Genomic DNA, 72,089 nt, shown 5'->3' with positions numbered 1-72,089 from the left:
AACTTGTTTTTTTAGTTTTTTAGTATCATGATGATCAAACAACAATTAATGGTTACAAGTATTTGGTACTTATTGTTTTTTGAATTTTTTTAGAGACTATACTGTTGCAATATTTGGAGTGATTTTGCTGTTAGAATTTTTTTTTATAAATTTTTTAATTACGACTTCATTAGTTGGAATTATTCTTTGAACTATTTTAATTTTGTTTTTGGATTATCCTTTGAACTTGTTTTTTTCTCGGGAATATCCTTAGTATCATGAGTCATGACGATCAAATGATAGGTCACAATTAAAGAAAGTATTTGATTAAGAATTAAATACATTTTGCTTCAATTGAATTGACATTATTATGATCACTAAATTGTTTGTATAAAGCTTTTTATGTTGGATTTAATTTAAGAGTTAAATGTCTTTCACCTCCTGAATAGTAGTGAAATTTGATTTACCTCCTTTTAAAAAAAAAATTGGATTACCCCTTCCCCTATAATATTAAAATTGTAAGTCTTTTGTCCCCTAAGAGGAAAAATTACCCCTGTAAAATATATTTTTTTGATTTACCCCTGGTTTTTACACGTTTAGGGGGTGCCCAAATATTAAGGGGGTAATCCATTTTTTTTAAAAGGGGTAAATCAAATCTCGCTACTATTGCAGGGGGTAAAAGCCATTTAACCCTTAATTTAATATATAGCTTGAAGTCTTGAATTCTATTTATTATTTTTGTGGTATATTTTATTAGTTGATATTTACTATTTTTTAAATTATTTTTGGGAGATTGTACGATTGAAATATTTCACTTGCACAATTGTTTCAAATTACTTGTTTTGCCTTACATGAATGCTCTTATTGACTTACTGTTTTTTCTTTATTATGTCAACATTAGCTAGTGTTTTTTTTACTAGTTCAATATCTTCAAATGTTTTAAACATCCAAGGACTCTCAAATATTCTTGTTGCTCTAAACTTTTAGATTCAATTGAAATGGCATTTCCATATGCAAAAAGACAACACAATTTCATGACCATCTAACTCTACCTCCACAGCTTCCTTCTTGATTTTGAAATCTTTCTTAATCAAGTCAATAACATCTTAGCAGAAAAATTTACAAAGGCATTGGATAGAGTTGCACTCAATCAGAAGAGAAAGCTGTCTACCCAATGCATTGCATGTCTGACTGAATTTTCGACACCAACAAACTTTGTTGTTAAACAAATGACATTAGTTGGAGATGAGGGCCAACCAAGTAACTTTGATCCAGGTATTTTAAGGTCCTTAGTTAAGTATTATTTGAACTATAAGAAAAGTGGGTTGCCAAAATGTTTGATGTTCTATAAAAACAGTGAGTGGTCAGATTATCCTGAGAATGATGTTGTTGACTTGGTTAAGAAAGATTTCAAAATCAAGAAGGCCATTGTGGTGGTAAATTTAGATGGATAGGAAGTTGTGTTGGACTTTTTGCATATGTATAATGTCAATTTGAAAACGGGTTCGTAATAACCCATTGCTTGGATTGATGCGGCCGAGAGCTATTTTTTCCCTGAAATTTCTGTTGATTTTGATGAACAACCTAATAACTATGGAGAACATGTGGGTGGTGAAAGCCATGTTACAAAAGAAGCACACGAGCTTAAATTACACTTATTAATTCTCATAGGAATAGTTACTTTTAGTGTTAATAACGATGACAACCTCGATATTTACCGCAACACGTGCATCTCAATGCCATCGTAGATGGAGTTATTTCAGAAGCAATCTGATATCACAAAAGGAATTTACGAGGATGCTAATGTTCAATACAATTGGAATGCATGTTCTAAAAAGGAGTTATCTATGATGATGGAGTATGGGCTTGGTCACAATGCATTTTCATCGTCTACGTGCATATACAACTTTGGTATTCATCTTGCTACTATTACCCACCCTTATGCCTTGTAAGTTTTTATATGATAAATATAATGCGTGTCTTTAGTTTTCTCTTATTTAATTTTATGTTACAAATAAATCTTGCTATCATTCTTTTATTTACTCCATACTACACACTCTGCATATTTCATGTTATACACTTCTCTTTGTTTGAAGTCTACATGACTTGCAAAAGTTCTTATATTTTTAAATTTTTATTAAAAAAATTAAGGGTTAAATATATTTTTGGTCCCTATAAATATCTTAAATTAAATTTTTAGTTCCTATAAAAAAAATCATATTTGGTCCTTACAAAAGTTTTATGCATGCAGTTGCTATCTTGGTTGAATGTCAACCATCAACCACAACCTTGGCATGGAGAGCTCCACTGGGTTCTGCAGTATGTATCGAGGAAGGGTTGGAGAGCTTGCCTAATGAAGATTGCTTTAGCTGAAGTCATCTATGGTGTTTGGCAAAGAAGGAACAAAGTTGTATTTGAGCATACTACTCCGAAGGATACTGTACAAAATATTATAGAAAATATAGTTTATAGGGGCTGGCTCTATAAGAGAACTAGAAGCTATATTGCTTAATTGGTGTTATAGGTTTTTTTGTTACTCTTGAGGGTTGGATCTCTTGGATCACAATTTTAACAAGTTTGCCACCAAAGAAATTATCGGGTCGAGTCGCAGATCGGTACGCATTCTTTAAGACGTTTCGCGGTACTGCCAAAATTATACAAAGCAGCTCTTAATAACCACGACGCCTCTAGGATAAAACAGCCTAGTTCTATACTATACGATTACTACTTGCACGGTAGATAATCGGTCTAGAAATACACCCTCAGATGGTACTTAGACCGTTCAAATATGGTATACATACCATCTTAGTATTTGGTATAATGACCAGTCGTAGTAATTTCTCAAACCAAGAGAAATTTCAATAATTCTCTAAAGAGAATCCAAGAAAAAATTATACTTGATAATTTCTCAACTCAAACGAGGAGAAATTAACATTACTCTCTAAGGAGAATTAAAGAAAGTACTCGGAAAATTCAACGAGTAGAAAGAAAATGGGAGAAGTTGGCGCTTCGACAATTCGAAAGACGCGGAGTTATGAGAGTGAGGAAGGAAAAACTCTTAATAAGTTTTTGGTGTATTTTTGAATGAAATAAGTGACTCCATTATATAATGAAGTAAACTAGCCAAAATTTCAAATCTAAGCAATGTGGGACTAAGGACTTTTTGCAACTAACATACAATGTGAGACTTGACTTAATGAGATTTTTCAATTCATCTCACTAAATTGGAATATATACATAATATTCCAACAATCCCCCACTTGAATTTAAAAAAGTATTTCAGAAATAACGTCAAACGTTTCTAAGATTATGCATAAGCAAAGGTGTCTACGACTTGAACCTTTGCGTAGCAAGTAGGATTCTGATTCAACAAGAGTGACACTATTGTCTTGAAGTCTATCTCAGACATCAGACCCGCACACAACCTTTTCTTAAGGTGTATTCTTAATAGCCCGTGCTTTTAATGGCCCTGCATGTGTATCCCGGTTTAGTGAAGGCTCTAGGAATTCTGCCTCGAAATTCCATAGGAACCGACCTCAGTTCCACAATCACATAGGTGAGTCTATCAAGAGTACTCCTGTAGCCTAGGTACTCCCTCATATAGAGTATATATCTCATTAAAAGTTTCTATTATCTCATCCTCTTATTACTTCAGGATTCATGCTTCTCTTATTTGCTCTAGCATGATCGCCTCATACTACTCATAACTTGTTATTACCCATTGAACCTATTTCTTAGGATCTCCAGTCATTTAGGCCGGGTTACCATCATAAGCAACTCATTTCTGTATAGGCATTAGTCCCATTTTCTTGGATGTATTATGGACTTTGTCTCTAGCTAATTCTTTCGTCAAAAGATCTGCTAAGTTTTCATCAGCGCGTACATGATCCACTCTTACAGCTCCTTTAGAGATAGAGCCTCTAAGGGTGTTGTGCTTTCTTCTTATTTGACGTCTTTTACCATTATAATAACGGTTCTCAATTTTTGCAATAGCCGCGGTACCATCGCAATGGATCAACACAACCGACATAGGTTTTTCCCATAAGGGAATCTCAGATATCAAGCATCTTAACCAACTTACTTCTTCACTAGTTGTGGCTGGTGCTATCATCTCATACTCCATTTTAGACTGAGCCATGATGGTCTGTTTCTTTGATTTCCAAGATACAGCTCCCCTAACTATACCAAATATATAGGCACTAGTAGCTTTGGAATCATCCGGTAAGGTGTTCCAATCTTCATCACTGTACCCTTCTAGTACAGTAGGAAATTTCTTATAATGTAGGCTGAGATCCATGGTCCTTTTAAGGTACCTCATGACTCTCTCAATAGCTTGTCAGTGCTTGTTTCTCGACCTGCTCGTAAATCTGCATAACGATCCTACGACATATGCAATGTCAGGTCTAGTACAATCAATGGCATATCTAAGGCTGCTAGTGATATTCGGATATTCAGTTTGCCTCACACTTTCACCAGTGTTCTTAAACAGTTTCACACTTGGATCATAAGGTGTGCACGTAGGTTTAGAATCAAAGTATTTATATTCCTTTAAGATATTCTCCACATAGTGAGATTGATCCAAAGAAATTCCTTGTTCGGATCTTGTCATCTTGATACCAAGAATCACACTCGCTTTTCCGAGATCTTTCATATCAAAGTTGTTGCACAACAATGATTTCATAGCATTAACAGCCTGAATGTTTGATCCAAATATGAGTAGATCGTCTACATATAGACATATGATAGTGCATATGCGATTCTCAGATTTATAATAAACGCATTTGTCACTTTCATTCACTTTGTACCCATTCGATATTATTAAGTTATCAAACTTTTCATGCCATTGCTCAGGAGCTTGTTTTAGTCCATACAAAGACTTATCTAACTTACTGACCTTGTTTTCTTGTCCATGGATCACAAACCTTTCTGGTTGTTCCATATAGATTTCTTCTTCTAAGTCACCATTTAAAAAAACATTGGTAACCTCCATTTGGTGTACTTATAAATAGCATCAATTGAAATAAGTGACCTAATAGATGTAATTCTAGTGACTGGAGAAAAGGTATCGAAGAAATCTACATTTTCTCTTTGTCTAAAACCCTTGGCTACAATGCGAGCCTTGTATTTATCAATAGTTCCATCGGGTTTTAGTTTATTTTTCAAAACCCATTTACAATCGATTGGTTTGCAACCATGATGCAAGTCTACTAAGTTCCAATTCTTGTTAGATTCCAAAGAATGTATCTCATCATTAATACATAACTTTTTGCCATAAGTCTGCATCCAGAGATGACAGTGCTTCTTGAAGATTTATTGGATCTTCTTCTACATTATAGCCCGCATAATCAGGCCGATAGTCTTTAGAGACTCTTAATCTTTTACTTCGTCGAAGTTATATATCTACATTGTCATTGCTTTCTGTGCTTCTTATCACAGGAATGTGACTCGATTGAGTGACCCCACTATTTCTCAATTCAAAGGGAAATTCGTCTTCATAAAAATCAACATCATATGATTCTATGATCACTTTTGCATTTAGGTCATAAAACCTATATGCCTTAATGTTTGTTGCATACCCAATGAATACACATTCATATACTCTACTAGCGAGTTTATCTCGTTTTAGATCCAAAATTCTGACATAAGCCAGACATCCCCAAGTTCTCAAATAAGATAAGTTTGGTTGTCTTTTCTTTAATATCTCATAAGGAGAGATATTACTCTTTAACTTGGGAACTCTATTCAGGACATAACAAACAGTCAATAAAATTTCCCCCCCTCTAGTGAGGTACAACACCAGAATTCATCATAATTGCAACAACAAGTTCAGTAAGAGTTCTATTCTTTCTGCTTTACCATGTATTTCAGGAGAATATGGAGCAGTCGTTTCATGTACAATTCCATGTTGTTTATAAAAATAATTAAATAACCTAGAATTATACAGTTTGCATATCACTACAAATTCTTACTGAATCATTTTCAAATTCTTTACAAAGGTTTCAAAAAATATCAATTTCATTCACAAAAATATCATTCTTTGTGATGATGGTGTACAAATCTACCCCAATAAACTGACTAAATCTTTTCTTATTTATAGGAAGAGAGAAAAAAAAACATAAGCATGCTTCTTTATAATCTCTAGAGTATACATGGCATCCTTCAAGATAAAAGTCTTTTCATAGGTGGCCATGTTCCACTTCTCCAATATCGACAACATTAGTGGCGTGGACATCTTCCAACAACATTAGTGGTGTGGACATCTCCCAACAACACTTTCTTATCTTTAATATTCGTGTATGTTTTAAACGTAACACGATTATAACAAACACGACGAGAGACGCCAGTGTTTATCCACCAACCATCAGATCTATCAACCATGTTGATTTCAATGATCATGGGAATAAATTGTACATTAGCCAGGTTAACCTGTGCCTTACGGGCTACACCAGGTTCAAGCCTGCTTCTACATCTATTAGCCATATGACTTAGTTTTCCATAGTTAAAACAAAGGAAAAATAACGTCATTTCTTTAAGGTGGTGGTTGTTGTCTAGTTGGAGCAATTGGGGCCATAGAAGGGTTCCCATTCTTAATTCGGTTCACAATATTGCAGTTCTAATTCTTAAATGATTTGTCAAATGGCTTCAGAACCACATCGAATTTCTTTTTGTTGTTTAAAACAACCAAGACTTTTCTATTTAATCTTCTCTAAGATTCTTCTTCAATGAGAATAATCAGTCTCTTAAAAATATTTTATTTTGTAACAAAACATAATTCTTAAAAACTTTCAAACTAGGGGCAGTTTGTCAATAATAAAAGAAATTCGAATTGTTCTTATAAATACATAGCTTCAGTGATGATCTTATGAGCAATCTTTTGAAGTTCGGGACTTTGGATTTCTACAGATCTTTCATCTACCATCTGATACTTCATGTAGCTGCTAAAAATTTTTCTTCTGTTCTCCAGCTTCTTCAATGTCATACTTGTTTTTCAGAGCCTCTTAAGCATATTTTGAAGTATCACAGTTACCGTAATAGTCATACAGATAATTTGTGATTCCATTCAGAATGTTATAATCATTCTTTCTATAAGGTGATTTCTTTCCTAAGCTGTAAATTGTTCCCTTTAATCAGTGCACCAGATTCAACTTCAACACTATTATGTGTTCCTTTTGAATCCTCAAATTTCTTACCGCTAGTTTGTTCGGTTGATCCAAAAGGAGCAACAAAATGTCCTCGATCAAAATGTTAGCTATCTTTTTCAACATTAAGAAGAAAGTCATCATTTGTTTTGCTAACATTTGAAGTGAAATCTCTCAAACATGAACGGTTTGTCAAAGAAAGTATCCACAAAAGTACCAATAATTTCTTCAGTAGCCATGGCAATTCGAAACATCTTAAAATTGTTGGATCACGATTTTAACAAGTTTTCCGCCAAAGAAATTACCGTTTCGAGTCGCGGATTGGTACGCTTTCTTTAAGACGTTTTGCGGTACTACCAAAATTATGTAAAGCAGCTCTTAATAACCACGACGCCTTCAGGATAAAACAACCCAGTTCTATACTATACGATTACTACTTGCACGATAGATAATCGTTCTAGAAATACACCCTCAGATGGTACTAAGACCGTTCAAATATGGTATACATACCATCTTAGTATCTGGTATAACGTCCAGTCGTAGTAATATCTCAAACCAAGAGAAATTTCAATAATTCTCTAAAGAGAATCCAAGAAAAAATTATACTTGATAATTTCTCAACTCAAACGAGGAGAAATTAACATTATTCTCTAAGGAGAATTCAAGAAAGTACTCGGAAAATTCAACGAGTAGAAAGAAAAGGGGAGAAGTTGGCGCTTCGACAATTCGAAAGACGCGGAGTTATGAGAGTGAAGAAGGAAAAACTCTTAATAAGTTTTTGGTGTATTTTGCATGAAACAAGTGACTCCATTATAAAATGAAGTAAACTAGCCAAAATTTTAAATCTAAGCAATGTGAGACTAAGGAGTTTTTGCAACTAACATACAATGTGAGACTTGACTTAATGAGCTTTTTCAATTCATCTCCTTATATTGGAATGTATACACAATATTCCAACAGGATCTCATGATCACCTTGTGTATATTTGTTTTTTGATAGTAATATATTCCCTTTGCTTCAAAAAAAAACTATACAAATCTTAGACCTAATTTCATAAAAAAACACAAAATCTAGAACAATAAAAAAAAATATTAAGAATAAAAATGTAAAGAAAATGACCTCATAGATTTCATCCCCAATATATAAGGTTTTGTTTTCTTCTTCTTCTTCCATTTTCCCTGCAAACAAAAGATTAATTGAAAAACACATTGAACAAAACAAAAACTCAACCAAACCTAATCTACGTCACTCAGATCTACTGGTGTAATGTGGTTTTCCGACGAATTTCTAAGATAATTTACTAGATCTGGCAAAACAAAAATGAAACCAAACCTAGTGGTGTAAAGTGCAGATGGAAAGGAAAAGTCGACGGCGAAAAAGAAGAAACCTAAAGAAGAATGAATGAATGGCGGTGAAAAGATGCCTAGAGCTGCGGCAGCAATCGACAGCAATCAGCGACGTTGATGGTCAGCTGATTCGATCGATTAAACTTTGAGAAAATGTTAAGTTTACGTTGAATAGAAAATGAAATTGTGAGAAAGAGAGATTCCAAAAATTGTTATCGTCACTTTTTTTTTGTTAATTTTTGAAAATGATTTTTAATTAAATTTATGATATAAGAAATTAATTAATACAAATTAATAGTTAAAGTATAATACTTTAATAGTTAAATACAAATTAATTAATAAAAATTTAGATTAAGATTAACTAAAAATTAAGTTTAGTAAAATAAAATTAATTAATATCATAAAAATTATTAAATTTATGCTATACCATACTTTTCGTTTTAATTTTTATTTTTGGAGAAAATACTAGTTTTTTAATTAAAAAATTATTAATTTATTTGTTGAGTCACATGTACTATTTTGTTAGATGAAAAATTGTAATAGACAAATATTACTGAAAGTAAAAGTATATATGGGCAACTATCCCCTCGTATAACACATGAACCACTAAGAAAAAAAATCCTTTATTATTCCCTCGCTTGTAAATTGAACTAACCTGAAAAATAATTTATTGAATACACATTTAAAATTGTATTTTTTTCTAAAGTAAAAATAAATTAAATCTATACAAATTTTGGACAAAATCACTTTCACTTTTGTTACTAAAACATAGAATATCATGAAATATAAAGTCATTTTTTATTAATAGTTTGAAATTTTTTGTAATATTGCACAAAAAATAATACTTTTTGACTGAAAATAATAATATTATATAAACTTTTAACATATTCTTTATATGATGAAGATATTTCATTTTTACACTTTATAAAGTAATATATGGGGAAAATATTTAAAAATAAAATATTTGTAAATAATATTTGCAGTAGGATTTTCTTTTTGACTAAACTCTAGTAAAATATTAAAGTATATAAAATATCTAGAATTTTTGTTAGATAATAACAATGTAAAAAAGTTTTATACCGTTAGTAAGTCATAGTTTTAAAATTATATATATATATATATATATATATATATATATATATATATATATATATATATATATATATATATATATATATATAAATCATATATAAAATATTATTTTTGAATAGTTATGATACATTTGACCGTATAAAATATTTTACACAAATAATTAATCTCTTCTTTTGTATATAATAAATTAAATATTAATATATATTTTTAATTGTATTCACTTTCTTATATTTTGCATTACTGAGATGAGTGATCATCTATAAGAGTGTAAGAAGTTTTATCTAGTCAATTCTATGTATTTTTCATAAATTACTAATTGTTGATACTTAAAAGTAGATAATTTAAAAAAAAATACATCTTTAATTAATTCACTTTCATGTAATCAAAAACATAATTATTAAAGTAACTTTGTAAAATATTAGTACTGGAATTTTTTTTAGTTTTCTCATGTATTTAATTTATTACAGTCAAACACAATTATTATAATTATTTCCTTAAAAAACTCTATAAATATCTTCTTCTAGGCAGTGTTTTAAAAACCGAACCGGTCATCGAACCGGTGAGGGTGCTGAGTCACTAGTTTATCGGTCGAACCACTGGGTCACTGGTCGAATCGCACGACCAAACCGGATTAAACCGGATTAAACCGGATAACTCAATTGAATAGACCTATCATTATATAGGTATAAAACCGGTCGAACCGGATGATTCAGTCTCTAAAAAATATAACTAACTTTTAAATTTTTTAAAAATATCATATCATAAATTCACAATTTCATAACTTAAATTCAAATTTTAAACAAAGGTATCACACATAACAAAATAGTAAAAAATTACAAAGTCTAATTGCAAACAAAGTCTAATTACAACATAATCTAAACAAAGTTTAATTACAACATTATCTAATTGAATAGTTTATAATAAAATAACTCCAATGTGTACCAAATTTAATTAAAAATAGGATCCTCCTAAAAAGAAAATCAAATAAAATTCAATATATTTATGCTATTTAAGAAAATTTATTAGCAAAGATAACAAATAGACAATAAAGTTTTTAATTTGTCACTAAAAAACTATGTGAGAATGCTATTTAAGTAATACACTACTAAATATATTAAAATAAAGTTAAAAAAAAAGTTTAAAAGAAATGTTAAAAAAAAGGTTTAAAATTTTTTTTTTAAAAAAAGGTTAAAAAAAAAAAAAAAAACAAAAGCAATTAAACCGCCGGTTTTCCGGTTTTTTCGGTTTTCCCGGTTTTTCCGGTTTTTGCCGGTTTTCACCGGTTCCCACCGATTTGATGACATATCCGATCTGACTATTGAACCAGACCGGTTACCTGGCCGATTCCCGGTTCGACCGGTTCGACCGGCCGGTCCGGTCCGGTTTTTAAAACACTGCTTCTAGGCATTGTTTGTTCATTCCCCTTTCAAGAGAACATGGATACCACCGCCATCCGCGTGCATTTTTTCATTGCAATTCTATGCGTAGCTTTTGTTTTAACTCTAGGTAACAAGATTCCTTTTCAATATCCATTTTTTCATATATTTTTTATAGAACCATTTATAATATATTCATTCACTCTTGTAAACATATTTATTGAAATGAAAATTATGAACAAGTTGTTCGGACAAATAGAAAATAATATTGAATCCTAATGAGTAATTAAGTGAATTAGCAATATGTATTTATGTTTTCGTAAATTTTGTTTTCTTTGTTTTTCATTCTTTAGTTTCCAGTTTTTATTATCATTTTTTCTACCATTAAAAACAATTTGCATTTTAATTTACTGGTAATTTTTTAAAAATTAGTAATATTCTTATAGATTCAAAATTTTATCCATATATAGGATTCAAAATTTATTGAAGTTCTTGATAATACTATATTGATTGTAGGAGAAGAAATCAATCCAATACAGTCGTCAAGGTATTGTGTTGGCAGATCGTCATGTCCATATATCAATGAAGAATGTATGAATTTTTGTGTATATATTGGATATCCTAAGGGTCAAGGCAAGTGTGATGGGCCACTTTGCTGTTGCAATTGATATTTGTAGCTTCTCAAAATATATGTAAACACAAAGTCTTTCTGACTAGTGGAATAATAAATTCCATAATTTTAATTTTAAATAATATGTTTTAATAAATTTTAGCAATCACTAACTCATTTTGATATATTTTAATCTATAATATAAGAAAATTAATTCTACTCTTTTCATCGGGGCCGATTCTGGGCCAAGGCAAGCAGATCCATAGTTCAGGGTCTTAAAAAAAAAGAGGGCCTCAATTTTTAAATATATTTAAAAAATTATAATGCTAAAATAATAAATATGTATATCTGTTAGTAAAAAGGTTAAGCCAATCGGTATTTGCAGCCCAGAGGCTCAATTTAGCCTAATTAATTAAATGGTTAACGGTTCGTATCTTAGCTTATGTCAAATTTTCAATTATAATGTAATTTTTGTCATGGCCCAAAATTTTTCAATCTCAATATAATTTTCCAAGTTTCGTAATATGAAGGGATTCTAACAACACAACTGTGAATTTGTTTTATATATATATATATATATATATATATATATATATATATATATATATATATATATATATATATATATATATATATATATATATATATATATATATATATATATATATATATATATATATATATTGATATTTCAGTAACGAAACAGAGTTATAGATATTTGTTAGAGTGCTTGATTCTGAAATCAGCGATGAGTATCGGTGACAAACATTTTTGCAATATGTTATGAAAATTCTCAATCGATAAAAAATGATTTATATTTTTAATGTTTTGGTTGGTTTAATCATGGATCTGTTATTTACGTGACTAATCTATGCATGTATGGTCATGTGTTTTACTGGTTGGCCTGCAACACCAACACAGTGGCCACGCGATTGCGGTCATGTTTTCCCATAATCATCCATATTTTGTTGTAGACCAAATTTTTATATAATCATGCTTTGAATTGATTCCTTAGATTGATTCCTTACCAGAGATGAGATCTTTGTCAAACTTTTATTCAAGACATTGCCACCATCAACTACCATTGCTGAAGAAAAAGTGTCACGCGATTGCTGTCATATTTCCCATAATCATCTATTATTTTGTTATAGGACAAATTTTTATATAATCCCCATAATCATCCATATATTAAATAGTTTAGCTAAAATAATAATTTAGGTAATATAACTTTTATTTTGAGACTACTAAATATATTAAATATAATTTTGATATCTATCTATAATATAATAAAAGAAGACCCTTTTCCGATCAAAAAATAAGTCACCCGGCTTTCCTAACAAATCTCCATTTATTTCTTAAATATTTTATTTTTCTATTTTCCTAATTTGTTGTATTTATTGGTTTTTACTTCACAAAATTATTACTTTAAAGAAATGAGAAAATAAGCATTAAAATTCAAAATATTATATTATAATAAAATATAATTATTGATAATAAATTTAAAATTTGACATAAGAAAACGAATTTTGTAACACCCCGCACATAATTGACTAGTATATTATGCATGAAACGCTAAAATTGATACGGAGTACATACAAAAGGTGTAGATACAAGAAGATCCATATTAAAATACAACATGAGATTTTTCATTGAAATATAAAACATGTGTCTTCAATGGATCTCCACTGCGAAAGATGAGATCTAACGAGATCTTCGTGCCATCACCACTTCCAAGTCTTCGATCCAAACCTGCTACCAGTCCAACACTACTAAACTGCACCTGAAAAAATGATTGGGGTGAGATTACTAAATCTCAGTGAGTCCTCCTATCCTATGAGTCCACTCGGATCTAAAGGGTACATGCATCACAAAACCGAATCCACCATTGATTCGGGGTTTGTCCTCACATCCAATATAAATACAGAGCAAACACATGAATCGTCCACCACAGGGGTCATCATATCACAAGTTCACAAATAGTATAACAAACACATACGCAAACCCATACCCATGTACGGGGAATCCAGAAGTGGTAACAACCAATCTACCTAGGCTGCACGCACACCCTCGGTGAGTCACCAAGTGTCTTTCGTCAAAAAGACTCACACAAGACCATCACTAGATGAAGCAGACGAATCCTACATGGAATTTCATCCATGACGAGTTACAACGGTGACCCCTCATCATCCATACGCAATATGGGTTCCACAAGTGCGAAGACACCTAATTGACTGCACAAGCCCATCAGGGTAGGAGCCTAGTGGTGTAGCCTACATGGCACCACTAGAGGTGATTTATCCAAGTGATATCGCCTAATTAGCATCACAACTACCGAGCACGCAAGTGTGTTAACGCCAAGTGAGAAAGCCTCCAGACCCTCACAAGCACACTGCAACGGTAGCTCAGGTGTGCTATCATACCAAGAACGCCAAGTGGGAAAGCCTCGAGACCCTTACAAGCACACTGCAATGGTATTATCGAAAACTAGTCCATATACGATGGTGCCTTTCCACATAGTAGTGGTCCACTTCGATTCTAGCATACCACACACATAACAAGCGTCGAAACACACAAAACTACAAACCCGAATGTTTAACCGAAACAACGGGCATCAGGAATTATTCATACTTAATCACATCATGGTGTTCTTGTATAATTACAAGGGGAGTAATCAAGAACAATGTGTTAGCATACTTAACATTATGCATAAATTACATATACGAATAATCGGGTAAAAATATAAATTTATATGTTTTCGAGCATAGCATACAGTTTACAGATACGCATTATTAGTCGGGGAGGAGTCTGATTCCGACTATGGGACCAAACTGCACTCAAGGAAAGAAAAAAGAATTTTCTACATCAAATAGCATCCGCTAAGCGACCATAGTCCACTAAGCGGGCTCGCGATATTTCTGAATTTGTGAACAGCATCCGCTAAGCGACCTTCAGTCCGCTTAACGGAGTAGCAATTTCTCAGAAAAACTCATAACGTATTAGTTCTTCTATGGGGTATTTCTAACCCCTTAATCCACCTGCATGAAACTTATAACAGTATTTACGCATAATAGATATCACAACAACCAACAATTTCACTTAGTCATGCTTTAATATCATTGATTTCATGGATTTCTCTCACAACCCCTAAACCCCAAACATGCAATTTCCCATAATTTCCCCAAGGTCTCTACCTAAGGGAGTCCTTGCTTAAATGGAGGTTAGGGTAATGTTCTTGATGTCATTGAACTCCCACCATAGTCAAAGCTTCACCTTTATCTTCATCAAATCAGTAACCCTCTTATACTCATTTTCAGCATCACCCACCAATCTTCAAACTCATATTTCTCCTTCAATAAAACATTTCCAGAAACGGATTAATATATCAAATCTACAAACTATAATGAATAGCTAAATAAAATCTTATTTACTAAATAAAATTGTTACATAGTAGTTATAAAATTATTTTAAAAGAATAATCTATAATATAAGAAAATTTACAGTTATGGATTACCCAAAAATACCCTTTTGCTTATTTTAGTCTAAATTAATATATTTGGGGTAAAAAAGATCTTTTAGTTATTTATTAAAATAATTGGGTTGCAACCAACAAAAAGAATGTTGGTTTATCACTGGCCCGTGAGAAAGCAATTTGGAAGAAAAACTCTGTTACTTTATCACTGGCCCACAACCCCATAAATTAAAACCCTAAAAATTTATTTTTTTCTCTGACCATGCCAGACCATTTTATACCTCTTCACGCCTCCAAATTGTCTCACTGACTGCTACCCTTTTATCTTCTTTCTCCCAAAATTTCTTGAAACCGTAAAAAGTTATGATAAAACACTGTTCTTCTTCTGCATACATAGCCTCACACGCTACCATGATCTTCTTCCTTCACACACATTTCCTACTATCTCTCTCAAAAGGTTTTATACTTCTCCATTTCTCTTTCCAAACAACAACAAATTTATTCTTCCAACAATCTTCTGCTCTCAAGTTTGCAAGTTCGCAATGGAAGACCTTTCGAGAAGCTGAAGGACATCAATGAGAGTAAGGAATTATGGAAAATTTGTGTTTAACTTTTCTATTGCTTTTGGGTTGTTGTTTCAATTTCAAACAAAGAAGATGGAGATCTGTTTGTGGTTATGGTTTTGTTTTAATTGAAGAATTGATGACGACGAATTTAACATTTTCGGCGATTTTGCGGTGGTATAACACTTGCATATATTGTGTATATATTAATTGGTATTTCATTGGTGCATATTTTAGGGGTTTCTTCTCCATACATATATGTTTAGATTTTAGGGTTCCATACCCCAAAAACGACGATGGTAAAAAATATGTGTTTGATGTAGTAAGAAGTTTCTGTTGCGTTCATGAGTTTTTTATATGATAGGCTTAACTATTTGTGCTTCCAAGTGTTAAGTTGATCTACTAGTTTATGTTGTGTTGCGTTGATGTACTGGTTTCCGTTGATGAGTTTTTTATATGATAGGGTTAACTTTTGACGCTTCAAAATTTTGGTTGTTGTCATTTTTGTATCTTCTAAATCATTTTAGGTTTCTGTTGTGCATATTAGTTTTTAGTTTTTGTTGGGCAAATTTCAGAGTTGATGAGAAAAAGAATATCTTGGTCTACACCATGTTTAGTTGTTGTTGTGCATAAAATTTGTTGTACAGATTTCAGGTTTCCCATTCTTTTTCCTTCAACACTAGATCTCAAAGAAGAAAAAAGCATATTCGTGTGAGATATGCAGATCTCAAATAAGAAAAAAAAGCATATCCGTGTGTTTGTTTTTTCGTATTTATTTATGCTACCTCAAATTCTTCATCCCTAGGTTGATACTCTTTCTGCTGCATCAATAATTAACAATCTAGGGTTCAAATTTTTATTTGAAATCGATCAATGAAATTTGGTAACTAACTTTGTTTTGATTTTTTTGCAGTCGTAGCTGAAATTTGTTCGTTATCCTTATGTGTTCCTCTTTTGATTTTGGTATCCAATTTTGTTTGAAGCTTTTATATTCTTGCTGGCATGACTGAAGTTGTTCAAGAACCTGTCGTTGTTTTAGATCGAAATACAAAATCTACCTTATTCTCTTATTCCATGAGACACAATCTTCTTTCTTTTTATTACCTATTTTATGTCAATAATTCTTGGCTTGATACTTTTCTCATTATTATTTCTCGTATATATAAAGGTTACAGGGCTATATCGGTAATTACACTAAATAAATACATTTAAACTAATTCCTATTCACATCCCCCCTCAAATTGATGCTGCTTGTCAATGAGCATCAATTTGCTAACAAGAAAATGATGACGTGGACGCGGAACAGCCTTGGTAAGAATATCTGCAATCTGCAACTGAGTACTGACATGAGGAAGTGATATTATTCTGTCATCATAAGCGTCACGGATTGAGTGACAATCAACTTCAATATGTTTGGTGCGTTCATGAAAAACAGGATTCGCAACAATTTGGATGGCACTTGTATTGTCAGCATAAAGTGAAGTTGGCTCTATTTGAGGAAATCCAAGTTCAGCCAAAAGACCACGAAGCCAAATTATTTCAGAACAAGCAGCAGACATGGCACGATACTCAGATTCAGTAGAAGATTTAGAGACTCTCGCTTGTTTCTTACTTTTCCATGAGATCAATGAAGAGCAAAGAAACATGCACCAACCAGTGACAGATCGTCGAGTATCAGGGCACCCTGCCCAATCGACATCACTATAAGCACTCAATTTAAGAGGAACGCCAGTAGGAAAGAATAAACCACGATGAGAGCTTCCCTTCAAGTAATGAATTATACGTCGAACTGCTGCCAGGTGTAGGTGGCGAGGAGAGTGCATGAATTGACTTACTTGTTGAACAGCAAATGATATGTCAGGGCGAGTAATAGTCAAGTAATTAAGGCTACCCACGAGTTGACGATACAATAAAGGATCATGCAACAGATCACCATCATCACGATGATATTTAACATTAACCTCAAGAGGAGTATCTACTGGATTAGCCGATTGCAGACCAGCCATAGAAATTAAATCTGTGGCATACTTGTGTTGATGGAGGAATATGCCCTTGGATGTAGAATGAACCTCAAGACCAAGAAAATAATGCAAATTACCAAGATCTTTCATATGAAACGCTGCTTGTAACTGTTGTTTAAGGCTTTGAATGGAAGCATGATCAGAACCAGTAATAATCATATCATCAACATACAGAAGAAGTAGGACAATTCCAGTAGATGTTCTATGAATAAATAGAGAAGAATCGTACTGACTCTGAGTAAAGGAAAACCCAAGTAGAGTGGAGCGAAATTTTTCATACCATGCTCTAGGCGCTTGTTTCAAACCGTATAAGGAGCGTTTGAGCTTGCACACACCCTTAGATGACGGAAATAAACCTTGAGGATGAGTCATATAAATATCTTCCGCCAGGTCACCATGAAGAAAAGCATTTTTCACATCTAATTGATGAAGAGTCCACCCATTAGAAGCAGCTATAGAGAGTACCGTACGGACAGATGTCATTTTGGCAACCGGTGCAAATGTCTCATCATAATCAATTCCATATTCCTGCTTGTTTCCTAAGGCAACCAAGCGAGCCTTGAAACAGTTAAGGGACCCATCAGAATTCAATTTCATAGAATACACCCATTTGCAGCCAATGGGTTTAACATCAGGAGGACAGGAGACAATATCCCATGTGAAATTCTCTTGAAGAGCTTGAAGTTCCTCATTCATTGCTTTTATCCAACGTACATCTTTAACAGCCTGTGAATAGCAAGTAGGAATAGATATGCTAGAGAGTGTGGCAGTCAGAGAAGTATGTGAGGAATCATACCTGTCTGGTGAATATCTATCTGGTGCTCGAGATATTCGACCAGAACGTCGTGGTTCAACCATTACAGGATCAGGTGGCGGTTCAGCGTCGGGAAGGGGTGTGGGAACCTGCTGTTTGTGTTTTCTGACATATACATGACCTGGTTTATAGCGTTCTATAGATTGATGCATAATAGAAAACTTAGGAAGAGTAACAATATCATTCATGACAGGAGAAACACATGGAAACATAAACTGATTATCAAAAAATGTCACATTCCTAGAAATACGAAAACGATGGTTAGTGACATCATAACACACAAATCCCTTATGAGAGTGACTGTACCCCATAAACGCACATTGAACAGACTGCGCTCCAAGCTTATGCCTTTCAAATGGAGGTAAGTGAACAAAACAAACACATCCAAAGGTATGTAAATCATTATAATTAGGCTGAATTTTAAAAAGACGAAAAAAGGGAGAATCGAGATCAATAACCGTAGAAGGAAGACGATTGATCAAGAAGACAGCTGTGGAAAGAGCCTCCACCCAAAATCGGGGTGGTACAGAAGCTTGAAGAAGTAAAGTGCGGGTCACATCAAGCAAATGACGATTCTTGCGTTCTGCCATCCCATTTTGTTGGGGGTATTGGGACAAGATCGTTGAGACAAAATGCCTTTTTGTTGAAGAAATTCTTGAAACTCACGAGACATGTACTCACCACCAGAATCAGAGCGAAAAATTTTAACACTTTCATGAAATTGAGTTTCAACATATGTCAGAAATTTCTTAAACATAGAAAACACTTCAGATTTAGACCGAAGAAAATATATCCAAGTAAAACGACTATAATCATCAATAAATGTGACAAAATATTTATAGCGAGCATGAGAAACTACGGGAGACATACCCCATACATCACTATGAATCAGTTCAAAACAAGAGGAAGCCCGATAAGCACCAGACGGAAAAGGAAGTGTTTTACTTTTAGCTAATTTGCAAACAGAACATGAAAGAGAGGCATTAGAAACAACACTTTTATTTCCCAATAAACCATTTTTAAATAAATGAGATAAAACAGCAGAGTTAGGATGACCCAATTTTCTATGCCAATCCTCATAAGAATTCAAGACATTTTTACAAACAAGAGATAAATGACTAGAAATAAACTGAAGTGGAAACAGTCTTCCCACTTTAGGCCCCTTCGCAACCACCTTCCCCGACACCTGTTCCTGCACAAGGCAACCATCACGAGAAAAATTTACATTACAATTATTATCAACCAATTGACCAACAGATAATAAATTGGAAGCAAGTCCAGGTGCTACAAACACATCCCAAAAATCAGAGTTGAGGTCACCAACATTCGTGATAGAGAGAGCATTACCATCCGCAATTTGAATTTTCTGATTACCATGGTAAGAATGTAAATTGTGCAAGTATTCAGAAGAGGCGGTCATGTGATTGGATGCACCAGAATCAAGAAACCACGGGCGGGAAACATTCGAAGACTTACCCTGAATTCCCAAGGTTGATAGAGCGGAAAGTACCATCTGTTGGATTATTTCAGGTTGGAGAGCACCACCATTAGATGGATTGGTGATGGAAGGACCAACTGCAGAGCCTGTACTAGCAGAATATGCTTGCACCGAACGTTGTGTTGATCGTGGAGGACGGGTGGGACAATCAGAGATAATATGGCCCCGCTTCTTGCAATAATTACAAAACTTCTTACTGCAACTCTGAGCAAAATGTCCAAATTGTTTGCAAGAGAAACATTGGACATGTCGAATATCACGACCTTTACCTCTACTATGAGGAGCATATGCAAACATAGCAGACTCAGAAATGACAACATCACGAGACATGGATCCTTGAGTAGCAAGACGCTGTTCCTCTCTGAGAAGTTCACCGACACATGTATCTAAAGAAGGAACGGGATTCCTATTCAACAAGGCACCTCTGACAACCTCTAATTCTGCACGAAGCTTCATGAGAAATTGATTTCGCCTACTAGTATTGTAGACCTCTTGGACATCCGCGAGAGAACTTTTGGGAACATCAACATGTATAATTGCAGAGTGTTCTGTCCACAAATTCAAAAAACCAGAATAATATTCTTGAACAGACAGATTGCCTTGTTTGTAATTGGCAATGTCTAGCTCCAACTGAAAACGTTTGGCCGCATTGTCTAGGTTATAGATACGCTTCAAGTAGTTCCACATTTCTTGGGCAGTGGAAAAAGATCGCAAATTATTAATCATGTGAGGATCAATAGTACCGAGAATCCAAGTGATAATCTGAGCATCTTCTATTTCTCATGCATCTAAGTCAGTTGTCTCTAACGGTGCCAAAGAGACATCGTCCAAGTGACTCCATAATCCTTTCCCTTTGACATACATCTGAAACTGAAATTCCCAAACAAGATAATTCTTTCCGGTAAAACGAACACAAATATGATCTATCTCTTCTTCGGAAGCCATAATATCAGAGATGACTTAAGAACAATTTTGTTAACGTAACAATTTTGTTAACGTGAAACAAGAAACACCAACGGAACACTGAAGAAAATACTTGCCGACACCAAATCAACACCCCAATTCAGGATACTCGCCGACACCAAGTCAAAACCCTAATTCAGAATAATTGCCGACACAGAGTCAAAACTCTAATTCAGAATAATTGCCGACACAGAGTCAAAACCCTAATTCAGAATAATTGCCGACACAAAGTCAAAACCCTAATTCAGAATATTTGCCGACACCGATACGATAACACGATCAAAGCAAACACGATTTGTAAGCACTCGAGATTAGAATCGCAATCTTGGAAGAGATTACCGAGAACCGAGATGATTTCAAGTACCGAGAAACGAGATCGTATATATAAAGGTTACAGGGCTATATCGGTAATTACACTAAATAAATACATTTAAACTAATTCCTATTCACATTTTATACTTTTTGGTTTATGACTTTTTTTGAGCTGTTTGCTTAAGGTGATGAATGTGTTTACTTGATGTTTGAGTTTTGTGCTAGAGAAAATTTAGCTTATTATATTTGATTCCATGGAAGAGTTCAACAACCTAGTAGTACTAACTTTTTATCAAGGTAATATTGTCATTATATTGAAGCTTTCTTTCACAATTAACACTGGTTCAATTGAATTATGTTATGTATACTCTTGTCTAAAAGTACTACACTTTCATAGCACCATTCATAGAGACTTGAAAACTGAGGTAAAACTTAAATGCATTGTATTCTTATCAAATCCCATCACAGTTTCCAATTCAAACTGTTTATTGGAATTGTCAATGAAAAAGTGAACTTCAATAAAGGGAGATTGTTCTTTTAGGGTTAACAATCTAGAGTGTGAGAGGTGTCCTAGTCTAAAGTGCCACAAAGCACTATGTGGTATATGGAGATTGTTTATGCTTGAGGTGGGCTCCTTGTTTGTCATGATAAGGTAGTATAACCCATAAGTTTCTCAGCTGAACCAATCATCTACAAGGATTTCTGTTCTTGAATAAGGCACTTCAAACCAGCAAAAGACACCAAACAATTTAAATTATGACATAATTCAGAAACAGAAATCAGGTTAACATTAAATTCAGGCACATATAGTACATTCAGAATTGTGAAGCCAAGTGAAAATGTGACAGTGCCCTTGAATTTTGTGATAGTATGCTGACCATTAGGTGGCTTTGTAATTATTGGATTGATTTCATTATAAGAATGAAACGAGTGCAGTGATGAGCATATGTGATGACTGGCCCCTAAATCGATGATACAAGAACCAAGATTTGTATTGTGACTTGAAGAATGAAAGCAAGACACACTCTGAACAGGAGATGTACCTGAATAATCAACTGGTGTAAGACCAGTTGAAGGAATTGAGCGAACCTGATTAGAAGCCACACTTCCAAATTGCTGATTGAGGCTAGAACCTTGAATCAGATTGATGAGTTTCTCAAATTGTTCATGAGTCAAAGAAGGAGGAGTACTCTTGTTGTCATGTGTTGCCTCAAAAACGGTGAACGAACCTTCACCCGTATTGCCGTGAGAATTAGAAGAGGGATGGCGCTGTAAATGAGGAGGCAAGCCATGCTTCTTGTAACAAGTTTCAATGGTGTGGCCAGATCTGTTACAATAGGTGAAGATGCGAGGTTTGGATTTTGCAGAGAATTTCCCGGTTTTCTGATGAAGCTTCTTAGTCTCAAAAGCATTGATGAGAGCCTTGGAATCATCAGAAAGGTGAGGAGTGATTTGACGCTCATATTGAAGGATCATGGAGAAGATCTTGTTTAGAGATGGCAAAGGATCAAGGAGAAGGATATGAGATTTCACAACACCAAAATTGTCATTGAGACCGGTAATGAAACACATTGAATGAAGGAGTTGGTGATTCCGACGAGCTGTGCGCATAGCCTCACACACGCCTTTGACACAACACGTACAAGTTGGGAAATATGCTTGGATCTCAACCCCAAAAGCTATCTCAAGAGGTGAGGTTGCCCTCACATATTTATACACCCAACAGTCTGGGAACCTAAGCAATGTGGGACTTCAAACAATCTCTAACAAACACAAATACCAACTTCAACACCCTACAAAACCGGCTTGTAGGGTGAGGATTGTCCCCACTTATAAGGACATGTTCCGGCCATATATTATCCGATGTGAGACTCTTAACAGTACCACATGACAAAAGCCTTATTTTTATTGTATAATAGAAATTGGTAGTGTTATTTAATTAGTTACTAAATTGAACTTTTTTTATGTGTAAAATGTTTTTTTTAGCAAAGAGTATTTTTGTCAGATTGTTCAATCTAGTGTAGTTAGATAGAAGACAGAAGATAGTAAAATAGTAGAAATAATAGATATTTCCTCTCTCACATTGAAAAGCTAAATAACAAAAAAAGCGGTCCTTCCTTATGAAAGTCATTCTTTCTCACTTCTCTATAGTGAAGTAAAGCTCTTAAGAACAAAGTGGACCACCCATACCCACATCATGATTCTTATTCAAAATAAGATCCACAGAAATAAGAAACAATATGATAAAGCAAAGGGTAAAAGTAATACCACCACCGACGGTGAATCCAGGATGGACGCGGCGACTGTGCAGAAGCTACGACGTTGAGCGGCTGTTCGGTGTGCTGAGACCAGAGGCAAATCGGAGATCGGATGAGAGGATGTTGCTGCACGTGGTGGTCGGCCAGTCACAGCTGCGATTCCGCCGTGTATGATGGCCGCTCGGTTACGGATCCGATGCGGTGGTTCGCGGCTTGAAGTTGTCGGCGACGGGGAAATCGAATGTTGTCCGAAACTTTCCTCTTCCTCTTTTTTTTTTGTTCTTTCTTTTCTCCTTTTTTCTGTAGAAATAACAGCGACAAAAAAACTGTACACATTATATTGAGGTAGTGTTATTTAAGTGTGATTTACATAAAAAAAAATACATATACAAGTTTATGTTGTTTTTGAGATTGGAAAGAGTTGTACAAGAATAAGGATTTGGTGATTTGTAGGAGATTGAAGGGTAGTTGTTACGGTTGTTGTATTTTGTGTTAGTATTGGTCTATGAATTGTGAGGTAGTTGGAAAGAGATGGAAGTTGTAATTGATAATGAAGATTATTGTGTTTACTCTGCGTGGTGAAGTGAGGTAGAGGGGAGAGTTGGTATGAAAAATATGTATGTAGATAGGTTGTTGATGGAGGATTGAGAATTATTGGTAAACAAGGGTTAATAATAAGGTTTTAGAAAATAGGTTAGAAAATATGGATGGAAATATACGTGGGAGATGAGTGGAAGAGTATCAGGGTTAATGGTTAGTCTCCTAGAAAGAAAATAATATTTATTTTTATAGGTTAAAATTAGGTCAAACAAAGATAGCAACAGTCTGCCCATTAATTAATATAATCAAACTTTTAAATTAAATTTGATTTGATTTTAATTCTTGATATATTTTGTCAATTACATTGATTTTTTTCTAAAAAATAAGAAAACTATCCAAAAATGAAATATTTTTTAAATGAGAACAAATCCTTTTTATTTTATGATTTTTTTAAGGAAAAAACTTAGATACAATTCTTTAGGTGTGATTCTTACTATTTGTCAATGAAAATATGACAAGTGTATAATTTCCTCTTACATGTATGCAAATTTCTCCTACCTTCACTCACTAAATGATATTTAAGTATATTTGTCATATTTTTATTGGAAAGTAGTAAGAACCACACCTAAAGAATTGTACATAAGCTTTGTTTATTTTATTGTTTGTATGAATAAAAATGAAAACATTGAAAAAATTAATATTTTAAAAAATGCTTAAATAATAAATAGGGTTAAATGACTTTCACCCCCTGCAATAGTAGCGAGATTTGATTTACCCCCTTTTAAAAAAAAAATTGGATTACCCCCTTGTAATATTTGGGCACCCCCTAAGCGTGTAAAACACAGGGGGGGTAAATCAAAAAATATATTTTACAGGGAGGTAATTTTCCCTCTTAGGGGGCAAAAGACTTACAATTTTAATATTATAGAGGGGTAATCCATTTTTTTAAAAGGGGGGTAAATCAAATCTCGCTACTATTGCAGGGGGTGAAAGCCATTTAACCCTAATAAATACGAAATTTAAAAATTAAAATAATAAAAATTCCTTTTTTATTTATTTTTGAATATAAAATGAAAATAAAGTTAGAAATAAATAAAAGAGAAAAATGTCAGAAATGAGATTCGAGCTCGGAACCTCTCGCTCTTGTACCTCTTACGCTCAAATCCTTACCAACTATGATATGTCTCTTATTTGAAACAAAATGGCATTGGCAAATATATGAGGGAAAATTTTGGGGTACAACACTTGGGATAAGCGTGAAACTGAGAGAGAGCTAGGGCAAGAAGATGAGAAAGGAGAACCAACCGTAGAACGTGGAAGAGAATCAAAGCTAGCTATAATATAAGGTAAGGGAAGTTATCGTAATTCTTATAATTGGTCCAAGGTTTAGATAATTATATGTTGGGTTTGTGTTTGGGGTCTTTGTGATGAATTGATGGTTATGATGAAACTATGATGATTGATGCTTCAGATGTATTGTTATTATGATATATGATATTAATGATTGGTGAATTGATGGGTAATAACATGATCTAGGGTCAAATCCATCATTCCATGGATTTGAAGGTCTAGGATTTTGATGATGAATCTTGGGATTATGATGATGGATTATATTTTGATGTTTGTGATGGATAATACATGTTAGAACTAGGTTAAAGTACCTTAAATCGCAGTAAAATACTGATTCAAATGTGTTTTGGGGTAAAAACTCGGATTGGTATGATGCAACTTGCGGAGGGTTTTCTGCACAAATTTCCTTAATGGACTTGGGCTAATGGAATACAATTTGAGATTTTGTCTGACCCACATAAATAACATTAATTTCTATAATGCCCCATACACATAGACATTAAGTTTTCCTCTCACTTTATCAAGTTGTACAACATCCGAATCTTTAATGAAGTGAGTGCTCAGATACCCAAGGAAATTTCCTTTGTCTTCAGTGGAATCTCTAGTAGTCTTCATGTGCTTAGTCCTACCTTGATGAATTATGTTTTTGGAAATAGTATTCAATTTTTCATCACATGATGGCATAAAATTTTGTGAGACATCATTCCCAGTTAACATCTGTTTCCTCCAAGCTACTTTAGAAAAGCTTCTACTTGATACAACGTTCTCAACTTTAGCTTTAGCTAACATCAAACACGTGGAAGAATACTCAAAATCTTCAGGATTCCATTGATAGCAGTTATCTTTGGATCTGGTTCCCCTCATGACGACCTCACCTTCTTCATTTGTCACAGGGCATTCAAGATTAGTGAAGTTAACATTTAGTCCTTGATCACACAGATGGCTGAAACTTATTAGGTTATCAGCTAGTCTCTTCACAACCAATACATCATCAAGGTTCGGTTGTCTTGTACAGTTCAGCTTTTCAACACCTTTTATTCACCTTTTGATCTATCTCCAAAGGTGGCATATCTAATAGAGTGTGACTTAAAATCAACAAACGCTTCTGGACACCAACCATGTGTCGAAAACATCCATTATCAAAGTACCAATCCTCTCTAGTAGAAGTTTTGAGGGAAGTGTGAGCCATGAGGACAATCACAATCTTTTTGGGAGTCCATTTCTTCTTGGCTTTACTAGCTCCTTATCCTTTTCTAGGTTTTGAATCATGCCTGGGATAACCTTTCACATTTCTAGCATTCTTCCCAGTATGGAGAATCTCATTCAGCACTCCAAAACTACTTTTGAGCATTCTGATAGACTTGGTCATATTATCTGGTTTGGAGTTTAACTGTACAACTTCACTCTTTAGATCAGAGATAATAGACATGTGCTTGAATTTTTCATCCTAAAGGTGTGCAACAAATTTCTTCTTCTTGTTGACATACTTGTTCACTTATGAGACACAACTTTTTGTATGAAGTGGCGAGTTCCTCAGAGGTAAGCTCTTCACAATCAGATTCCTCCTTATAGAATCTAGTTAGATCAGTGATCTGTTTAGCAATTCCAGTGTCACTCTCAGAGTCATTTTCTGACCATGAGACAACTAGGCCTTTCTTAAGCATCTTGAGGTAGGTAGGACACTCAGTTTTTATGTGTTCATACCCTTCACACTCATGACATTAAACTCCCTTCCCTTGGTAGGGTTGTTCTTCTGTTTTGGACTTCCTTCCAGCATCCTAATTAATGTTGAAGTCGAGTGATTTGTTCTTGACATTTGGTCTCGAATTCTAGTTCACCCTCTTAAATATCTTGTTAAACTGTCTTCCAAGGAGCACAAGGTCTTCAGATAGTCCTTTACTTTTACCTAGGTCACTTATATCTTCTAAACTTTCAGCATTAGAGACAAAGGCTACACTCTACTTCCTTTCAAACTTGTCACCATCCTCTAGTTTAAAGGTTTGAAGAGATCCCATAAGTTCATCAACAGTCATGTTGATTATATCTTGGGCCTCCTCAATTATAGTGATCTTCATGTCAAACCTCTTAGGAAGAGATCTGAGAATTTTCCTAACCAGTTTGGCATCAGACACCTTCTCTCCAAATGCCCCAGAGGCAATGGCTATTTCAACAATATTCATGTGAAAGTCATGAATACTCTCATCTTCTTTCATCCTTAAGTTCTCAAACTTAGTGGTAAGAAGTTGAAGTCTTGACATCTTTACCTTGGAGGTTCATTCATGAACAGTCTTCAAGACTTCTCAAGCCTTTATGGCAACAGTATAACCACTTATTAGTCTGAAGATGTTTTTGTCCACTCCATCGAATAGAGCATTCAATGCTTTGGAGTTTCCTAGATCATCTTCATCATTCCAGAGTATCATCTTTGTCTTTAGCCAATGAAGGGCTCCAACCTTTGACCATAATTCTCCATGCCTTGCCATCCATGGACTTAATAAAGGCCACCATAGGAGCTTTTCAATAATCATAGTTCGTTCCATCAAGAATATGTGATCTACTCATAAATCATTCAGTAAGGACAAGAAAACTTTGAGAAGATTGACTGACAATTTCTTTCTGAATGAAGATGTGCTATACAAGAGTAACTTTGACATGTTCTTGCTCAAATGCGTAGATAGACACAAAACAGACATATTAATGAAAAAAAAAATCATGAATGATCCTTTGGTAATCATGTAAATGGAAATGCAATGACTAAAATGATAGTAAGAGTAGGTTACTATTGATGGATGACAATGGAATCTAATTGTTGTAAATTTGTAAAGTGTCAAAGCACCCATTTAAAATTGTACTTTATTTCTAAAGCGAAAATAAATTAAATTTATACAGATTTTGATCAAAATCACTTTCACTCTTTTTATTAAAACGTATATAGTATTCTAAATCTAAAATGTCAAAAATATATAAATTATCATGAAATCAAATCAATTTTTATTAATAGTTTGAAACAGTTGTAATATTCCAGCAAAAATAATACCTTTTTTTACTAGAAATAATAATATTATATTAATTTTTAATATATTCATTATATATTTAAGTTATGAGTTTAATTTATATGCACTGACTGTCATCAATAAAAATTATCAAAGTGTCTTGTCATTAAATTTTTTTTTTAATTAAAGTGTGATTTATTCTGATACAAGGTTGTGGTTGATTGACAATATAAAATTATTTTACACTGTCAGTGTATGAACCTTTTTCTCTTAAGTTATTCCACTTTTACACAAATTCATTATAAAGTAATATATGAGAAAGATATATTTAGAATAAAATATTTATAAATTATGTTTGCAATAAGATTTTTTTTTGGATTAAATTCTTGTTAAATATTAAAGTATATACAAATATTTAAAAAATTAATTAATTTTAGATTCTCGTGTTTCTTTTTAAAAAATTAATTACTTTTTAAGATATTATTAATTTTTAATTATATTTACTTTCTTTTGTATTATTAAAAGAAATTAAAATAAAAAATTTAATAATTTTAACAAATCAACTATTAAAATTTATGTAAAACTTCTTTACACAGTCCGTATTTTTCAAGGACAAAATTTAGGTACAATTCTTTAGGTGTAATTCTTACTATTTTTCAATGAAAATATGACATGTGTGTAATTTTCAAATTTCTCCTATTTTTGTTCACTAAATAATATTTAAGTATATTTGTCATATTTTTATTGGAAAATAGTAAAAACCACGCCTAAAAAATTATACCAAAGTTTTGTCCATTTTTCAATTAAATTTAAAAAAAAAAAGTTAACACTGAAATTCATTTTATTTGTCTCATATATTTAATTTATTACGGTCAAACACAATTATTATTTTATCTTTATTTCCTTAGAAAACTCAATAAATATCTTCTCATAGGCATTGTTTGTTCATTCACCTTTGTAGGGATTGTTTGTTCATTCACCTAAGAGAACATGGATACCATCGCCATCCGTCTGCATTTTTTCATTGCAATTCTATGCGTGGCTTCTGTTTTAACTCTAGGTAACAAAATTACTTATTCAATTATCTACATTTTTTTTATAGTTTTCACAGAACCATTTATAATACATTCATTCCCTTCTGTAAACATATTTATTAAAATCAAAATTATGAACAAGTTGTTCGACATATATAAACTTTTGTAAATAATTTTTATTGTAAATTTTGGCAAATAAACCTCAAAAGTATATTAAAAAATAATATTAAAAAATATTTCGAAGAAATTTCATTTCACAACGATTTCTCATTTAGATAAAATCTCTTTTAGAAAATATTTGATTTGAAAATATAATTGAATGTATTTATTAGAATATTTTAATTTGAGATTTTCAAATAAAAATTGCCTACAAAACCACAATCGAAGTTTTTTTTTCCTTTCCTGAAAACAGATAATAACATGTTATAAAATAATATTGAATCCTAATAAAGTGAATTAAAAAATAGTATTTGTATTTTTCGCAAATTTTGTTTTCTTTGTTTTTCATTCTTTAGATTCTTGTTTTTATTTTTATTTTTCCTACCATTGAATAAAAATGTTGCATTTTAAAATACTGATAATTTTTTTAAAAAATTAGTAATATTCATAAAACATTGTCAGTATATGTTTTATCCGTATATAGATTCAAATTTATGGTAGTTTTTAATGATATTATATTTTGATTGTAGGAGAAGCAATCGATCCAATACAATTGACGAGGTATTGTGTTGGCAGAGCGTCATGTCCACATATCAATGAAGAATGTATGAATTTTTGTGTAGCTATTGGATATCCAAAGGGTCAAGGCAAGTGTGAAGCCCAACTTTGTTGTTGTGATTGATACTTGTCCCTTTTCAACAACAAAAAAAATGTAAACACACCGTCTTTATGACTGGTGGGATAATAAATTCATTGCTTTCAATATTAAATAATACTATTCTGCCTGATTTATAAGCAAATATTCCCTTTTTAAGTAATGAATGTATCTAGTCTATAAAAAAAATAAGATATATTCATTATTCAATGAACCTAAAAGATAAATTCACTTTTTAAGTTCATTGAATAAAGTATATTTTTGACAAATTTTGATAATCACTTTGATTTAAGAACTATTTGATTTTCAAATCTAACCCTTTATAAGTTTATGAGATATTTATACATAAGTATTTCATGAAGCGCCATTCAATAATCATAAGATGTTTAAATTGATGGAATGTGATGAAATAAAATGAAGTAATGTTGAGTTCTATCGTTTAGATTGGTAAAATGAAAAACGAATGAAATGAATCATGATGGAATACATTTTATTATTTATCCTTACTTTGTTTCATCCAATTTGGCGAAATAACAACTATTATTACATTTTATGTAAAAATATTCAAAAATGACATATTTATTTTGCTCAGCTCTGTTTCAGTCCATTCCACTTGGTTCTATTCTGCTCCACTCCAAGGTAGCGAGTTAGCAGGCGACGGGCTTGCCCGTCTACTTATTTATTTCATTTTTTAATATATTAATAGTATTTTTTTTACATTTTAATTAGATTTTTCCACATAGTTTTTAAATTATTTTTTTATAAATCATCTTTTTAACAAACTTTACTTAAAAAATATTGCATATATTCACAAATAAATGTATAAAATAAGACCATCAAGAATTGAAATTACTAAAATTAACTAAAAAATAGCGGTTTTTGGCAGAGCGGCGGACTTTGGCGGGCGGCGTGATTTGACGGGTCGAGTTATGGCAGGAGGTTGGTTTTGGCGGGACGTACTTTGACGGACGGCGGTCCCAAAATCTCAATCCAACCCGTCATTCTTTTGCGGGTACGCAAGCCGACCCGGGGGACCACGACCCGTTTTGCCACTCCTAAAAAAATAGCCTTCTACATTGTCATTAACCGCATTATTTAGAGATGATAGACACACGTTAGAAGAACACATAATCAGGTCTAACCGCCCTCTAGAGATTGTCATATCATAAAACTTGACAATTTCTTTGTAGGCCGCCCTGGGGTGAGAATCCCTGCTGAGGTGTTTTTAAATTGTCAGATGCTTCTCCGAAAAGACCCTTTATACACCTTTTCCCTCCCTCACTATTTCATTCATTTTTCCAAACAAAAACGCAAACCCTCTCCAAAACCTCCATCATTTTCAATCCATTTTTCGTTGGTTTTTTACTTGTGTAATAATTTTGCATAATAGTAGTTTGATTATTGATCAAAATCCTAATTGATTATCCAAATTAATTATAGTGTTGATTATTTGAATTGCTTTTAAGCTATGGATATCTGTTTTGCCTTCAATCTTAAGAGACTGCTTAATTGCAAATATCAAATAATATTCATTGTATCTCAAAAACACAGATGCAGTACCAAATAAAACACAATTACAACTAAAGCTAAGGTTACTTTCACTCAAAACAACAACTACAAACAGATAAATTAACTTTCCCTTCAGAAAAGATGAACTTTAAAAACTAAATCCTCTTTGTTCATCAGTTCAAAGACACAAACATCTCCTGACTGGAGTCCAGTTTCACGTGCAAATAAGGACCTACCAGCAGATAAGAAGCATTTATTTGAATTCTTCTTAGAACAAAGCAACTTCACATTCCGCAACATTTTCTCATTCTTCAAAATCACATACTTCTCTTTATTCTCAATAATTCCTTTGAGATTTGGTACACCCTGCATTGTATAGCAGTATTAGCAATCATTATATGTTATTCTACAATATAGCACTGCAGAAATTTTGACCTTACCACCCGAGATTCTCTGAGATGATTAGGTTTTATGAGAATAGTGAAAAAATGATTGTTAGAGATGAACTTTGCAGCTACTTCTTGAGCTCTATTTTCTCTTGGACAATTCAATGATGTAGTTATTCCACTAGTCTCTTTAATCTCACTTGCATATATTAAATATGTAGCATCATTCATGAAAATAAACTAAGTTAGAGTTAGTAAGAGATACTCAGTTCTTAACAATAAAAGTTAAATCCATATACCTCTAACTTTTTTATGAGGTCTAGGAGAAACTAATGGTAACTTTTGTGTAGCCTCTTCTTATTAAGTCTTTCATTCAATATCTCCACTGATTCATCATCACCATCATCACTATCATCGACATTCAAAGTCTCAATTGATTCATCATCACTATTATCAAGATTGTCAGTTTCATCAAGAGTGGAACATGAAGAATCATAATCAATTTCTACTGCATTCTGGCCAAGTATGATTACATCTAACTCTAAACTTCCTTCTTTATACTTAAACACTACCAAACAATATTGTTGCAGAGAGTAATTTTGAGTAAAAATATTCCAACCCTTTTGAAACCAAATCTCACCATTGTTGTTTTTCCAAAACATTTTCTATTTAGTGCCATCAGGAGGCTTCATCATCACTGGATTTGGGAGACCAGCTCCATGAATGTTTGTAAATTTATTTGGTATTTTCTGTCGAAAAAATATTAATATTAGAACTAGAATTTTTTAAACGATCAGGAGTCGACGTTATCAAAATGTAGGCCTATCCTCAACTACCAATGTTTAACAATATGTAACTTTAATTTCATGTTAATCTATCTTTGTAATTTCGATTATTTATGATAAATCGAAGATTTGTTCGTTTGTTTTTTGTTTTCTGCAACAGACAATATTTCAGAAGTGCATCTCCGAAGACACTTTTTTTTCTAAAAAAAACGTGTTTTCAGAAATTCATCTCCGAAAACACATTTTTTTAGACAAAAATGTGTCTTCGGAGATGCATTTCCGAAGTCACATTTTTTTCTAAAAAATAAGGTATTTTCGGAAGTGCACATCCTAAATCATTTTTTTTCCAGAAAAATATGCATTCGGAGATGCACTTCCGAAATATAGAAGCGTTTTTGAAATTTTGCTACGAGTTCCTAAGAAGGTAGGAAGGTCTATAAAGAAATTGTCTAAAACTTACTTTATCCTTTAACATTCTCCGCTTGAGATAATTTGGAAATCATAAAAAAAAATAGTAAATAAGGTGTTAATTTAAATATTTATTAGGCTAATATTATTATTATATCTTGATTATAATAATATATATTTAATAATATATTTTAATATAATATAATTAATTATACTATTAATGTATTGATTCACCTTGATTTTAATTTTTTAATAATTATTGAATTTTTTTGGATATGCATATCCGAAACATTTCAAAACCAAAAATTGAAATATTTCGGATATCAACTCCGAAGACACTCACTCTTAAAAAAAATGATTTCGGAAATACATCTCCGAAAACACTTTTTTGTGTTTTCGAAAGTACACTTCCGAAATCAACTTTTTTTCAGAAAAAAAAGTGGTTTCAAAGATACATCTCAAAAATATAGGGACATTTTAGCATTTTTACTGCGGGTGTCCAAGAAAGTTGGGGGTCCATAAAGAAATTTCAGATAATTTTTATCCTCTAACATTCTCCGGTTGAGATAATTGTCTATGAGGCACATAAAACCATATACCCATCTTATTAAAACTAAAAGAATTTGTACAAAGGTATCTGATCGGTAAAATAGCAAGTGTACTATTTTGCCTCTGTAGTAATAAAGGGAAAATTCCCCGAATATCGATCTCAAGGACTGTGTGATATTATAGAGTGAGTAGGAATTCAATTAAACAAAAAAGCCTTGGGGTTTTTGGTTTGGTAATTATAATTGCAACTAAAAGTAAAAGAAGTATTTGGTCAAATATGAGTAATCTGCCAGGGTAGGTGTGTGCATTAACATGTAACAATTCTGAACCCTTGTTTCATAACAAAATTCAACTTATCAATTACCTTAAGGGTGTTTGCTCCTAAGTCCTTAGTGGGCAAACCTTTGAACATTCAATCCTAATCCCAAAGTCCTTTGATATTAGTGATGAATTCAAGCATTATTATTATCAAGAATGTTCCGGTTACTATAGGGTATCCCTAGTCCTAGGTGATATCTACTATAGTATAATGGTATAAAAACCCTAACAATGGAGGTCAATCCTAATTGTCAGTCATAAATCAATCCAGTTGGTCCGACGAGGAAAGCGTTAAAAACTTTATACCATTAAATTGAACGTGAAAGAGAAATATGTTATTGAAATTCGGAATTCAAAATCATCACAAATGTTAATCAGGGACACCCCCTAGCCTTGGGGGGTTTAGCTACTCATATCATCCAAAGAAATTACAAAGATATCAAATAAAGACATTACAATAGAGATGATGAACGTTGATCTTCAATGGCTTCTGCTCATGAGAGTTCTCTGTTCTTCTCTAATTACATAGGCTTCCTCTCTCAATCCTCCAATTCTCCGTGTGGCAAAAAGATCCCTAATTCATCTTCAAAACTCTCCTAAATAGTGCAGATTAACTTAAGTTGGTTGGAAATCCCGAAAACACCCTTTTAGGGCAATCACTGAATAAAATAGGAAAAACCACTTAAATCAGCGTCGCCACCCGACACGGGCCGTGTTGAGCAACACGGGCACCCGTGTTGGTCCCCTGTTATTTTCCTTTTTATTCTTTAGTCCCAGGACGTGCAACACGGGCCGTGTTATGCAACACGGGCACCCGTGTTGCTTTACTGTTATCTTTCTTTTTCTTCTTCTATCCTAGGACGTGCAACACGGGCCGTGTTGTGCAACACGGGAACCCGTGTTGCTTCACTATTTTCCTTTCTTTGGGAACTTCACGCATATCTCCCTTCCTGACATGGTCCGTGTTGAGCAACACGGCCACCCGTGTCAGGCCTCCTGCAACATGCTTTCTGAACTTCCTCGAAACTCCGAGTTTTGCACTGATTTATTCCGATTTATCCATATGAGTCTGAAAACATTAAAACATACAACCAAAGCATAAAATGACGAATAATGAAATGAAACACTAAATAACATAACTTAAAAATGCTTAAAAACAACGGTAATTATATGTGTGAAAACCACTGATCAAACTCCCCCAAACTTAAACCGTTGCTTGACCTCAAGCGACAATTACAAAAGTTAATGACCTTCAAAGCACACTGGTGTTCATACATGAGATATCCGTTTGTATTGATCAAGAAATATTTAGTCCGACATTCACATGACGCGACAAGTTTCTGCTAAAACATTAAACCTTAAGCTCCCCTTTCGGATACTCTACAACTATGCTTTGCACTTAAGTCTCTTTCCGATTTTCCTCCTCTTTCATTCAGACAATCAGATCAAGGCACTGCATTTCTTATAATAATCATCACATGCATGAGACGAATCAAGGCTTTTTATTTTCTTCTTCTGGCACCAAACTAGCAGCATTTGCTACTTTTAATTACCGATGAAATTTTCAAACTTTGCAGTTATATATTGTCCTTTTGGACGACGTTTGGGGATCAATCTCCTTTGGACATAATGACCGGGTGAGGGTTACCCAACTTAGCGAGCCGATTGCCTTTTACCGCCTTTTCATCATTTGGTGCCAACTTTATATCTATTTTTTCTCAACCAGTCATCATGCAAGTGAATCTGAGTTATGCCAGACTATATCAATAAACTACTCGAGGAGTACTTCTCAGGAGACAAGCACTATGGTGCAAATCTACATGTTAGACTCTTATTTCTTTTAGGGAACCGAGGGTGTTTAAACAAACCTCTTGTCACATTATTCCAAACTTTCTGTCCTCAAACAATCCTCCCTTCATCTCTATATACTATTCCCGATCGCTTTTTAAAATAAAAACTCTCCAACAAAAATTAAAATTTCGGTCAAAATTTGGGAAGAATTCACTTTATGGTTTCACATCATACCAATAACATAAAAATATCAAATGCAAAGAGAAGAGCCTCCCCCAAACTTGGACTAAACATTGGCCTTAATGTTTCAGAACGAGCTTGAGAGAGGTGACTCACAGAGGGTTTTGCACTCCAATGATCACTTCCGAGCTTTCACTAGAGATGTCCTCTTTTATTTCTTGAAAATAAAATTAACAAATAGAGAAAGTAATTATTAAAACCGTGGGTTGCCTCCCACGAAGCGCTTCGTTTAACGTCGTATGGCTCGACGGTCCATTACCCTTTATTATGGAGGGTATTTCCTTTTCCAAACCTTGTTGCTTGTAACTTCCGCAACCACGAACTCATGAAGATGAAAAGCATGGATAAATTTTCTCTTCAATTTACTTCCCTCATTCTTCTTATCACCTTGCTCTTTCTCTTCCACCTTCTTCTTGACTTCCTTAGCCTTCTTAGGACTTTTGGCAGCTACATAAGTTGGTTCCACCCGCGAGGCTATGCTTGAAACTTTTTCTTGGAGCTGTTCAGGCCTTTTGTATTTTTCCTCACTTTCCGCCATATCCACAGAAGTTTGATCATTTACACCTGTCCTATGTTTCTTAACTCCTAACATCTTCAAGGTTACCTCTTCATCAAATGATTTTAGCGTCAGTGTCCCTTTTTCAATGTCGAAATTGCAGCGGCCTGTCAACAAAAATGGTCTCCCAAGAAGGATAGGAGTTTCTTCATCTTCCAGAATGTTCATGATGTGGAAGTCAACATGGAATACAAACTTATCAACCTCCACTAATACATCTTCAGCTACCCCATATGATTTCTTAACGGTGTGATCAGCGAACCGTAACTTTGTCTTACTTTCACTAATCCTTCCCAATTCAAGCTTTTTGAAAATAGATAGTGGCATTAAACTCACAATGGAACCAGAATCGATGAGTACCTTTTTAAATTTTATATTCTTGATAGTGCACGGTATCGCCACCGCTCCAGGGTCTTTCCTCTTGATTGGGATCTTTCTTGCTGACGAGACTATACCACACTTCTCATTTGCAATTTTTGGTTCTCCTCCTAGTGATCTCTTTTTCGCCAACACCTCCTTCATAAATTTCTTATACAAGGGCATGTGCTCAAGTGCTTCAAAGAAAGGTAGATTTACCTCTAACTTTTTGAACAATGCAATAAACTTCTCAAAGTATTTCTCTCTTGAACCTTTCTTTGTCACTCTGGAAGGGAAAGTTAGTTTTATCACCGGTTCAGCGTCTTTCTTATTTTTTTTTCTTCAAATGGTTTAACCGGTGGTACCACAACTTCTGGCTCTTTTGGATTCTCTCTTATTTCCAGATCCACCTCTATTACTATGGGGTCATCTATTTCCTCTCTCTCTCTTGGTTATATTCTGACAACTTTTTACTCCTTGTTGTAATTGCATTAATCTTCTCTTGGTCTTTTGGATTTTTCACAGTTGAGCTCGGAAGGGTGCCTTGTGACTGTAGAGTGAGATGATGTGCTATTTGACCCACTTGAACTTCCAGATTTTTAATTGAGGTGGTGGTGTTTCTGTGGTTGTTTCTTGTTTCTTCTTGGAACTGAGAGCACTGCCCAGCCAATCTTTCAATTGCCACTTCCCACTCTGCCTTCTAGGGGCCTTGTTGTTGATCTTTCCAAGCAAAATTTGGATGATTCTTCCACCCTGGATTATAGGTGTTAGAATACATATTGTTTTGACTCAGGAATTTGATTTCTTCAATCTGCGTGGGAGTAGCAACACAGTATACAGTTTGGTGTGGCCCATGGCAAATTTCATAACTTACAGGTTGAGCTTGTTGAACTTGAGCCACCTGCTGTGTACCTATGTTCATAGCTTTCAGTTTCTTTTCAACTTCTGCAGCTATAACATCTTCAACCCGAATTTTTGAAGTTTCCAGCTTAAGATCAATGATTCCTTCCGGTTTGCCAGCACACCTGTCATACAGCTCCAAATATTCATTTGCCGCTATTGCTTCAATGATTTTTATGATGCTGGAAGCTGTTGTGAAATTTGTTGAGCCTCCAGCTGCTGTATCAATTAACTGTTTTGTTTTCATTCAGAGCCCATTGACAAATACTTGCATCTGTTCAGTCTTGTCCATATTATGAGTGGGACATGCTACTAGAATTCTTTTGAATCTTTTGTAGGCATCTCCTAAGGGTTCACCCTCCTTCTGCTTGAAGTTCAGGATGTCATACCTCTTCCTTATAAATACAGATGCAGGAAAATACTCATTCAAGAAAGCTTTTTCCATCTCTTCCCATGATGTAATGCTGTCCGCTGGAAGAGAATAGAACCACTCTTCTGCTTCTTCTACCAAGGTGAATGGGAACATTCTCAGTTTCTTTGCCTCTTCTGTATGACCTTCAATTTTTAAAGTTGTACTCATGGTCAGAAACCTCTGTAGGTGCTTGTTTGCATCTTCATTAACCTTTCCGGTGAAAGGTTTTCTTTCCAGCTGATTTATTGTGCTCGGATGCAATTGAAAATTGGCCGCATTTACCGGTTGGTTGACAATTGTTAGTCTACCACCCGGTGTGTTTGTAGCACCATAGTCTCCGAGAAGTCTCTCAGGTGGAGGTGGATTCTCGCCCATAAATTTTTATTCACTTTCAGAATCTGAATGAATTGTCACAACTTCTTCTTCGGATTCCAGTTTATCTCGACGAGCTTGTCTACGCCTTGCGTGTAAAGTTCTTTCAATTTCTGCGTCAAAAAGAAATTCAGCTGAGGCCTTACCCCGCATACACAGATTAGACAAATATTAGAATTAGGGAAAGAAAAATATAAAAATTGCAGAAAATAAAATTTTAGTCGCAGAGCAACAAAATTCTAATTGAAATAAATCTAAAAAACTCTATAATTTCGGCAGTCCCCGGCAACGACGCCAAAAACTTGATCGGTAAAATAGCAAGTGTACTATTTTTCCTCTGTAGTAATAAATGGAAAATTCCCCGAATATCGATCTCAAGGACTGTATGATATTATAGAGTGAGTAGGAATTCAATTAAACAAAAAAGTCTTGGGGTTTTTGGTTTGGTAATTATAATTGCAACTAAAAGTAAAAGAAGTATTTGGTCAAATATGAGTAATCTTCCAGGATAGGTGTGTGCATTAACATGTAACAATTCTGAACCCTTGTTTCATAAAAAAATTCAACTTATCAATTACCTTAAGGGTGTTTGCTCCTAAGTCCTTAGTGGGCAAACCTTTGAACATTCAATCCTAATCCCAAAGTCCTTTGATATTAGTGATGAATTCAAGCATTATTATTATCAAGAATGTTCCGGTTACTATAGGGTATCCCTAGTCCTAGGTGATATCTACTATAGTATAATGGTAGAAAAACCCTAACAATGGAGGTCAATCCTAATTGTCAGTCATAAATCAATCCAGTTGGTCCGACGAGGAAAGCGTTAAAAACCTTATACCATTAAATTGAACGTGAAAGAGAAATATGTTATTGAAATTCGGAATTCAAAATCATCACAAATGTTAATCAGGGACACCCCCTAGCCTTGGAGGGTTTAGCTACTCATATCATCCAAAGAAATTACAAAGATATCAAATAAAGACATTACAATAGAGATGATGAACGTTGATCTTCAATGGCTTCCGCTCATGAGAGTTCTTTGTTCTTCTCCAATTGCATAGGCTTCCTCTCTCAATCCTCCAATTCTCCGTGTGGCAAAAAGATCCCTAATTCATCTTCAAAACTCTCCTAAATAGTGCAGACTCACTTAAGTTGGTTGGAAATCCCGAAAACACCCTTTTAGGGCAATCACTGAATAAAATAGGTAAAACCACTTAAATCAGCGTCGCCACCCGACACGGGCCGTGTTGAGCAACACGGGCACCCGTGGTGGTCCCCTGTTATTTTCCTTTTTATTGTTTAGTCCCAGGACGTGCAACACGGGCCGTGTTATGCAACACGGGCACCCGTGTTGCTTTACTGTTATCTTTCTTTTTCTTCTTCTGTCCTAGGACGTGCAACACGGGCCGTGTTGTGCAATACGGGCCGTGTTGTGCAACACGGGAACCCGTGTTGCTTCACTGTTTTCCGTTCTTTGGGAACTTCACGCCCATATCCCTTCCTGACACGGTCCGTGTTGAGCAACACGGCCACCCGTGTAGGGCCTCCTGCAACATGCTTTCTAAACTTCCTCGAAACTCAGAGTTTTGCACTGATTTATTCCGATTTATCCATGAGTCTGAAAATATTAAAACATACAACCAAAGCATAAAATGACGAATAATGAAATAAAGCACTAAATAACATAACTTTAAAATGCTTAAAAACAACGGTAAATATATGTGTGAAAACCATTGATCAGTATACATTATTCTAAAACTCTAACTCTTACTCTCTCACCTTCAACTAATTGTATCATTAGACTTTTTAAGTATACAACCCACTTGCGAGATTAATAAACAACAACTATCATCACCACCCCATCTAGCTTCTTATAAATCATTTTAGCATTGTTTCTAAGAAACATCCTCAACATTTCCACCTTATCTATGAATTGATTATGGTTCGAAGATGAGCTAAATTTTTCTGAAATGCTTATACATGATTGACTATAGTCATGCCATAATTGATTATGAAATGGTTTTGAGCAGTGGCGGAGTCACAACAAAATTTTTGGGATAACAGCTAAGATAAACTAAAAATTATAAATAAATATAAAAAATATAATATATAAAACATTTAAATTATCATTAAATTTAATAATATATTTAATAAACATAACTATATATTAAGACTGATTTGAGACAAATTTTAATTCTAGAGACTTTTAAGATAGATTTTAGAGAAAATACATAATTGTTTATTAGTTTTTAAAGAAATTTTATCTAAAATTCGTGTAAAATATTGAGCCAGATTTTAAACGGAATCTCATTGTATATATAGAATTTGAAATGAATTTTAGACATAATGCAAAATTGTATTTTTTTTACTATTTTTTATTTCATCTCAAATCTGTTTAAAATATTAAGATGAATTTGAGACAAAATTACAATGAGTCTTTAAAACGATAATTCACAAAATACACAATTATTATTTATTTTAGTAATGTTTATGAAAATATTCTCAATTTCTTATCAAATATTTAGACGAATTTAAATTCTTTATATTATCATTAAAATGTATTTTAAATATAATACACAACTATTATTATTGTAATAACTGTAATTATTATTATAACTATTATTATTATTATTATTATAACTATTATTATTATTATAATAACTATTATTTTGTAATTCCCGTTACAAAACCGTGTGAAATATTGAGAAAAATTTGAAAAAAGAAACAATTATATAGAGCATTTGAGATAAATTTTAGACAAAATATAGAGTATAGCTTATAAATAATAATGTAAAATATTAATAATAATTTAAATAATTAACTTAGTTAAATAATTAATAATGATAATAATAGTTAGTTTTGACATGGGGAGAGGAGTTGTGGCTTATAGAGGCAAATATAGATATAAAGTTATATATTTGAGTGTGTATTGTCTATGATGTGGGACCATAACACCTAATTAGAACTGATTGTACATCTCAATGTTTAGTGTTTACTAATATTTTTAATGTACCACTTGTGTAAATTTAATGCATTAAAAAAGAACATGGGGGTGGCCGTGACCTTCCTTTGCCACCCCCTAGCTCAGCCACTGGTTTTGAGCCTTTATATTGTCTCATTTTCTCGAGTTTATTATGATCAAGGTTGTTAGAATCAAATTTTTACCTTGACTCGTTTTACCTACGTAAAATCGAAACATAAAATCGTAAAATTTAACTTAATTTTAAATAATATTAATTATAAATTAATTTATATATAATATTAATTATATATATGGCATATCATATGAGAATGCCATAAATTTTGTATAAGCAAACATGGTACTCTAATCATATATTTTTGATTTCAGAAGATGTACCAGTACCAGCACAATCAGAACTTTGAATAAATGTAAAGCTGGATAAATGCAAGAGTTACTCAAGTCTTCAAGGAAACTTCTGATACTACACCAAACCGCTGCGAATACACTTACAACAGAAGTTGAAATACAAAGCTGAACAGAAGATCTCAAAAGTATATATCTACAACAGAAGCTGAAATGCAAAGCTAATCAGAAGATCACGAAGACTGATTTGAAATAAAGCCGTTAAAGACATAATCATTAGTAAAATGGCTGAAACACTCCAAAAGCGCAATTCCCAAGATTGATTGAAGAAGTTATCCACATGCAAATCCTTGGAAGAAAACAAAAGCTGAAACAAACACGCAAACCATTTAATGCTGCAAAAAGGGAGTTGAAGTTAACGGGAAAAAATCCTGAGTATATATAAACTCATGATCTCTTAAATCAAATACAACAATCACACACGAGAACATCATTATTCTGAAAAATCATCAGGTGTGAAGAAAAACCCTCTGAAGCAAAGTTTCATATTCATTCTCAGAGTTCATTAAACTTGTACTTAATCTTAATGAAATATCACAGTGGTGATTACAGCTTTCTAGAAGCTATATTATACACTGTCATCAGAAGTTACGTGGTAACTAGGTCCTTGAGAGACCAATTGGGTCAGAAGTCTCAAGAAGTATAGGACTAGTTGAGTCTTAGAAGTTGGTTAGTCACAAACAGTTGGTTTGTGCATGATTGTTAGTCACCGGCAGTTTGGCTCGTGCACTGTATTGTGAGTCACGACAGTTGGTCATGCAAGTATAATCAGGTTCTGATTATAGTGGATTAAGTCCTTGTTGAGAGAGGCAAATCACCTTGCTGAGGGTGGACTGGAGGTAGCCTTATTGAGAAGGTGAACCAGGATAAAAATAACCGAGTTCTGTTTAACTTTCCTTTATCAAGTTTTTAAAGAACCACTTATTCAACCCCCCCTTTCTAAGTGTTTTCTCAACCTTCAATTGGCATCAGAATGCCTGGTTCTGGATGCAAACACTTAACCGTGTTAGAAAAAGATCCAGAAGGAAAACACTATGGCGAATGATTTAAACAACAATGGCTACACAAAACCTCCTGTGTTCGATGGAGAGAATTTTGAATATTGGAAAGATATGATAGAGAGTTTCTTTCTAGGACAAGATCCTGACTTATGGGATATTGTAGTAGATGGATACAACCATCCTGAAGATGCAGGTGCAAAGATAGCAAGGAAGAACATGACAGATAAACAAAAGAATGAATTCAAAAATCATCACAAAGCCAGAACTATCTTACTAAGTGCTATCTCACAAGCAGAATATGAGAAAATCACCAACAGAGATACGACACATGATATATTTGAGTCACTCAAAATGACTCATGAAGGCAACGCTTAAGTCAAAGAAACAAAAGCCCTGGCACTAATCCAGAAGTATGAAGCTTTCAAGATGGAGGATGAAGAGACTATCGAAGCCATGTTCTCAAGATTTCAGACCTTGACTGCGGGTATAAGATGTAACACTCCATTTCTACCCGGCAAATATTCAAGAATCTGAATTTGAAAATTTCTCGACAAACAAATGAGGCGTCACATATTCGTTTAACAATAAATCACTTCATCGCATTTAGCGGATACATAACACCTTTGAAACAGAATAACTTATTTTATTAAAACACAGCGGAATCACTTAAACAAGTATTCAATAAAATACCTTCAGTTAACTTAACATTTTGTTCAACCAAGATAAAGGAATTAAACAGCAACATCATAAATGACATAAATTGTTTCCCCCCAGAGTGCTACGTATCAGAGCGACAACCGACTCGAGTAACGACAACTAAATCTTCATACTTTAATACCTGCACGTTACCAATATAAAGGCAATGACAAACAAGAGAAAAGGGTGATATATTAAATCATATAAGTGGACGTATGATAAATTTCATGTTTGAATTCAGACATATAAAATCATCATATCGCAAGTATCAACAGTTACCATACACAACATACTTCCACAGTTCATAAATCTCACATACTTTTCATCGCACAATAAGTCATAATCATGTAAATAACATTATCCAATATATTCAACATATTTTAGTATACAACAAGTTCAATAGTATAATACTCCAAAGATTGAATACTATTATTCCAAATATATACACAATCCATCATTATCATACATTCACATTTATCACCAATTCATGTATAAAAACATCACCATATTCAATTATCACATCTCATGTACACATAACAATCACATAAATGCATATATTTAAACATCACATAACCTCAATGTGACTCAATGCAAAACATGTGACTCTATGCATGTGGTACCCAATATGGACCCAAAGTTCCACCGCTTCCGATTCATATAGAATCTAGCCACGTTTCAGGTCCGGACAAGATCGAAGCCACCAAATTTAAACATATTGCATGTTAGAATTCAGACATATAAAATCATCACATCGCAAGCATCAACAGTTACCATACACATCATACTTCCACAGTTCACAAATCTCACATACTTTTCATTGCACAATAAGTCATAATCATGTAAATAACATTATCCAATATATTCAACATATTCTAGTATACAACAAGTTCAATAGTATAATACTCAAAGGATTGAATACTATTATTCCAAATATATACACAATCCATCTTTATTATACATTCACATTTATCACCAATTCATGTATCAAAACATCACCAAATTCAATTATCACATCTCATGTACACATAACAATCACATAAATGCATATATTTAAACATCACATAACCTCAATGTGACTCAATGCAAAACATGTGACTCTATGCATGTGGTACCCAATGTGGACACAAAGTTCCACCGCTTCCGATTCATATAGAATCTAGCCACGCTTCAGGTCCGGACAAGATCGAAGCCACCAAATGTAAATATATAGTTTACCGCTTTTCGAATTTACTCTAGAATCCAAGCCGCTTCTGATCCGGACAAGATCAAAGCCACTACGCATGTTTCCAATTAAGGATAAACATAATTTACGCCTATTCCATTCAAGGATTACCGTCTAATACCATGTGAACCCACAGTTTCACTGCTTCCACAATAAAGCCGACTATGCCATGAATGAATGTACAATTACCAACCATTTATGAAATTAAGATCATCTCTACCATCTTAACATTCCGCATATCACAATAATTCAACTCGATGAATTATCCACCAATTGTACACAACATTCACAACACATACATATCATTCACATATAAACGGCCAATTAATCAATTATGATTCACAAAATCCAATTAACACTAGTAACCATACTATCTCATGTTAATTCTCATTTTTGCCAATTATATATGAACATACACTTTTAACATCAAGAAATTAATCATTAAAATTAATGCTATCCAACTACCCACAGAGAATCAATATCAAAACAACATCATTGGCATAACAATATATATTTCTCAACATACATATTCAAGCCAAAACACAATTACGGATAAATTCTCAAAATATTGTTATTTACCGATAAACCGAATAATTAATCTACGTTCGAGTCTATTCCAATTAAATAGACTTATAGAACATTAATTCAATCATTAATTAATCGACCGATTAATATCACAATTTCGACAAATTAACACTACCACGTTAATGTACTAACTAAGCTTAGCTACCATGTTAATTTTCATCAAATTCCGGTCAACTAACTATACCTCTTAATTTGGCTATTTCGATCAAACGAGACTATTTATTAGCTCTATAATTATTACTGTTAACAAGCCATTTATTTTACTTGTAATACATACTACATACTGCATACTACATACTACATCATTCCTTAATTCTACTGTTTCCAATTTATTGTCCCTACTGTTCAATTATATATATTCTTTTCATTAAAAGTCACTTCCATTATATGATCATTAATAGCTGATACAGTAGCAAATAGCAAGAAAAAAATACATACATCACATGTTAAAATGGCATAAGAACGAAATGGTGAAGTAGCTTACTGGAATAAAATGGGAACAAGTCATATAGCTTGCTGAGACACCCGTCAATGGACAAGGTCGATGCCGGCCGTCAACCAATCCAAGGCTGTGACGCCCGTCAATGGGCTCAAATGACGTGCCACCTGTCAGCATATAAATGCCGCCCGTCATGCTATCCAGCGGTGTTGGCCGTCAATCAAGACAGTGCCGCCCGTCATGGGTATCTTGCCAAACGTCACTTATTTTACCCATTCGTGCATTTCATTTCGCTTTATATTTATTTTTCAACACTCATGGTTTATAATACGAACAACAACCTGAACGTCCAAATATTATCACAAACAGTGATGGGAAACTTCAATTTCCGAAACAAGTTAACATGGCAATTTCAAACAACAACCACATCAATTAAGGGAAAACATTATCTTGTAGATTTCTAATTTTCCAGCAACAATCAACACAAGCAAAAGTAATAAATCTACACATCCAATCCCCACATACAATTGTTCATGAGCCCCATTATAGGAAGAGAACCCCACCCTTACCTTATCAATGGAAGCAACTTAATGGGTCTCTAATTGCATCTTCAATTGACACCATGGGTAGAAATCTCCAAGCTTCTTCTTCTTCTCCAAGACTTGCCTCTTTCTCTTCTATTCTTGTTTCTTCATTATGGCAACTCTCCTCTTTCTAAATCTCTAAAATCCTAATATAAAACCAATTGGGCTTAGTGTTTAAACTTTATCTTTATTATTCTTCATAACCAATTAGGCCCAATAAGATAAATAACTCAAATAATCATTTATATCACCTTTAATAATATTCCATCAATGTAATAATTCCGACTTATAAATAATATTATTCTTAATATTATTTTCCGACTTCAATTTAATAATTCCAAATATGCCCTTAAATAACACCGACCATCCAAATTCGACTAAATCGAATATTTAAATCCTTCAATAATTTAATTAACCAATTTAATTAAATTCGGGGTGTTACATAAGATTTCTAAACAAAGGATACACCAAAGTTGATCATGTAAAGAAAATTATCAGAAGTCTACCAAGAAGATGGGGGCCAATGGTTACAGCATTCAAAGTCGCAAAGAATCTTGATGAAGTATCCCTTGAAGAACTCATTAGTGCGCTAAGAAGTAATGAGATTGAGCTCGATGCAAATGAGCCTCAAAAGAAAGGTAAAACTATAGCTCTTAAATCTGTTAAATTTTTTGAAACTAATGCTCTGCAGGCTAAGGAAGAATGTTCAAGTGAGTCCGGATCAGAGGAAGAAGACAAACTGTCTCTTCTATCCAGAAGAGTAAATCAACTCTGGAGGAGCAAGCAAAGGAAGTCCAGAAACTTTAAAAGACTAGAATATAAATGAGAAACCTCTGAATACAAAAGGACAAGCAGAAGAAGCAATGTGTGCTATGAATGCAATGAACCAAGACATTTCAAAAGTGAATGTCCTAAACTGCAAAAAGAAAGGCCTCAGAAAAGATTTGAAAGGAAGAAAAGTCTGATGGCTACTTGGGATGACTCTGAATCATCTGAAGACGAATACAACTCAGAAGATGAACATGCCAACTGTAACTCAATGGGAGAACTGACTTTATTATTTCGCAAACAAAATGTTGCGGTGAGCAAGAGTCGCCACCGACTTTTATTTTATCCAATTATTAGGAAAGGTATGAAAGTACAGGAATGACCTTTTTAAGAAAAGACTTGAGTTCGGGGGGTAAATTATGAAAAGGGAAGGTGATAGCACCCTTTTCATCCGTAGTTATCTACGGGCTCTTAGTTTGCTTAGCTCGTTTGTTCTGTTTGGAGGTCAAAGTGTGTGTGTGTGTGTGTGTGTGTGAGGAGTGTGTTCAATTCAGATATTTATTTTGAAGTTAGTGAGCTACGTTCAGTTAATATCTTGTCATACACGCCTAATTACTAACAGTTAAATATGTACAGAAAATAAAGTGCGAAATGTAAAATCCTACGCGATTACATGGCTTCGGGATGGGGTTTACAATTTGCTGAATGGGGATGAAAATAAACTACAAATTATTACAACCCAAAATAAAAATTAAAGTGACAATAAAATAGTTAAAGGTACAAAATTAGTGACTTGCGAATGTCCAAAAGAAATGCCTCAAGTCCTCAAAGATAGTACCTCACAAAAATCAAGGAAATGTTAGTTAAGGATATATAAAAGGATGCATGAATGAACGACAAAAATACTAACAAATACTAATTATAATAAACAAAACTAAGCGTATTAAATCTAAAAAGAGAATTAAAATTAAACAACATATTTTTTGGGTTTTTTAATATGAGAAATAAAATCTAATTAGTCTATTTCTAATGCATATTTTTTGTATTTTTGATGTATGGTTTTTTGGTATTTGTTTTAATAAAATAAGAAAAGTTAAATAACTTCATCTACTAATTAAATTAATAAACAGACGAAGTAATTAGAGAAATAAAGTGAGGGGTGTAGATTAAATAAAAGCCCAAGGTCCATATATCTAACTCTAAAACACTAATTCTAACTTACACAAAAGACATATAATGATAAAAATTAATCAAAATTGAAAAAAAAAACAAATAAATAAGGAGAGAAAAAATTAAATGCATTAGAATGATGGGGGCGCCCCATGTTTATTGGTTTGTACTTTGTAGTTATAAATCCTATTTGACTCTATTTAAAAAAAAAAAAGAAAATAAAACAAATTCTAGCCAATAAGACATATTGATATGGCATACCATTAAGAAATAATAAAAAGAAAACATAAGGAGGTAGTGCTAACATGAGAGGGACAATGAAACAACAACATAATCTCTCTTTCTCACCATATGATGTTCTTTATATTTTCTCAAATCTCTCAAAATTCTGCTTAAACTTCAATCCTCCCTACAGACAAACCGTGATTAATTAAAACAGAGCAATAAAAGGTACCTTCGACGGAGAGGGCGGTTGTAGATCTGAACGAAAACGGAGGGCTGGCTTTCGAAACGTCCTTCGTCGGTAGAGCGGTGGAAACTCCGGCAGTTGCGGCTCAGATCGGAGGTAGCTACATTCTGATTGGGCAGCCGAAGATGGTGTGATATGGTTGCGGTGGAGGTGCGTCTGAGTCGGTCGGAGATGTGGCCGGAGTCGAGCGGTTGTGGTGGTTGCACTGGTTTTCGTGGCTGGGCTGTGCGGTGACGGATCTTCGCGGTGGTTCGTTGTTGGTAACGGCAAGGTGGATCGGTGAAATTTGCAGCTGTGGCCGTTGGATGGGTAATTTTAGTGTTTTGATGATAACAACTAATAAATTTTGTATAAACAAACATGGTACTCTAATCATATATTTATAATTTTAAAAGATGTACCAGTATCAAATGTAAAGCTGGATAAATGCAAGAGTTACTCAAGTCTTCAAGACAATATTTTGATAGTTTAGTTAGGCCTTCTTATTGTCATACACATGGTTCCAACATTGTGTGAGACATCATGTAGTCTATCAAAACCACCATGATAAAAACACAATCTATTTTGATATACTTGCAAGCACATAGATCTAACATAACAAGATTGAGTACATAGAGAAATAATTTGTAAAAAACACATACTTGATTGATTCATCAATTTGTATTATAATTGATTTCATCAATACACAAATACTGTTATTATTTGATCAAGACTATAGTTATTATACTTTGTTTGTTATTTTTGGTGAAACTAAATAAAATACAAATTCAATTTGGGTACCCATATCATAATTGATTTGTTTGCTATCTTTGATGAAAGTAAATAAACTGATTAAAGTTTAAGAAATCTAATAAAAAAATCTAATAAAAAAACGGTTAGCCTCTTATATGAATAATTTCCTCTCTTTATGTGGTTAGTTCCTTCCGGAACCTATAATGATTCCTACAAAAATCATAGTCATTTTCTCAAAATAGTTATGAGGCGTCTCTTTTATATCACTAGAAAAGTGTAATTATACATTTTACCATTTTATTGAACAAGAAAAATGAATATTTAACTAAAATTATAATGTAACATCCACATCAATAATCTTTATTTTTCTTTTTTAATAAGTAATGGAATTTATCAAAACACAGTACAACCAGGAACTTTTACCGTTTTATGTAACGTCCGGAAAAATAATTATCCACTTAATTTAGATATTTGTGATGTTTATTGAATTTTTGCGTTTTGGGACGATTTAGTCGGTATTAGTTTGAGATAGCAGATTGATGTTTAATCGGAAATTTTAATATTTTTAGTGTTAGATATATTAGTTAGGTAATATGTAGCGTTTTGAGAATTTTCCGAGTAATTAAGATTAGACCGTAAATATGAAACATTGAGTATTCAGTCGGTATATTAAAATAATCAGATTTTATTTTAATGGTATTTAACTGGTGGTATTATTTTTTTATTAAGAGTGCCACTTTAAAAATAAATAATAGAAGCATAGCAATAGAAAGAGAACCGAGGAAGAGAAAGGAAAAATAGAGAAGGGAGACTAGGGTTTGTGAAGAGGAGAAAAGGGATCCAAAAGTGTTGCTCTAAAGTGCAATTTTTCTCAAAATTCCAATGTAACTTTTTAGAGTTGCACTTAATTCAAAGTAAGGATGAGATTCTCTTTTTATAATGGGACTTATGAGAAATTGTATGTTATGGATTGAGAATTTAGGTTTTTGCTTTGCTGTGTTGATTCTATTTTTTGTTGTTGGTTGAAATTATTCTGTGAAATAGGAGATATAAGGCATGCTGTTATTGTTGTTCATGTATTTTACATAGAAGTGGAGAATGAATTTAAGGCCATGACGGCATGACGGGCGTCTAACCCTTGAGTGACGAGTCACTCTGTTGGTTATTTGTTCTTGTAAAGCCCGGTAGTAATAATTAGGAAACAGAATATCACTGCATGTTATGAATGGAAATACTTGGCTAGTAACAATAGCAGTTAAAATAGAAGTAAAACATTCTCGTTTGATCGAAATGGTCGAATTAATCGATATAATTAGTTGTACGGAATTTAATGAAAATTGACGTGGTAGCTAAGTTTAATTAGTACATTAACGTGGTGGTGTTCTTTTGTCAAAATTGCGATAGTAATCGGTCAATTAAATTAATAGTTGAATTAATTTTTTTCATAAGCCTATTTAATTGAAATAAACTTGAACTTAGATTAACTATTCGGTCTAGCGGTAAATTACGGTATCTTGTGAATTTAACCGTAAATGTGATTGTTGTGAATATCTTTGTGATTATTTTGTTAATGGTATCGACTGTTGATTTGGATGAATTGTCGGAATTGTTCCGTCAGTTATATGAAGTTGTTGTATTATGTGTGAAGTGTTATTACCTTAATAATCGATAATAATCGTGATATGGGCGTGTGCCTTGTGACGAATATTTTGTGAAATAAATGATGATGATGTTGTGTGATGTTCGGTTCATCTAGTCGCATACATTTTCATATATATTGTGACGGTCTGGATTGGCAAATTAGTGACGAAGGCTTATGCCTTGTGCCTCTGAATTGGGCAATTGGTGACGGGGGCTGAAGCTCCGATTGGTACCACATGCATGTACATGAGTCATGTCCCATATATTTTATGTGATTCATAGCGCGACGTTTGTGATTACATTGTGATTGTATTTTTGTGACTTGTTATATGACGGAAGTATGTGAATTGATGACTTTGTGAATAATATGAGGATGTCAATACTTGTGAATGCGATTAACCAAATATGTCTAATTTCTGATATATAACTTATCATGCGCTCAATTATATGAATTGATATCTCACACTTTCTTTGTTTCGCCGTTGCCTTTATATTGGTAACGTGCAGGTGATCCGCATTGAGAGGAGGTTAGCCGAGTTGATCTTGAGTCGTTGTCGCTCTGATACGTAGCACTCGGGGGGGACGAACGCGTTGTATACTTGCTTTTGAATTATTATGTTTTGCCAAATACTTGAGTTGTCTTTTGAGATTGCCACTTTAATTGTGTTAATTGTTGGATAAAGATGCTATGAATCTTTGAACTAATTGTTGAGTTTTCGTTGCACTTTTATGGAAGTTATTTTATGTTAAAAACTATCGTTTGATGTTGTCGGTTCTTCCGTACTTTATGAATGCTATGTGTCCGCTCTATGCGACAGGGTGATTTGCCTTTGCGAATGAATATGTGATACCTCAATTGCTTCATTTGTGAATTTTTATACTCTGATTTTATTTAAATTCCGCCGGTAGATTTGGGGTGTTACACTTTATACACGACAGGGGTAAAGTATTCTAATAGTGAAAATTACAAGATACAGAAAAATCATTAACTGTCCTAAACCACTTCCACTAAGCAAGCACGATAGCACTGAAACACTCATCAAAGTTAAAGATATTACCACTAAATAAAATAGCGTTTCTCATCAACCAAATATTCCATGTTACCGCTAACCATATAATCCCCACAGTTAATCTTTCGTCTACCACCTGAATTTTTTCAAAATTGCCCAAGAAGTTTCTTAACTCCTCATTCGTCAAAGGTACTGAATCTCTGACCCAATCTCCAACCTTTTTCCAAATCCTTCTCGTAAATGGACACGATTCAAACAAGTGGTTCGAATCCTCCAACTCTCTAAAACAAAACACGCAACAACAATCCGTAATGTCAGGCAAAATGCCTCTAATCTTCAATTCTTCCCTAGTAGGGAGCCTCCCCAAAATGAGTCTCCAAGAAAATATACTGACTTTTGTAGGAACTTTCAAACCCCACACGAATCTTAATTTTTTCAGCATTGTATGGTTGTGAACAACCCCTTCATCTCTCTTTGTAATCTCTGCCGCACATGCTTTTACTGAGTAGCCAGCCTCTTCATCTTCAGCCCAGTAGCACACATCTTTGGCAGCTGGAACAAAAGTGAACTGGCCAAGTAATTCTATCAAAGACATTAACAGATGTTGATCGTCGACATCCTCATCTTTCAGCCAAGTGTTACTACGCCACTCCCAACTCGCACTAGCCCACGACCCAGCCTCCACCACGGACATTAAAGGCGACACAACCTTGGCATACAATTCCGGAAACGCTTATGAAATAGGTTGCGCCCCTGCCCACTTGCTAAACCAGAATGATGTTGTCTCTCCATTATTGACCCTGCATAAAAACAAATCAGAAACAGAGAGGCCTTTCGAGCCTTTACAGTCGTTGACCAAAATCAAATTGCACCACCAAATAGAACCCCCCTTCGAGATAACCTTCGCATCGTCAACATACATCTTAACCTCCGGGTTTTGGTATCTATACCGTAACAGATTTGACCATAATGCGTTGTCCTCCGTTAGAATACGCCATTTCCACTTCATTAGAAGTGAGACATTCACTGCATCTACATCTTTAATTCTCAACCCGCCTTCTTCTTTCGATATGTAAACATTACTCCAGCTAACCCAATTTATGCATCTTTCTTCCTCCATCCCTTTCCATAAAAAATGCCTTTGGATTCTAATGATCTCATTCAGAACCTTCCTCGGGACCTGTTAAAAGAAAGGGAATATAACGGTATAGCATTCAGTACTGAATTTATCAGAACAACTCTCCTTTTTATAGATAGAAACCTCCCTCTCCACTTATCGAGCCTACCTCTCACGTCCTTAATCACCTCTTTCCACATTCCAATCTTCCTCGGGCTATCACCTATTATTATTCCCAAAAATTTGAACGGAAACTTACTAATTCCACAGGTCAAGAAAGATGAAGTTTGCTGTAGGTTTAAATCACTCATATTTATACCAAAAATGTTGCTTTTGCACAAATTTACTCTAAGGCCTCACATAAGTTCGAATCCTCTCAAAATAGTCTTTAAGCTCCAAAGGTTCTGATTACCTCCATCTCCGAATATTATTGTATCGTCCGTAAAATGTAGAATGTCTACAGAGTCGTTATCTCCATCACATCAATATTCTAAATATGACTAAATACTACAACATTACATTTAATATAAGGGTTGAATTCATTGTAGACATTAAAACTTAGAAAGACCATAAGTCTAAAGTTTTATACGTGGTCATAAAATTTCGAAAATGGATAAATTTAGGGACCAACATTGCTAATAACAATAAAAAAGAGTGACACAGATACAAAAGAGTAATACAAATATCAAACCAACACAATCATAGCCACAAGAAATCCCATGAAAACAAGGTGAAACATCATATTATTTCTTGAACTTTTTGATTCCAATTGTAAACCATAATCAGCGTAATACTGGTCTATCCATCCTTGAATGATTTTAACTTCCTTCTTTCGTTGTTCTTTCAGCCATTCTGGATCACTTTCTTGTGACGATTCAAGATCAAGGCAGTGAGTTCCTAATAAAATCAATGTCAAACAAACATATATGTATAACATAAATCAGTTAATCTTTAAAATATCATTCTATTCAATTTAATTATTAAATTCTATGACATAATTATATGTAGTCTCTAAACTTTAGAGTCTAAAGTTCCATTCCATTAAAAAAAAAAGAGAACGGCATACCATTGACCGTAAGAACAGCAACAATACTCTCCGATAGATCATCCAGAATTCTGAAAAATTTAAAAATAAACACAATATTTAATTTTATATATATATATATATATATATATATATATATATATATATATATATATATATATATATATATATATATATATATATATATATATTAGTTTAAAGTAATTAAGAGCTCAATTTAAATATAATATTACTATACTTACCCGCCACTGCTATAAGGGTCCTTCAGTCCATTCGAAAAAATTATATTGCCACCCGATCTTTTTAGAGTCAGTTTTATATTCTGTCATTAATCACACCACAACAGAGTTAATTTCTAATTGTTATTTTATTCATCTTAAAACTGAAATGTGATTTTTTATTAATAAATTTAAATGCAAATTTTTTTTCTTTCTTTGACATAGTAATTTTAAAATAGAGAAAATTATTTTCTAAAAACTATCTAAATTCATTAATATAATTTTGATAAGAAGAAAAAGGTACAAACCTGGCCTCCATAGTAACTAGAAATCCATTGGGGACGAGGTGAAACACCGTATTCATTCTTGCAGTCTTCAATGTAGTCATTTAAGTTAAAAGGGGAAGGTTGAAACATTGTATCTTTTCCTTTCCCGTATGGCATGATCATTTCACTACATGTCTATATCGTACAAACAAATCATATTATTTTTATAATATTAAAAATTAAATATGCATGCAAGAAATAATATTAGTAGAAAATATATTTAAAAATATAAGCTATACATAATATGTAAATGAGATTTTAAATATATCTATACCTGCCATCCCCATCCCACTTTAGTCTCTGTATCAATCTCAGGATCAGCAGATATAGTGTTACTATTTATGCATGTGCCATCCCCATGGTAAGAGAGTATACCAGAATAAATTTTATCCAGAGTATTCTTTTTGAAAGAACCTTCATCAACTCCTTTGCATATCAAAGTAATAGGATAATCCGGAGCTTGATTATATTGAGCTGCAGCGGCATACATCTGTTCTAAGTAGCTTGACAACTCAAAAGATGTTTCCAAGGGACTGCAAGAAATGGACAATATCAAATATATTTAATTTACACGCTTTAATCAAATTTATTCAAAAAAAAAAATAATAATCATACCTGCATGTATTGAATTTCTGACTAAGAATAGAAAGTCCGTTTGCCTCGGAAGCTACTCTATCAATCTCAGACCAAGAGTGTTTTATTGTTTCAAAGCATGATTTACTCACTTCCTGAAGAATGAGAAAAAAAAAAGTAATTGGTTACTTATATACTTTTTAGATGAAAAGAAAAAATATAGCAAAATAATATATTTAAACCAAAATAAATTATGATTAATTACTTTAAAATTCCTGGAAACAATATCCATATAAGCGTTTGGTTGGACAATATCATCAAGGTACAGGATCGGAGCGGAAGAGGCCAAAGCACCAATAGCCACGTGAGGATATTTTAACCTAAACCATGCAGCAAGCACTGCATAACAAAAATATTTCAACAAGACAATGATGTATAAGTACTAGGAAAAATGAAGGAATTAAAAGATGAGCATGTATGTTTACACCAATTTTTACACCTTAAGCAAATTACACCGTATGTATAGATACTTTAGTGTTGCATATATATTAAAGTATGATAAAAAAATTATAAAAAAAAATATTAGTAGGCATTCATGGAAGAAAAGACGGTGTAGATGTATAATGTAGTGTCATAATAGCATTTCTGTTAAAAGATTATTTTTAAAAGTTCAGTGGTAATTTAAGGTACGAAACAAATATTTTTTGTTTTACTGTTGTTGGAGAACTACAATGCAACTACAATATCATGTTTGAAGTTAAGTGTAATGGTAGTATTTAACTTAAATTCTCTGCAATATTAAGTATATTATGTAGGCCACTGCAAAAGTAATTTAATAGTTTAAAGAAAATATAGTTAGAGAAACTAACTTCCACCATATGATGCTCCAATGACCACTACCGGAGAGTTTTTGGCATTTAACGTGTTTTGGATGTATATGATTACTTCGGCATAATCCGCTAATGCTTGAGCCGAGTTGAAATATCCAAAAGTACTTGCGTTTTTGAATGCCTCTTTCCTCGACCCAAATGGTACCGATTTACCATAGTACCGATGCTGAAAGAAATTATTAGAATTATTAGAAAACATTATAAATAAATTAATATTTGAAATAGACAACTCAATACTAAAAATAGCTATAATACCTCTATATACACTAAGAGAGCCTTAAAGGTAGATGCATTGTCGGTCATAAATCCTATAGACTTAGGAATCACATCTATTGCGCACCCAAATAGACAAATATTGGAGCATTTGAATTCGCACCACTCCAATACTTGAAATTGATCATATACCGTTGATCAAATATGGTATAGCTTTCCTGATTAAACTTGTAATGATCCAAAGTTTGTTTATAAATAAATGTCTTCACGTCTTTAATCCCGATTGAATCCACATCTTGAATCCAGGTTGAAACCAAGGTTTTAAGCCTGGTCATTTATCAAATTAAATTAACCTTTACCAGAATAAAATCATAAATATTCACTATGAGGCAAATATTAACACATATGTTTTGAGTTGTTGTTGAGTTTAAAACCATAAACGTGTTAACACCGTGGACTAAAAAGTGTATGTATTTTGATTAAAAAGAAGTTTTTTTTTTAATGAATTTTATAACAATCAATATAATGAACAAACTTAACAAACATAGAAATTTATATACGGTACCATTTTTGCCTACGAGTTTTTATATTTAAACAATGTTTAATATTTTTTTAGTAATTACCACAACCAAGGAAAATTAAAGTTAACTTCATAAATAAATATATTATTAAGTATACACTATATACTTTTTAGTTTTCATCAATATTTTAGAAGAATCGACTATCCCATTATCAAACAGTAAAACTAAGATATCAGTTTCATTCAATTTAATAATGATAATTTTACAAGCAAAAATAAAACATCTTTCTATATAGTTAAAGAAATTCTTTGTCTTGATTTTGATCTAAACACAATATTACAAAGAATCAATATAGAAAATTTCCTTTTTTTTAAATGATGATTGATCTTATTTATTAATAAAACTAAAACATTAATATGTATGTATTTTCAGAGTAAACTTTTTTATACTTGCCTTCAATCAAATTGTTTTCTAATTAAGCACATTTTCAAAAATATTTATTTATAATAATTTAATTTAATGTATGTGTAAAAAATTACAATGTCTATCCATTATTATATTAAATTATAATCCTACCACTTTTCCAATTAAAATTTCCCCAAAAATTTCCCTTCCCAAAATTTTTATAATAATAAATAAAACTAAAACTGCGTTTAAACAAATTAAATTCACTATACCTACATTTATAGTGGGTTACAGTTACTACCAAGTATTTTACCTATATTCATATTTACATTGAGTTACCATTAATTAATTAAAAAAATAGTTTCATGTAACTCCCCACTAACCTTACACACCTCATGTTTTATGTAAATTTCACTAACTTCACCCATCCTCCTTAAATGCACAACTGTAAACATTTTATATTTTCTATTTCTCATCTTATTCTCTATCATTTTCACTACTTTTTTTTTTGTTAATTCTTAATTTTTTTTTTTGCAGGTAAAAAAGTTTTGTTACAAAATGAGGGTTACATGATAAATGTTAGAGTAATGCTATATGCTATTTAGTACGAAGGATGTTATAACACTTAAATCACCTTTTCTAATATCCACGAATAATATATATCCACTTCACTCTTTCTAAACCACTCTCCACCATTTTCTTTTGTGATGTTTTTTTTCAAATAATTTATTATATAAATAAATACAATTTAATATTATCTAATATTCCCCACTCTCACCATTCTTTTTTAATAGCTAAGTAAATAAATGTAAATAAATCACATTAACAACATGGGTGTTAGAGCTAGAACCCCACTACATCAATTGAAGTAGTGGCATTATTTTACCTAAGATTTAAGCAATTAAATTGTTAATATTTTTAATAAAATATAACTTATAAATATATTTATAATTTTTAAATTAATATATTTCTATATTAATTTAATAAAAATTATAAAAACTTCAATAACCAAATCAACACAATATCTCTCTTTTTAGGAACATGAGTAAGTAACATCAAGTATGTATAACGAGACAATCTTAATTAAACCTTACCTTGGTATCTTCAAAGAATGTGTTGAAGTGAGGTGGGCTAAATAAATGAAAAAAATGAAAAGGATGAAACGATACTGCTTCATTGGAAGAAAGTTGTCAACTATGGAAGCTCTCATTATGGAGAAGAAGGAGAATTCAATTACATTTGAGAAGAAGAGAGCATTCAACAAGTACCACTAATGAGAATCCATTCATACTAGTAGAGATATATAGGCAACAAATTTTCAGAGGACAACATGACAGTGAATCCATTCATACTAGTAGAGATATATATGCAACAAGTTTTCAGAGGACAACATGACAAAATAAGAAAACATGCCTACCTAATAAACTCGTTACCTCAGTATAGATAAAAGACATTTTTACATTATGTTGTAAGTATTCCTTTGTGAGAATAGTCATTTCAAGTGGGTCGGTTTGAAAGTTTCTTTATAAATGAATAATTATTAAAAGTTCCAGTCTGAATGCTAACTGATTTTTAGGAGAAATATTATTATGACACTACAACGAATTTGATACTACACCGGATTTGATACAATGGTTATATACTCTCTGTCTTTTCTATTAATTTGTTATTACACCTAATATATCTGCAATTAGGGTTGGACAAGTGACCAGGTTGGACGGATTTGGACCCAACCCAAACCGCAGGTAGCAATTACAAACTCATTTTCGCCCAATTTCAAAGTTGATTTAGATGGGTTCGGGTTAACGCGGACGAGTATTGCGTGTTAATAATTGTGATCCAATATTTAGGCCCAAAAATAATTAAACTGAAAGAGCCTCTTGTATTTACATAGACTAATCACTAAATATTAAGCTTAAGCTGGTTTTTTTTTTTTTGAGCAAACTTAAGCTGGGATTTAAAAAGTAATCACCACATAAACTAATCACTAAATATTAAGCTTAAGCTGGTATTATTTTTTTTACCAAACTTAAGCTGGTATTTAAAAAGTAATCACCACATAAACTAATCACAACGTTGACCATTATACATACTGGTTCAATATATTTCTTCACAAGACTAAAGACTTAATTACTACAACAATATCATTTAAGCCGGAATTTGACAAACATATATACAATACAAGAACATTCACACAAGCTGTTTCCAAATCCTGTCACAAATAAACCTTATTTTAGCCACACAAAAACCACATAATGCTATAATCATATTCATATATCAGAAACAACAATATCAGATTTCTAACGTATATCTCAGAGTTCAGCAACACTTCTGTAACTGAATTCACATAATGCATCATATATTCACATGATTCAAAATATGGAAATTAAGGCCTCAACCCAAAAAAAAAAATGAATAAAGCATACACCAGGATAAGAATAATAATATACAATTATTAATAATTTTATTTCAAGTACGACTAGAATGAATAGCCGATTAAAAGAATCAAAACAAGAATCATAACTCACAAGACACACAAGTATGTGTGTGTTTTGTGAATTAAGTTTTAAGTAAAGTGTTTAAGCCTCTGAAGTACAAATGGTCTCAAAACTCGGTGCAGGCGATATATGATCAATTGATTCTCCTCCTCAGTAAGTAAAGCCTAGTTACAAATAGAAAACAACAAAATAAGCATACAAAAAACAAGGAAGCTTAAATTAAAACAAAAACTCTGGTCAAGTTCTATATCGACAGGATTGGCCGATTGGTCCATAACTTATTTCATCAGGTGAGTTATTTCCCGTACTCTCAAATGGCTTATCAAATGGTAAAAACAGAAATAAGAAAAACCTGCAATGGAGTTCCAGTTAACAGCAATCTGTGAGAGCTCTGGTAGTGTTCCAAGTCGGCATTCAACTTGCAAGAGGCGTTCTTTATGCGGTGGCCTTCATCAATTATTATATAGTGTCAATGTACTTTGCTTAGCTTTGGTCTATCATGCTTGTTCATCAGATACTCATATGTTGTCAAAAGAACATTGAATTTTCTAGTGCCTAAAATAGGAAAGAATTAGTAAAGAACATACACAAGAATAAGTTATCGAACATATGAAAGGGGGTCAATACCGTAAAATTCAATTACTTGAATAACCAACGTCTTTCCTCCGGGCTCCAGCATAGATAAGAAGAGACCTGATTAAATTCATCGGCTACACCTCAATTTGCCCGTGTGTGAAGAACGAATCATCATGAAGTGATTGTGTATTCGATGGTGGCGCAAAATAGAATGGAGCGTTGGTGGTGGTGTTTAGGGTTCGTAACATTTTGAAGAGAAGAGGGAGGACGAATTTCTGGAAAGGAGAAATATAGGGTTGAAACTACAATGAAATGAGATGAAAGTACTCTGATATATCAAGAACAAATGTGGCGTTTAATCATTAATGAATTCTACTGACATGCGGACGGGTATGGTTACCCACGGATTCAATTTGCTGAACCGGACCCGCCACTATAGGCCATGCGAAACCGTAAATTGGGGCCGCAAAACCGCTAAACTGCTTGCATCCGACCCAATTTGTTTTTTTTGGTTTCGGTTTATGCGGATTGTGCCGGTTTTCAGGTCCCTGTCCAGCCCTATCTGCAACACTAAAACAATTGTGTAGATAGGCATAAGGTGAAGGAAAGTATTGTCAACATAGCATGGCTCGATTTTTAGTGGTGGTAAAGCAATTAAGTATTGTACTATAGTGCATGTTATTTACTCATATACTAGTATATGCAGAGTATTAATTTTTTTTTCCTATTCACTTCACAATCTTCCATCTTAAATTTTAAGAACGACATTCCCTCGGTGCAATAATTAAGCACTTAATTCATCTATATTTATTATACTTGTGGTTAGGGCCGGCCCAATTAATCAGGAGATCCAGTTGTAATTTAAATAGGTTTAAATTATATATATATATATATATATATATATATATATATATATATATATATATATATATATATATACCCACTTGTTTTTATGAAGGTCTATTTTAGCAACGTGTACCTTAGGGTGTATTTAAGTATTTTTAAGTTAAAACTTACTAAAACACACCTTCATAAAATTAAGCGGGTGTATTATAGCAAACCCATGTAGGGTTTGCTATAATACACCCACATATTTTTATGAAGGTCTATTTTACCCACATGCACCTTAAGGTGCATTTAACTATTTTGTAGTTAAAGCTTGCTAAAATAGACTTTCATAAAAACAAGCGGGTCTATTGTAGCAAAACCATATATATATATATATATATATATATATATATATATATATATATATATATATATATATATATATATATATATATATATATATATATTAACTAGTATGTTTATTGTCTTCTTTATGATCAACTCCAAACTCCACAATATTTATCAACAAATAAATTATCAACAAATAATTTATTAGTAGTCTTATTGTGAAGTTGTATTCCTATAATAAATTATTAAATTAATATTATAAATAAAGGAAATTAAAATTAATTTAATTATTTAATGTAATTACATTAAACAAAAGAACGATGTAACACATAAATGAGTAATTAAGATAGAATGAAAATTTATTTTAAAGGTAATAGTGATTTTATTAAAAGAAACTCTTCGTTTTTTTATTGACAAATATATTTGAAAATAGAGACTAGATATTGAATCCTTTAATTTAATAATATTATTATATTTAATTATTGACAACTCAATAAATTCTTAGATTGGTAGTATTTTATTATTATAAAGGCAAATAATAGAGAGAGGAAACATAGAACAAAAACATAATTTAATGAGTCTAAGACATTAACACAGTAGCACACTAACACTGACTCTTTTACACGCGGCGAAAAGTGCTTTCACTCTTAATTTTGTTTTTGAACAGAGTGTCTCTTTTTTTTTTCTTCTGATAATTATAAAAATAGGGCCCTTAAAATGGTGAGGCCTAGTGCAATATAACTTGCTGCACCGGTGAATGGCCGACCCTGCTTGTGGCCACCTAAAATGGGAGTCACATGTTGACTCTGCCATGCCATGTAGAATTATGATAGTCTCCTGTTTTAGACCTCCACAATCTAGCCCAAAACAACAGGTCTTGACCTAACACTGAAGGCTATAAATATCCTCTTTTACAAGAGGGTCAGGTAATCATTCACTTCCATTCTACTTACTTGCTCTCACTCTGAATCTTACTTTGGCATCAGAGTGTCTTGCAGGTACCCCCTATTCTTCTTTGAACTGACCAGAAAGAAGTTTATTGGCCAAGATTTTCGTCTGATCCAGTAAGATCAGTGGCACTGACTATGGGGAACTAACTGTTTCCCCATCTTTTCCTAAATTAGACCAAAGTAATCCAATATCAACCTATCGATCACAATGGTCAGCCAACACAGCGACAACGTGAACCATTTCCTCGTCAATAAAAATTGGGAAAACAATGGGACAACTGGTCCCGAGCAAGGTGACGCAAGGGACGGGCAGCCCGCCTCTCCCTTGTCCGAGGACACGGGCTACGATGTCGCCCAACAGCAACATCTCCTCTGCAACACCTATCAAGCGATCCTTGTGTCGTCAAACATGGACCCAACTACCACGGCCCTGCTCGCGGCCATCAACCAAACGAACTTCCTCGTCTTCCAACAGAACCAGCAAATTACGATGCTGGAGGCTGAACGCCGATCTCCAACCCCGAGGAAGCACTGATCCGGGCTTTGCACTCCGTCTCCTTGACGTGATCGCGACTTTACGTGTCTATTAATCTTATGACTGCAAGTGCACAGTCGTGTCGTGTAGTTTTAAAAGATATCGAATCCACAGGGACTATGAATCGATCTACCGTTATCTAAGGTTACTATGTAAAGCTAAGGCTACTAATATTTTGATTGTTTCTAAGGGGAAATGATTGTGAATACTAAGAAATATAATAATGGACAGATATCAGTATGTATTTCGTTTAACTTTAGGTGATCCGAAGGTCCATTGGCTAATGTATAAATTCGGTTAAAAATATTTATTAATTCAATTGATTAAAAGTCCTCCTCTCAAACTTTCGCTCTGTTGATTTAGACTACTATCCTAACTCGTAATGTACGCTTTCGCCATCCCATTAGATTTTAGAAAAACTTTTTGGAAACAACGTAATTAATAAAATGCTTGTTTTATGAAGTTGTTATCTATTTAAATCTCCTAATCTCAAACTTTCGCTCTGTTGACTCGGAACATGCTAATATCCCTAACGTACGCTTTCGCCATCCCGCTCGGGTGTAAAAACATTTTTTGAAAATAAATAAGTTCTAATTAGTTTTAATACGCTTTCGCCATCCTTAAAACTAATGTCCTATGTCTACTATCAAGTTAAAGATCTCAAACTTTCGCTCTGTTGATTTTAACCTTTGACCGTCTTAAACCCTCAAACTTTCGCTCTATTGGTTTTAAGACTCACTAATTAAATTAGACATACAAACCAAAGACAAGTGATATTTAATAAATATAATTAAGCCAATTTATTTCGGATCCCACGGTTAACTTACTTTACATACCGATATCTTAGTTAATTAGCCAGACATATTAATACGGTTAAGCATGCATAAATTAATTTGGTTTATAATAAAAGGCATGTTAAATGGCATACAATATATCATGCAAAAACAATAATAAATAAAGCAGTAAATGATAAACCTGAAATAAAATAAATCTGAAATAAAACTTGAATCTTGGAGTACTTGAACTTCCACCACAGGTTGGCTGGATCGTTCTTCGGAAATAAACGGGCAGAAATTTAAAACAAGGAATAAAAAGGATAAATCTAACGTAAGGCTAGATTTATAAAAGGTTCACAACAATTTCCGGTGTAGAAATTGTTGTGAGAAAATAAAACGGTTTAATTGAAAGCAGGAAAGAAAATAGCAGTCGCGGAATAATTTCGGCAGCACTTTGTTAGCAGAAAATCGGGCCGGTTGAAGTGAAGTAGCTGCCTCTATTTATAGCTGAGGGTCTGCAGTTGGAACGCGTGAAATGAGGGACGTTTCTTGACTGGGACTTGGAGACGTGCGTCTCCACTTTTTGAGGGGACTCCTTTGAACGACTTGAGACGTGCGTCTCAAGTGGAGAAGATTTAGGAGGATTGGAGACGTGCGTCTCCTCTTGATGACGTGGCAGAGAGTTGTTGGAGACGTGCGTCTCCTCTTGCTGGATTGAGTTGGGCCACGTGCAGATTTGTTTCTTCGTGGGCTGGACTTGTACTTTGCACATTTGGGCCACGTGCAGATTTGTTTCTTCGTGGGCTGGACTTGTACTTTGCACATTTGGGCCTTATTTGCACCCCCTTTTCACTTCAGCACCCCTTTTCGTCTTTTAGGCACAAATAGCAGTCATTTTAGCTCCATTTCTTCTCCTTTTCACAAATAGTCTCAATAAGAGTGTAAAACCTGAAACAAAGCAAATACTCGCATAATATCATAATAAAACAATATAATAAACGAAAAATGCTATTAATATTTATGGATTTCAAGCTAAATATACGATATAAAATCGTGTTATCAAATTCCCCCAGACTTTAACCTTTGCTTGTCCTCAAGCAAATAATAATATAAAGACAGGAGGACAGTGAAATGAAATACGCTTCCACCACGTCGTTCGGTCATACTCAGCTACAGAGTGTTTTTGTTTGAAAATTATGCGGCAGATCCTAGAAATAAACTTATAGTAGCGACACTAGACAACTCCCAGCGTGCATACCAATCTGAATCATGCCATTATAGCTTGACCTTGACTCGTCATCATGTTTTACCCTTTTCATTCGCGCACAGTCACATTAAGCCCATTATCTTGACACGCACATAGCAGAGTAGTCGGTTAGTGACTATGATCCTTCTTATGGAGTTCTGGCACATTTATGTGGTATACTCCTTAGCGCTCATCTGTAGATTGTGAAGAATCGGACAATAGTCCTTCCTACCAAGTTCAGTTCCAGATAACTTCTGAACCAATCAACAATGAGTTTTTAAATTCTTTGTATTTGAGATTTGTGACCGTTAGGTTAAATGATCTTGTGAGGATCACCTTACTTAGTAGGCACATTTCTATAAGCGGTTAAACACATAATTATTATTATAAGGATCATACACTTATATTTATCGACTCTCTGCGTAGTTGGTGTCTAAGACGGTGCCGACTGCTAGAATAAACTAATAGGGGTTACTTCAAAAATTAAAGTCGATGGTTTCGGTATAAGGGGTATTCAAATCGGTTACGCACACTTGGGGGTTTTAGAGTGTCGGGACAATAAGGGTATTGTCTTGAATCTTTATTGTGATTTCTATGCGTTAAGTATTTGAGTAGCTTCGTACTTCTCAAACGTGCGGGGTTATGCGTTTATCGTTTTGGAGTAAAAATTTTGTTATGGCCCAAGAAAATGGAAGAAATTGTAATAGCCACAGAATTATACATATAAGACTTGAAATTCCATAAATATGCTTTATTGAATTAGAAAAGAAACATTACAAGGAAAGGAAATAGACTAAAAGGAAATAATAATAAAGCGAGTAATACGACTCCCCCAGACTTAAATGATGCAGTGTCCTAAATGCATGTGAACTACTCCTCATTGTTGCGGTTGCGGAAACTACTTGCACCTCTTGTACGAACACGGTGACGTCTATCAATAGGAGAGTCATTTACACGAATGTTAAGATCATGCAATTGTGTAGCAATTTCGGTGTATTGACCTTCGTTCCTAATAGCGTAGTCACGGTGCTCTTGTTGCATCTCTCGAATAAACCTTAGTGTTTCGTTTTGATTTGTCTGCATAGCTTGAAAGAGTTGGTATTGGCGTTGAATTGCAGCATACATGGCATCAAGAGTAATTGGCGGAGGGTTGTTTTGAGGAGGTTGGTTGTCATCAGCTTGTGCTTGGTTGAATTCTTCTTCCATTGCATCCACAGGCTCATTATGATGTTCAAGTTGGTTATCTTGAGGATTATCATTAATAAGCCTCCAACGCTGAACGTAACGGATGTTGATCTGCTCTGGGCATGGCAGGATGACATAAGGAATTAGAACTTTGTTGACGACCAGAGTGTAGTGGCCATAATGACGGGGTGAAACCAAGTGAGAGTCACGGCAGTAAGTGAGATCGAGGGATTGAGCAGGCATCATAAGATGAGAGAGGGAGATGAGGTCATCATCGAGACCTAAGGCACAGGCCAAGGAGGTAATAATGCACCAAAACAGGAAGGGGTTTGTAGCGGGGGCGTTGATGCAGCCTTGGATGTGTTGGAGCATAAAAGGTGCGGCATTGAAACAGATATTATTTAGCGCACAGTATAAGAAAAATAATTCATTTTGCTTTACCTTGTGGTTGTTGGATCTTGCAAAAATAGTGTGCCCCAAAACACGTTGAAAATAACGTATAGCGGGGTTTTGAATATGAGAAGCATGTAGGGTCCTCCAACCGGTAGGAATTTCGCCAGTAAGATTAAACCAAAATTCGAAAGCGAGTTCCTCCCAAGATTGGCCATTGAGTTCTTGAAATATTGTGCGGTGAGCATTTGGTGCATTATTAAAATGCAAATACGTAGCGACTGCTTCTTGGTCCAAAGTAAATTCACGGTTAAACATCCGAAATTGGATGTTACCGGTTAAAAGTGGTTGATCGGAAGGAGTGTCGTAATTGAAAGAGATTAAGAACTCTAAGACGAGCGGCTCATAAGTTGGTACGGGTTCGGTACAGAGATGATGTAGGCTAGATTTTGTGAGCAAACGGGTGACACCATCTATGAGACCCAGAGTTTCTAGACATTCGATGTTCACGAATTTCGTGGGAACAACCGAACGTTCATAGAATGCGAAGTATTTGGTTCTTTGAGCATCGTTGTCTTCCTCTCGAAAGATAATATGTGAAAGGTCGGGAGGTGGCCTCTCAGGACGCACACTTCGGATGACTGAACATGGAGGCATGATGTGTTTGGAAAAAGATAGTGTGGAGAGTAGAAGAATAGAAAATGGTTTGGAGGTTGTGAAGAAAAAGAGTGGTGGTGGTGTGGTTTTATAGTGAGGTTTGAAAATGGTGGAGTAAATATAGAATTAAAATGAAGTTATGATGATGTTTGAATGGAATGGAGAAATGGGAAATGATGTAGAGTTAAAGAGGTGATGATGGAGGATGAATGAGGTTTATGGTGTTTAAATGGAAGAAATAATGGGGAGAATGAAGAATATTGAATGATGAATTTTGAAATTCAAAATTCAAAATTCAAAGAGGGAGAATGTGGTCTGCGTGGTCAAACGAAGTATGCATCCAGCTGCCCTTGGGAGACGCGCGTCTCAGGCAGTCAGTCTGCTGGGGGACAGGGTATGGAGACAGGCGTCTCCTGTCCTTCACATGCAGAAAGGTGGTCCCACAAAGGTGGAGACGTGCGTCTCCTAGCCTAGGGGAGTGATTTCCACGCATGCACTGGTTTGGACAGTTTCTAACAGGCATTAAATAATGTGATAAATTGTTCACAACAGTGTCACATTTTAATACTATAAACAGCAAAAAGAATGGTAATCAAGCTGAATATATTATATGTGTTCAGGAATATATAGCAGTTAATAGTAGTGCAGTATAACACAGTAGCAATAATGAAATGAAATAATGCATTTGAAATTAATACTGGTACTGAGTGTTGATGGAAACAGAATGTAAAAATGCAGAAAATAAAATTCTAAACTAGGAATTGGAAATTGCTAAAACTAGAAATAAAATCCAATAATCTAAGCGTTAACATCTAGCCACGTCTGTTGTTGTGCACATTAGAATAAATTTGTTTGAAAACTTCGTCGAATGGAGCATTGACGGTGTCGATGAAATCGAAGAAGTGCATTTGCAGAGTGTGTAACTCGTTGCGCACATGTTGTACTTCGTGTTGCAGTGCATCGATGGCTTGCCCATGCGTGTTCTGATTAGGAGCAGGCTCGATCCTCGGAGGAGCATTTCTTGGGGCCACTGATTCAGCAGAAGCAACAGGTTGTTGTTGCTCGACCTCGACGTTGTCATACCCCAAATTTGTCCTACCCTTGATTTCCAACTGGCTTAGACTTCTCATCTCATGTACATATCTCCCATTAAGTCATTAACATAACTCATGCATTCATATCATTTGTATTAATCAGAGACTAGCAAGGGATAGCTTTTATAGCAGAGAATCTCTTACCAAATGTGTGGATCTGAGGTGTAATCATGTGGCTCTTTGTTCATTGAAGTCCCCCTGGGTTGGGGCCCTCTCATTCTCAACTCAAGGCATTGTTTGAAAAGTGCAAGCTTGATGTTCATCTGATTATCCTGAATTAGGTTTCTTGACCAAAGTCAACGCAGTTGACTTTTTGGTCAAATACATTGATCAAGAGTCGATTTTATGGAGAGAAGTGGCCCGATGCTTGTGTGGAAGTGTTCAGTTGATTTCTATGGGTCAGAAGCGGATTAATCGGGAATTTCATTAAAATCGGAGGAAAATCAGAACAGTTGACTTTTGGGTCAAAATCGGGTCAATCACTCAAATACCGACTTTTGGTGGAAAATCGGTCAAGAAAAGTCAAGGAATAGATAAAATCGGGAGTTTGACAAAAATTACCAAAAATAGAAAATACCAAAAATGATAAGTTCTAACACTTAGAAAAAATATTGAGTTTTTGGCATGGTTGATCAGCTCACTTCACAACCATTTTACATGTACTTCTGGGCCTCGATTCAAAAAAGTTACAACATAAAAAATGTTCACCTCATGGAATACTACAAGTTTGCAGTTGGGGTCATCTTCAAAAATGCTTGAATCAAAAGTTGTTGAGGTTTGAAGTTGAACATTATCATTGAGACACAAGTCAAGATGCTAAGAAGATTCCTGGGCAGCGTGACACAATTCGTCGAACACGTGGTGTGTTGAATTTGAGCTTGATTATAGAGAAATATAGATGGCCACAAGAGGCAAACTTGGTATCATTCTCTTCCCCTCCATGTTCTCTATACAATTAACCAAGAATCAAATAAATTGAGTGGATATTGAATGATCTATGAAACTCCAAAGTCTCATCTTCATAAAATCAAAGTTACGCGTCTGGCTGGGCATAGAATTCAGGTCACGTGAGGCACTCAATCAAACACATGGCGTGCCACTTTCAAAGCCAATTTCAGAGACGTGTAAGCATTCTATTGACTCTAATTTGGTATCAAAATAATCTCATCCATTCCTTCTACCCTAAGGTCAAAGAATTACACCATTTGGTTACTTAATCGTCGAGATATGAAGCGTTGAAGTGAGCTATTGGTAATTTGTAATGTGACCGGCTAAGGTTGAACTGTGCACGCGCGTCCAGGGCATCTGTTCCCATCAGGTTTCATACAATCTTTCTTACACCTCCAGCCATCATTTCAAGGTGTCTCCAACGTCAATGTTGTTGTATTCCATGTCCTCTTCACATTGATCTTTAGACTGAGGTAAATGGTTGACCATGTCTAAAGCTATAAGCACATAAAGTGAGCATGTTGAACATATTGGCTTAGCAAGAGATACTAAACCTGTAGCTGGCATTTGCGCGGAATAGCAGCCATGTGTTGCAATTTTTACCATAAGCACCAAGCCACAGGAAGCATCACGTGAGTTGTTGATAAACCTAACAAAAAGGCTGCATGCATGAAAACTTGATAGAAGCTTACTACAAACAAGAAACTATTCACTACATGCTCCACACCACAACACCATACACACTCACAACCTCATTATATAACACGAGCTCCTTCACAAGCACAGACCTCACTCCCATTTTTCAGAATTCATTTTTCTCTCCTCTCCCTCATTTTCTCTCATTCATTCTCTCACCATCTCCTCCATCCTCACTCATTCCACCACCACCTGCCACCGCAACAACTTTCTCCGGCCACCCTAACTACCTCCGTAACAAACTTTTCCGGCCACCACCGCCACCCTAACCACCAGCTCAGCCTCCGTTTGCCTTCAATATCACCCTCAACTTCCATCTTCATCATCCTCGAGACTCATCTTGGAACGTCAACTCCACATATCTGAGGCTCGGTCAAGAACCAGGATCAGATCCAGATCAACAGCATCTTCGTCGCCTCGTTCATGTGAGTGAAGGAATCATAAAGATCCACACCTTGAATCAAGATCCAACTAGGTACGTTCCTGACTCTCTCTCAGCATGCTAGCAGCGTGAATTAGGGTGCGAAGTTCATAGGCTCGGCGTATGATTACTATGTGTAGCATAGATCATACATTGCATTATCATGACTCTTGAGAACGTGCTAGTTTCCTGAGATTGATTTGTGTGTGTGATTGAATCGTATATGCGAATGTCGTGAATGCGTATGAACCTATTGCTGTGATCAGAATGCGTTTTAGTGGAATTTATTCATGTGAGGATTTGAGAGATAGGTTCGGTTTATAGGATGGAAGAGGAATCGAAAGAAATGAAGTATAGATCCAAACTCAGTGGTGAATCCCGAGTCGGACGATGCCGGTCCTTTAAATTTCTGGAAATTTTGGTCTGATTCCGGTAGGGCTTTCGCCGGAGAAGATGACCGGAGGTCAACTCCGGCCGCCAACTGATGTCCTTGTTTTTTGTTCATGGCGGACGCGTGGCATCCATGCGGTGGCCTCATCTCCATATTATTTTCCTTCTTGTCTCATTATAATCATTGGCTGAGCATGGTGTTGGAGTGTGATTGGCTGAAATTCATTTTGTCCTGTAGTGACTTAAACCTTCCCTTGACCAGTTGATAAATGTTAGGAGGACATATTTTTGTTACGTTACTATTTGCTGAATAGAGTCAATAATAAAAATGGAATAATAAGATTGAATTGATGGTGATAGTAACATTGGGCCCTGGCGCGCTGGGCCTTGCCCTTTCTGAAAGCATACCCTCGTTTCGCTAACACACCCCATCTGCCAATGCATCACGCACTTTATGAACTTGGGCCTTTTGATGCCAGCCGCTATTCCCACCCCTTCTATTGCAGGCCCAGTTTTGCTTGTAAATAATTTTAGTTCATTTGAAAGTTACTGATGCACCCCCTGCTGTCTAGATTGTAGATTTTATTTTAACTTTTGTTTTCTTTTACTTTTAGCTTCATAATTCTTTTTTTACTCAAATAAAAATACATAAAGATTTGTTTTAGATATTTTAGGGTGCGTGAATAATTGTCACGATTTTTTTGTTATTTTTTTTCCAATTGTTTTTAGTCCCTTTAATAAATATTTTTCTTCACAATATGTTTGAAATTTCTTTGTTTTGGCACTT

The 72,089-nt window shown here is 34.0% G+C and overlaps 2 long non-coding RNA genes and 2 pseudogenes across 2 annotated transcripts; 1 reads left to right on the top strand and 3 right to left on the bottom strand.

The window, feature by feature from the left end:
- The first annotated feature begins 29,252 nt into the window (after positions 1 to 29,252).
- LOC131647798 (uncharacterized) lies at positions 29,253 to 30,289 on the top strand. Its single transcript, XR_009297965.1, has 2 exons — positions 29,253 to 29,383; positions 30,047 to 30,289. It is a non-coding gene; the product is annotated as an uncharacterized LOC131647798 (long non-coding RNA).
- A 1,523-nt stretch (positions 30,290 to 31,812) lies between these two features.
- Positions 31,813 to 38,714, bottom strand: LOC131647797 (B3 domain-containing transcription factor VRN1-like; annotated as a pseudogene).
- A 15,489-nt stretch (positions 38,715 to 54,203) lies between these two features.
- LOC131647796 (uncharacterized) lies at positions 54,204 to 59,087 on the bottom strand (annotated as a pseudogene).
- An 897-nt stretch (positions 59,088 to 59,984) lies between these two features.
- On the bottom strand, positions 59,985 to 61,494 carry LOC131647795 (uncharacterized). The gene is made up of 3 exons (XR_009297964.1): positions 60,890 to 61,494; positions 60,615 to 60,817; positions 59,985 to 60,426 (listed from the first exon to the last, which is right to left on the bottom strand). It is a non-coding gene; the product is annotated as an uncharacterized LOC131647795 (long non-coding RNA).
- Positions 61,495 to 72,089: the final 10,595 nt, after the last annotated feature.

This window comes from Vicia villosa, linkage group LG2 (assembly GCF_029867415.1).
Source record: "Vicia villosa cultivar HV-30 ecotype Madison, WI linkage group LG2, Vvil1.0, whole genome shotgun sequence".
In the NCBI taxonomy this organism is placed as follows: domain Eukaryota; kingdom Viridiplantae; phylum Streptophyta; class Magnoliopsida; order Fabales; family Fabaceae; genus Vicia; species Vicia villosa.
Note: the sequence above shows the minus strand (reverse complement) of the source record. Positions and strands in the feature narration are given on the sequence as shown.